This window comes from Panthera uncia (genome assembly GCF_023721935.1).
Source record: "Panthera uncia isolate 11264 chromosome D3 unlocalized genomic scaffold, Puncia_PCG_1.0 HiC_scaffold_8, whole genome shotgun sequence".
In the NCBI taxonomy this organism is placed as follows: Eukaryota; Metazoa; Chordata; class Mammalia; order Carnivora; family Felidae; genus Panthera; species Panthera uncia.
In genome coordinates, this window is record NW_026057586.1 from 43,116,314 (window position 1) to 43,188,402 (window position 72,089).

General features: G+C 37.3%; 1 long non-coding RNA gene across 1 annotated transcript; it reads right to left on the minus strand.

Moving 5' to 3' along the window:
* Window positions 1-12,224: 12,224 nt before the first annotated feature.
* LOC125914719 (uncharacterized) lies at window positions 12,225-27,262 on the minus strand. Its single transcript, XR_007455403.1, has 3 exons — window positions 26,897-27,262; window positions 13,075-13,173; window positions 12,225-12,511 (listed from the first exon to the last, which is right to left on the minus strand). It is a non-coding gene; the product is annotated as an uncharacterized LOC125914719 (long non-coding RNA).
* Between the last annotated feature and the right edge of the window lie 44,827 nt (window positions 27,263-72,089).

Here is a 72,089-nt window from a genome sequence, read left to right on the forward strand (position 1 = left end):
AAGATTATGCATGAATTAAAATTTGAGTCTACAAAGGAGCATTAAAAATACTTGACCACATAATAACTTGGAAACAAGAGAAAGGAAATAAGGAAAAGAAAGAAAGAAAGAAAGAAAGAAAGAAAGAAAGAAAAGGAATGACAGGAAAGGAAAGGAAAGGAAAGGAAAGGAAAGGAGAGAATATAAAAAGAAAGAAAAAAGGAAATAAGGACGGGAAGGAGGAAGGGAAGGAAGAAGGGAGTGTGAGGGAGGGAGAAAAGGAAGGAAGAAGGGAGTGTGAGGGAGGGAGAAAAGGAAGGAAGAAGGGAGAAAGAAAATCTAAAATGTATACTTCTAAAAGGTATACTAAAAGGTGAGAAAATTATGCAATATATTCTATAATGGTGAGTAATCATAAAATATAAGTACTATAATACATAAATACTTCTTCCATGCCAATAAAAAGATAGAAAAATGGTCAAAGGATATGAGGTAAGCAGCCTCTGAAATGGTTCTCAATGATCCCACCTTCTGTTTTTCATGCCTTTGTGTAATTTTCTCCCCTTTAGTATGAACTATACATAATGATACCCTCCTAATGAATAAAATATAGCAAAAGTGATGGATGTCACTTTCAAAATAGTTTAGAAAGACAGTAGCTTCCACCCTGGGTATTTTCACTCTCTAACTCACTCGCTTTTTAGGAATCCAGCTATCATGTCATGAGGCAACTCTGGGGATGCATACATGGAAAGGAACTGCGTGAGGCTGGATAACAGCCACATGAGTGAGCGGGGGAGCAGATCCCAGTTAAGTCTTCAGATCATACTTCATGAAAACTTGACTGTAGCCTGAGACATCTTGAACTGAAGCATCCATATAAACTGTACCTAGAATTTCAATCCATAGCCATTCTAAGATAATAAAGGTCTGCTTTTTGGCTGCTAAATTTGGGACTAACTGATTACACAGCAGTAGACAACTAACACAGGATATAAAAGCAGAGATTTACCCCCCAAAATATAAGTCACCAATAATCTATGAGCAACGTTCAACATCACTAGGAATCTCATAAAAACAAATGAAATCATCACTAACCACGTTTTTACCTCAAATTGAATAGATAAAAGAATTGAAAATTTTTATTTAAAGGGGTTCCTAAAAACTAGTGAGCATTTATGTTTATGTGTGTGTTTCCATGTGTGTGTTCTAAGGATATAAAAATTGAAAATTCTTTTTTTCAAGGGGAGGAGCCAAGATGGCAGAACAGCATGGAAGTTTTTATGTGTCTTGAGTCCATTAAATACAGCCAGACTAATGCTAAACCATCCTGCACAACTAGAAAACTGATCTGAGGATTAACACAACAATCTGCACAACCTGAACCACAGAATTCAGCACAGAGAGGTGAACTGGGGGAGAGGGAAGCGTGAAAGGCAGGGAGCCGCTTTTGCATATGGAGAAAGGATGGAGATGGGGAGAATACAGGAAAAACACCCCCCCAAAAGCAGCTGGAGAGAAAGTGGAAAAGTGGAAACAGCCACAGGGATTGAACTAAAAAGGGAGAAAGGAGAAAGGAGAGGACTTAAATTCCATTAAGAATATAAACAGGGGGAGTGCAGAGTCTGAAACTCCACAGCTCAATACCTGGTGGTGCTCTGGTGAGAAGGGCGAATCCCCAGGAGCAGAGTGGAGTCCAGGGTGTTTCAGGCCACATGGGAGAGGCGGTTCCCCTTCTGGAAGAACACCTGGTAGAGGCTGTATGAGTCCTCCAAAGGCCCCAGTGGACCCAGTAGAACAACCACATTTGCTGGTGCTGGAACAACATTGTTAAGGGTGAAACCTGGTGCCAGATGTCTGTTGTGATTTTCCATAATCCCTGAGGTGCTGCTGCTACACTATCTCGCAAACTTTTTCTGGGGCGGGCTGGGACCCGGCCACAGTCTTTGGGCATCAGCAGTAGCACAGTCCTGCAAACGTTCCTGGATGCAGCCGGCACCTGGCCATTGCTCAGTGCGACCCTCCTGCAGAGAGGCAGATCAGGTCAAAGCCACAGTTCCTCAGAAGTAAGGGGTCAGGAAAGGCATCTAAGACAACACTCAGGAGGGAGGTGTTGTCTGGGGCTTGGTCATGGACTGTGCAAAAGCAGGGAGTGGACCGAAGCTGAAGACACAGGACAGGTGCATGATTGCTGATCAGGGAGAGCAGAGTTCCGATTACTAGACACTGGGTAGCTGGGTGACGCCATTTTCACCACTCCCGCACATGCGCATACACTCCTACAAGCATCTCAACAATCTACCCCAGTGAGCTAAACAGTGCCATCTCGTGGAGAATGGAGCCATTACACTAAATCCTGCCCAACTGGGCCAATCTCACTCCACAGGAATACAAGTCTCTCCTACTGATTAGTTTAGGGACTATAAAGTGCTTCATAGTTTGACTTATAGGGGAAAACGAAGTAATTTCAGTCGTATTTCAGTCTGTTCACTGGTCCATCTATTCGGTTTTCTTTCTTTTTTCTTTTTCTTTTTTCTCTGTTTCTTTTCTTTCCCTTGAATACAGAAAGAGAAAAAATTCATTTTTATTTTCAATTTTTATTAAAATATTTTTTATTTTTTTCTACTATATTTTTTACTTTTGTATAAATTTTTTCAAATTCTATTTTACTTCCATCATTTCATTTTAGTCTCCTTCAGTGTATTCATTTTTCAAATTTTCAAATGATTTCCTTTTTTCCCCTTTTTTATCTAATCTGTCAAACCATTTTAAACACCCAGACCAAAACACACCTAGGATCTAGCATCATTTGTTCAATTTGTGTGTGTGTGTGTTTAATTTTTTAATTTTAATATTTCTTTAATTTTATTTTTTTAATTTTAATTTTCCTACCTCATTAATTCTTTTTCCTCCTTCAAAATTACAAAACTAAGGAATTCACCACAAAAGAAAGAGCACAAAGAAATGACCAGGGATTTAACCAACACAGATTCAAGCAAGATGTCTGAACCAGAATTTAGAATCACGATAATAAGAATACTAGCTGGAGTCAAAAATAGATTTGAATGTCTTTCTGTGGAGATAAAAGAAGTAAAAGCTAGTTGGGATGAAATAAAAAATTCTATAACTGAGTTGCAATCTCAAATGGATGCCATGGTGGCAAGGATGGATGAGGCAGAACAGAGAATCAGTGACATAAAGGACAGACTTATGGAGAATAATGAAACAGAAAAAAAAGAGGGAGATGACAGCGAAAGAGCACAATTTAAGAATTAGAGAAATCAGTGACTCATTAAAAAGGAAAACATCAGAATCACAGGGGTCCCAGAAGAAGAAGAGAGAGAAATAGGGGTAGAAGGGTTATGTGAGCAAATCATAGCAGAAAACCTTCCTAATCTGGGGAAAGACACAGACATCACAATCAAGGAAGCACAGAGGACACCCATTAGAGTCAACAAAAACCGGCCATCAACAAGGCATATCATAGTCAAATTGACAAAATACTCAGGCAAGGAGAGGATCATAAAAGCAGCAAGGGAAATAAAAGGTCCTTACACTACAAGTGAAGAGATCAGGTTTGCAGCAGACCTATCCACAGAAACTTGGCAGGTCAGAAAGGAGTGGCAGGATATATTCAATGTGCTGAATCAGAAAATATGCAGCCAAGAATTCTTTATCCAGCAAGACTGTCATTCAAAACAGAAGGAGAGATAAAACGTTTCCCAGAGAAACAAAAAATGAAAGGAGTTTGTGGCCACTAAACCAGCCCTGCAAGAAATTTTAAGGGGGACTCTCTGAGGGGAGAAAAGATGAAAAAACAAACAAACAAATAAATAAAGACCAAAAGCAACAAAGACTAGAAAGGACCAGAGAACACCACCAGAAACTCCAACTCTACAAGAAACATAATGGCAATAAATTCATATCTTTCAGTGCTCATTCTAAATGTCAATGGACTCAATGCTCCAATCAAAAGACATAGGGTAACAGAATGGATAAGAAAACAAGATCCATCTATATGTTGTTTACAAGAGACCCACTTTAGACCTAAAGACACCTTCAGATTGAAAGTTAGGGGATGGAGAACCATCTATCATGCTAATGGTCAACAAAAGAAAGCTGGAGTAGCCATACTTATATCAGACAGTCTAGACTTTAAAATAAAGACTGGATCAAGAGAGGCAGAAGGGAATTATATCATAATCAAGGGGTCTATCCACCAAGAAGACCTCACAATTGTAAACATTTATGCACCAAATGTGAAAGTACCCAAATATATAAATCAATTAATCACAAACATAAAGAAACTCATTGATAGTAATACCATAGTAGGAGATTTCAACTCCCCACTCACAGCAATGGACAGTTCATCTAATCAAAAAATCGACAAGAAAACAATGGCTTTGAATGACACACTGGACCAGATAGACTTGACAGATATATTCAGAACGTTTCATCCTAAAGCAGCAGAATATACATTCTTCTCCAGTGCACATGGAACATTCTCCAGAATAGACCACATACTGGGACACAAATCAGCCCTCAGCAAGTACAAAAAGACTGAGATCATACCATGCATATATTCAGAAAACAATGCTATGAAACTTGAAATCAACCACAACAAAAAATTTGGAAAGGTAACAAATACTTGGAGGCTAAAGAACATCCTACTAAAGAAAGAATAGGCTAATGAAGAATTTACAGAGTAAATTAAAAAGTTCATGAAAACCAATGAAAATGATAACACCACAACCGGAAACCTCTGGGATGCAGCAAAGGCGGTCCTAAGAAGAAAGTATATAGCAATCCAGGCCTTCCTAAGGAAGGAAGAAAGATCTCAGATACAGAACCTACCCTCATGCCTTAAAGAGCTGGAAAAAGAACAGCAAATAAAAACCAAAACCAACAGAAGACAGGAAATAATAACGATTAGGGCAGAAATTAATGCTATCAAAATAACAACAAAACAACAACAACAACAACAACAAAACAGTAGAAGAGATCAATGAAACCAGAACCTGGTTCTTTGAAAGAATTAACAAAATTGATAAACCACTAGCCAGTTTGATGAAAAAGAAAAAGGAAAGGACCCAAAGAAATAAAATCAAGAATGAAAGAGGAGAGATCACAACCAACACAGCAGAAATAAAAACAATAATAAGAGAATATTATGAGCAATTATATGCCAATAAAATGGGCAATCTGGAAGAAATGGACAAATTCCTAGAAATATATACACTACCAAAACTGAAACAGGAAGAAATAGAAAATTTAAACAGAGCCATAACCAGTAAAGAAATTGAATTAGTAATCAAAAATCTCCCAAAAACCAAGTCCAGGGCCAGATGGCTTTTGAGGGGGATTCTACCAAACATTTAAGGAAGAGTTAACACCTATCTCTTGAAACTGTTCCAAAAAGTAGAAATGGAAGGAAAACTTCCAAACTCATTCTATGAAGCCGGCATTACCTTGATTCCAAAACCAGACAGAGACCCCACTAAAAAGGAGAAGTATAGACCACTTTCCCTGATGAACATGGATGCAAAAATCCTCAACAAGATATTAGCCAACCAGATCCAACAATACATTAAAAAAAATTATTCACCACGACCAAGTGGGATTTATACCTGGGATGCAGGGCTGGTTCAATATCCACAAAACAATTAACATGATTCATCACATCAATAAAAGAAAGGACAAGAAACATATGATTCTCTCAATAGATGCAGAGAAAGCATTTGACAAAAGACAGCATCCTTTCTTGATAAAAACCCTAAAGAAAGTAGGGATAGAAGGATCATAACTCAAAATTATAAAAGCCATATACAAAAGACCCAATGCTAATATCATCCTAAATGGGGGGAAACTGAGAGCTTCCCCCCTTAGGTCAGGAACAAGACAAGGATGTTCACTCCTGCCACTGTTATTCAACATATTATTGGAAGTCTTAGCTTCTGCAATCAGACAACACAAAGAAATAAAAGGCATCCACATCGGCCAGGAGGAGGTCAAACTTTCACTCTTCGCAGATGACATGATAGTCTATATGGAAAACCCAAAAGATTCCACCAAAAAACTGCTAGGAGTGATTCATGAATTCAGCAACATGGCAGGATATAAAATCAATGCACAGAAATTGGTTGCATTCCTATACACCAGCAATGAAGCAACAGAAAGAGAAATCAAGGAATCGATCCCATTTACAATTGCACCAAAAACCATAAAATACCTAGGAATAAATCCAACCAAAGAGGTGAAAAATATATACACTGAAAACTATAGAAAGCTTATGAAAAAGATTGAAGAAGACACCAAAAAATGGAAAAAGATTCCATGATCCTGGATAGGAAGAACAAATATTGTTAAAATGTCGATATAACCCAAAGCAATCTATGTGTTCAATGCAATCCCTATCAAAATAACACCAGCATTCTTCACAGAGCTACAGCAAATAATCCTAAAATTTGTATGGAACCAGAAAAGACCCCAAATAGCTAAAGCAATCTTGAAAAAGGAAACTGAAGCGGGAAGCATCACAATCCCAGACTTCAAGCTATACTTCAAGGTTGTAATCATCCAGACAATATGGTACTGGCACAAGAACACACACTCAGATCAAAGGAACAGAATAGAAAACTCAGAAATGGACTCACAAACATTGGCCAACTAATCTTTGACAAAGCAGGAAAGAATATCCAATGGAATAAAGACAGTCTCTTCAGCAAGTGGTGGTGGGAAAACTGGACAGCGACATGCGGAAGAATGAACCTGTACCACTTTCTTACACCATACAGAAAAATAAACTCAAAATGGATGAAAGACCTAAATGTAAGACAGGAAGCCATCAAAATCCTCATGGAGAAAGCAGGCAAAAACCTCTTTGATCTTGGCCACAGCAACTTCTTACTCAACACGTCTCCAGAGGCAAGGGAAACAAAATAAAAAATGAACTATTGGGACCTCATCAAAATAAAAAGCTTCTGCACAGCAAAGGAAACAATCAGAAAAACTAAAAGGCAACCAACAGAATGGGAGAAGATATTTGCAAATGACATATCAGATAAAGGGTTAGCACCCAAAATCTATAAAAAATTTATCAAATTCAACACCCAAAAAAATAAATAATCCAGTGAAGAAATCACAAAAGACATGAAAAGACACTTCTCCAAACAAGACATCCAGATGGCCAACTGACACATGAAAAAATGCTCAACATCACTCATCATCATAGAAATACAAATCAAAACCACAATGAAATACCACATCACACCTGTCAGAATGGCTAACATTAGCAATTCACGCAACAACAGATGTTGGTGAGGATGTGGAGAAAGAGGATCTATTCTGCACTGCTGGTGGCAATGCAAACTTGTGCAGCCACTCTGGAAAACAGTATGAAGGTTCCTCAAAAAACTAAAAATAGAACTACCCTACAACCCAGCAATTGCACCACCAGGCATTTATCCACGGGATACAAGTGTGCTGTTTCAAAGGGACACAGGCACCCCAATGTCTATAGCAGCACTATCAACAATAGCCACAGTATGGAAAGAGCCCAAATGTCCATCGATGGATGCATGGATAAAGAAGATGTAATATATATATATATATATATATATATGTATATATATATATATATGCACACACACGCGCACGCACACACACACACACACACACACACACACACATATATACACAATGGAGTATTACTTGGCAATCAAAAAGAATGAAATCTTGCCGTTTGCAACTATGTGGATGGAACTAGAAGGGATTATGCTAAGCGAAATTAGTCAGAGAAAGGCAAATGTCATATGACTTCACTCATATGAGGACTTTAAGACAGAACAGATGAATATAAGGGAAGGGAAGCAAAAACAATATAAAAACAGGGAGGGGGACAAAACATAAGAGACTCTTTAAATATGGAGAACAAACAGGGGTACTGGAGGGGTTGTGGGAGGGGGGATGGGCTAAATGGGTAAGGAGAATTAAGGAATCTACTCCTGAAATCATTATTGCACTATATGGTAAGTAATTTGGATGTAAATTTAAAAAAGAAAATTAAAAAAAAAAGGAAAATTCTTTTTTATAGAATTTCCGTAGGGAAGAAAGCCATATATGTACCTGTACATGGGTGTTCACTTGTGTTGGGGACTGAGCATGTTGTAATAACAATGTACTCTGTCTCATAAAAATAACATAACTATTTCAAGATTTGCGCACTATACCATACATCACTTTGGATTCTACGTTTTCTGTGTGATTGCCTGGAACTAAAAGTCTTGGGCCCGTGCTTCACTCTTTAGCTTTACATATTTGTATTCAATAATTTTTCTGAGCCTTAGTTCCTTTTTTTTTTTTCAACGTTTTTTTTTATTTTTTTATTTTTTTTTATTTTTGGGACAGAGAGAGACAGAGCATGAATGGGGGAGGGGCAGAGAGAGAGGGAGACACAGAATCGGAAACAGGCTCCAGGCTCCGAGCCATCAGCCCAGAGCCTGACGCGGGGCTCGAACTCACGGACCACGAGATCCGTGAGATCGTGACCTGGCTGAAGTCGGACGCTTAACCGACTGCACCACCCAGGCGCCCCGCCTTAGTTCCTTTTTATGTGAAGTTAGCACAGTACACACAATTTTCTGCATGTGGCCATAAGAATGATTAAGATATTGTATGTGGGAATACATTGTAAAGAGCAAAATTTTATGTATATATAAGATGTTAATTATCTTGAAAATTCTCAACCTCCAGATTACTGGTAGCTCTAGGAAAAAACCATAATCAGTGAAGGTAAACAACCTAGTTTGACTCTCCATTGAGTTCTAACATTAGTCAATTTCTGTTCTTGAGTGATTCTAATTTGGCATTAGCAGAGAACCTGACAATTCATTAAAACTTAAAAGCCCATGCCCACAGTATCTTATTCCCACACAATAAACCTCATCTTATATGACTCTTCCTAGAGACAAATATATTTATATCATTAAGTTACAAATTTAAAGGATAGGCACATACAGCTGCATATTTGATCTTCACCACAATCCTGGTAAAAGCAAAGATCATTGTTTTTATTTGGCAAGTGAAGTATTAAGGAGATTAAGTAAGTTGTGCAATGTCACCTTCCCTTAAAATAGAACTCAAAAGTTCTGAATTTTAGGGCAGTGTTCTTTGCTGTGTTTTTCATAATAGTGCTCATAATATTAATAACTGGAAGCAGTTGTCTATCCACGAATAGGGGATTGGGTAAGTAAATTATAGCGTGTAAGTAAGGTAGAATATAGTATAGCCATCCACAGTGATAATAAAGAATGGCTCAGCCAATTGCAGATTAGGTACATTCACAAGTATTTTATGATAATTATGGGTCTCCCTCCAGGAAACTAGCTACACATCAAAAGGAATATAAGAACTAGAAAAGGCTACTATAACATTTTCATTTTATTTTTTTCTGTTTTTTTTTTCATTTCCCACTCTTAATAGAATAACTTTAATATTTATACCCATAAGTTTCCAAATTAGATGTTTTCCCAAAAATGCCTATTCTTGGCTGACTTTAAATTTTATGTAAACCATCTATCTCTTCCACCTGTGCTTTGGCATTTAGAGAAAAAATACTTTGCACAAGAATCCTTGCAGGAAATATTTCTCTAAGACAGAACAGTTCCCAGCAAAATGATCTGAAATTAGTCTTCTGAGAAAATGTGTATGAAAGAATAATGTTAGAGGAGAAATGTTCTTTTTATGGTTAATCAAGTTGTTTCAATAGCTGAAATCAATGCAGATTTCACTGAAGAGATCTAAAATCTTGTTCTTAAACACCTATTATTTGATTCTAACACAGATTGTTCTTAATGGGTCCATATTTTCCCTAGAAAGGTGATTCTATTCACAGCTGGATATATTGCCGAATATGTCTAATTGGGAGCTATCTCTTCTTGGCACCTTTGTCATCCCTTTCCACGCTGAGTGGGCATTTCCCCATCCAAAAATTCACAAGTGACAGTATAAATAGCTGTTCACATTAAAATGGGGTTAGCTGGTACAATAGATTTCAAGACTAAAAAAAATGTGGGGATTTGGGTGCGGGGGAGGGGTTCTATCCATATTCTATATTTAAAACATTCATTCCATTGCATCTCCATTGGATTTAAAAACATCTAGGGATGGTGATATGCAAAAGAAGGAGGGAGCAAGCAAAGATAGCATCACATGTCCTTGAGACAGATATTACTAGATTTTGCAGCTCACACAATAACTGATAGCAGAGAACACCCTGGTTTTTTAATTAAAATAAGGAAAACGAAGCAAGTCCTTTTAAAAACTAAATATAAACTGCTCACTCAATTAAGAAAGTGCATTCCCGTTCGGTCCACAATGTGGTAAGGGACAGATAATGACGGCTGTCTATGTCAACCCTGTAAAGAGCTTTCTAAAACCATTAAGCATTCAGAAAATTTATTCAGTCTGCAAAATTTTCCTTAACTGCACTCACACTTATTAAAACCACTCCCTGACCATTTTCGTCCACTCTTAGAGCCCTCCATATCATTAAGTTAAGGCCTGGCAACCATTTTCCTGCAACAGATAATTATATTTTTCTCACCAACATAAATTTTCATCAAAATCAAAATGAAGGACACTAGAAATCTGTCTCAGAGAATGTTACATTTCCCTCAGGACTGTATCAAGATGGTATTAAAATAGCCATCCTTTTAATATTTTTTTCATTTAGTACTACATATGCCATGTAACTGATTTTGTACAGATTTTCACAGAAATGATCATTTGCTTTGGTGTCATATAGATACCGTGCATATCTAATATCGATTTCTATTTTAGTTCTGTTTTACCTTGGTCTGTGCATAAGTCTAAAGTTTATGTTTATGGCTAAGCCAGATAGAGAACACATAGAAGTCATAAATAAACAAAGAAATAAACCGCTTCCTGCACTACCTGATGTAACTTTTCCACTCCACTCTGATAGCCCATGCCTACTAGAGAGTTTCCGCAGTGGTAGCCTTTGCTGGTAGGGTCAGCAGCTTTGTATTTTGTACTTGTTATGCTGGGGGGAGGTTTCTCATCATGGGAGTTTCGTGTATTTTTCTCCCTCTGGCAATACTACCACATTGAAGCTAACAAACATCTATTGTTAAAATCAAAAGTTGCAGACTTCAATCCAATGCCAGTTTTTATTTCAAACGACACTGCCCTTCTAATACTGGTACGCTCATTTGTATTTTCCGCATCAATTTTATAATTAAACAGAGCCAGAAAACACTGGAATTACTCTTACTGCAAATTATAAACTTTAAAAATAACCAGGACACATCCCAGTGGCCTCAAAACTGCCCTGGGTTCAGTTGCCACCGTGTGCAATTTTATTTGCAACATTCATTGCCAAGCAGACTCCTGACGGGCCATGACTGGGTCCTCTGGGCATCCATGTGAGTAGTGACATTCAGAATTCACACTCTGTACTACTCAGCATAGGCCATTACTGGAGACTCTGTTTTCAAACCAGAGAATGAAGCACACTAGAATAATGGGACATTTCTCCTACTTCTGAACAGGAAATATCTGAAAGGAACATTTTTGCTCATTTTCCAACAAGATTTTTAAAGCAGGCCATGTCTTTCTTTATTTTTTTTAAATTTTTTTAATGTTTGTTTATTTTTGAGAGGAGGGGAGGGTCAGAGAGAGGGAGACACAGAATCCAAAGCTGGCTACAGGCTCTGAGCTGTCAGCACAGAGCCCAACACCGGGCTTTAACTCACCCGCGAGATCATGACCTGAGCCAAAGTTGGACACTTAACTGACTGAGCCACCCAGGCATCCCTAAAGCAGGCCATTTCTAAGACTTTTTAGTAATTCATTCAATTAGAGGCAGTTTCCCCTATATATGACTTCCAGAGGGAATCGATGCATTCTACTGCTTTCTCTGTTGTCAGGTAGTCTATTTCAAATAGAAAATGTTCATGAGTCACTTTCCGTGGTAGCGGTGCGGCATCTTACAAAATAGCTTATAGACTTGATACCCTACAGAAAGCTCAGGCTGACACAGACGAGAATGAAAAGTGGTCAATGTGTTCTAAAGATGATAAACCAAAGGTTTTTCTTATCCTTTTTGATATGGAATGGAAACCCCATTGCCTAAATTCCCTTTGAAGTGCAGTTCAATTTGGCAGATCCATAGTTCCACCAAAGCATAGTGAAGCGTCAAAAGATGGAAAAAATCCTCACCTCCACGCCCCAAAATACAAACATGCACTTCGAGGAGTGTCTGTTGCTTGTCTGGAGATCATCAAAAATTAATTTCTCAGCCTCATTTCATCTTCACGGGAGTCCATTGCGATTTTTAGAGATGAATTGTGATGTTCATCACCCCTCCTGGGGCCAAGAAGAGCTCAGAAATTGCTCTTTAAGTGTTCTGAGGGCCAGTTTCAGTCAGTTGGGCTTTGAAGCAAGTACAGATTTGCAGGGTAACCTTACCTGCTTCTGCACAACTAGAAGCTGCCAGAACGATGTCTCCAACCTACAGGATAGATGTCACATTGCAAGATCATCAACAGTCTTGTTCCTTGGAGACCAGCTGTTGAGTGGGCTATTTCTGGTAGCAGCACGGAACATGAGGCAGGCAGTGCCAGAGATGATTAAAGAAAGGAAGTGCCAAGAGAAGCCACACACAACAGCTGGAAAATGTGCAAGAGGCCTTTAGACGTGGTGTGTGAGCATTCAGAGAAGTGCTTCTTTAATAAAAGCTCATGGCCAAGCTTGGAATCCTGAAAAGAACGGAGGAATAAAAGACCATGGGGACTATGTAACCAACCTCTCATTCAAGAATTATGTCAAAGAAACCCATTGAGAAGTAGAAGATATTTGAAGAGAAGGTTTGTTTTTTTTTTTTGTTTTTTTTTTTGTCCTCTTTCAAGTCTTCTTGCAGCTTTAAACTTAATGTTCTCACACTGTTTGGGAAGAACCCAATTGTCTCCCTTCAGCAAAGAGAAGTTGGTTGCATTTAGTGTATAAAAGCAGGAGATAGCCCAGAATCTCACACGAGGAAGCTGAGGAAAGCTCACACAGCAAGCACGTACACACCCTGGAAATAAGGAGTGCTCTGGGGCCTCATTAATAGGGGGCACACGCTGGCAGTGAAGTCACAATACTAATGCATCTGTGTATCACAGCTCATGATCCCTGCAGAAACAAGAGGGAGAGAAAAAAAAGTATCTTAAAATCCTTTAATATAGCTTTGGCTCACTTTTTAAATTGATTTACTTTTTTTGTTTGTTTGTTTGTTTTGCTTTAAAAAATGTTCTCAACATTTTCCAAGTGTGAGATGCATTTTCAGCTTTTTGTTACCACCTGACTGGGCCTTCAGTATCACTTTAATGGGCTGGCAGACCATGCTGATAGTCGACTCAGAAACACCAACTGTAGCCGAAGGTAAACACCTCAGGACACCTGACGTTCACAGTGGGGTTGGAGGTAATCTGGTTTTCCAACCCATGATGTGCAAACACTAGAAGTTCATGAGGAAAATCTCTTTCGAGTTGAATGGTTTCACATCCTGTCACAGGAATCTTAAGTACCATTTTTGTTTGGAAACTTCTCCCTGTTCTGTACTCTGCCTCTCAAACCTAATACTTCTTCAGTAGAAAGTGTTCTGTGAAACCTTATCCAACTTATCATACCTCACTGAATGACAGTCAATTTGGAGCCCACAGTACTTGTTAGTTGAGGTATGACTAAGGCCTATACAGTTTTGATTTCTAGATCAAGTGACTGACCCTGTTTGGCAGCTGTTTGCAGACAGCTTCTGAGCCAGGCAGAAGAGAGGGAACATAAATTTTCTCAACCAGAAAAGATTACCTTCGTGTGATTAGTCAAGGGAAGGGGAACTAAGGATGGAGTCTGCGACTCAGGTGACATCCTCAGAAGACATGCCACCATGCTCAGAGTACAAACACCAGAGACAGCTTTTTTTTTTTTTTTTTTTTTTTTTTTTTTGTATAATAAGCCAGGTTGCATTTGATTCACATGCTGAGAGTGTCTTTCAATGGCATTCCAGAAAGCCTCCTCACTAATTTTGTTCATAACCATAACATTTGGGACATACAGGTATGGAAATATCACCTACTATAGAGTTTGAATTCTAGAAAAGTGTTGCTTTAATCTCTCTCTTTTTGTGTGGACCCATTTTTCATCAAAAAAGACAGCAAGAAAAAAAACAAAAACATAACAAAAGGATGGCAGGTACGCTGAGCTAACAATCACAGAGGACAAGTTTTTTCATCACTTCTGATAACAAGCAATTTTCAATTCCTGGAAACTAAGGAACATTACAAAGCAGCAATCAACAGAAGGACAAATAGAAAGGCATCAGGCAATATATGTCTTTTCTTTTACTGTGTTCCTGTTCCTTTAATAATGGAGGTGGCACAGGTAGATGTACAGGGCATAATCTAGCTCGTCCCCGGGAGAAAGGGTGGTTTATGGGAGTGGAAAACCTAGTCCCCGCCTTAATTTCCGATGTGTAGATGACAAGTTAAATGCAATGACAGTTGATTTGAGCCATTATCTCACTTCCAGTATTACAGAATTCTACCTACCCATGGGAGGAAGGATCACAACTCCGGGACATTTTGTGATGTGAATCTAAGCAGAAATATCACCACCTCGGGTCACTAAAATGGAAAGTTCCAAGTGTGCCAGCTCATCAGCACGTGTCCTACATGCCATAGCTTCTCAGATATAATGAACGTGAGCAGCCTGCAGTTTACATGTTAAATCTTTAAGCTCAGACATGCAAAGCTCTCTTTGTGTTTAAGTAAGCCCTTAACAGCCAAATTATTTCCAAATTCTTGCTGATTACGAGGTGCCTGGGTGGCTGAGTCAGTTGAGCATCCGACTTTGGCTGTGGTCACCATCTCATGGTTCCTGAGTTCGAGACTCCCTTGGGGCTCTTTGCTGTTAGCACAGAGCCTGCTTCAGATCCTCTGTCTCCCTCTCTCTGCCCCTACCATGCTCACACTCTCTCAAAAATGAATAAACATTTTTAAAAATTGCAATAGAATTGGAAATTTTAATGGTGTCAATCTCTTGATTTCAGAGAGGAGGAAAGAAAAGTACTTTCCATTTGAAGACATGAAGAAGAAGAATCATAAAGTTCTAAGACTCCCAGAGCAAAAATGTTGCTTACATATATTGGTATATATTGCCCATAAAATTAGTCATGTGTTATTATACAGAATGCTGTGTTCTTCCTGAGAAGACTCTTCTGTAAGTTTGATCAAGAACATTAAATATGAAAATAAGGAAAAAACATTTAACATTGTTGAAAAGTAATTAAAAATATATTTCACCATATGTTCCTCTGCCGTTAGTTCACTTCAGCAAAACAAATTCCTAAAGCATTTATTACCCCCCATCATTTTTTAAAGAGGCCTAATGTTCACATATGGCACTAAAGCCATGCAGATAAAATGAATCAGCTCTGAAATGAATTGGAGGAAATTCATTTGCCTGAATTCAATAGATTATATGTAATGAGTTAACGTACATATCCTTTTCCTTTTTATGAAGAAATTGCTGGAAAGGATCACCTCCACACAGGGACCACTCAGACTATATTGGTTAAAGGTCATTTGGAAGGCAGCACAATCTGTATGACTCCTTGAATGTATTCTGTTTAATTAGAAATGGCAAATCAAAAGCATAGTTTTCACTTAAGAGCTTGCATAGCACCTCTGAAGAGATGTTTGTTTTAGGAGTTTATCCAACATGAGTTTTGAATTCATGGAGAATATTCAAAAGAAGCATTTTTCTTTTGGTGACAATAAACCTTCACACTGGCAGAAAGAATGTAATGTTTGTCACAAAAGAAAATATGAAATGAGTAATTGTTTCAAAAATACTACCATAATATAGAAACTTATGAACGGAAATAATATCTCCCATATCATAAGGACCAATACCTCATAATTAAGGACAGAGTGGTGCCTGGGTGGGTCAGTCGGTTAAGCATTTGACTTCGGCTCAGGTCATGATCTCACAGAGTGGGAGTTCGAGTCCCACATCGGGCTCTGTACTGATAGTGTGGATCCTTTGTCCCCCTCCCTCTCTCTGCCCCTCCCTGACTTGCGTGCATGCACTCTCTCTCTCCCTCCCTCTCTCTCAAAACTAAATAAACATTTAAAAGAATAATAAATAAATAAATAAATAGATAAATAAATAAATAAATAAATAAATAAACATTTAAAAGAAGGATAGAGACTGTGCCCTATTCCTGGAATAGCACCTCAGCTTTCACACTGCTGTCACCATAACCAGCTCTTTCTTGTTCAACTTGCCTTCTGTTCTTAAAATTGACTCCTGGGACTTCATGTTCCAAAAGGACAGACTCCAAGTTCTGGTCCTGCATGTATTCTGGCCATGTAGTAAGCAGTCAGGTCAACAGACATGACACAGAAGGGGGAACGTTTCTTATAAAAATGTGAATAGAGTGGTCACTTATCTCAAGGAACACGTCTAATAAACAACTAGAAACTTAAAAATAATCATTAGTAAATTAGTAGAATCCTCATGCAGATAATGACATTTGGACATGAAATTTGAAGGTGTGTAATCAATCAGTTTGATACTCTCCTTTATAGGCTCAATTTCATTTCCTGTAAATTAAAAAAGTTAAAAAATATTATTTCTATCTCTTGTGAAGAGATTTAATTCTGGAACTTTATTTTCTTAATTCGTAGAGGACATTTTAACAGGCAGTGCCATTGTGCAAGAAGGATACTCTTCTTCCTGATGTATTCTGGTTGACAGCTTGGCATAGCATTTGGTCTGGGTTACAGCATCCCTATGGGGAGGACTTTTGTTTTGGTTTGGGGTTTTTTTTTGCAAAATACAGTCCAATGGTTAGTGCCTGATGAGTGGATAACTGGATAGATGATAGGTAGACAGACAGGTGTATAATTACATATTTCAAAGGAAAGGGCTTTTTTAAATTATTTGACTATAGCGGATACACAATGTTACATTTGTTTCAGGGTACAACTTAGTGATTTGACAAGTTTATACATTATGCTATGTTCACCACAAGGGTAGCTACCATCTGTCACCATACAGCACTATTACAATATCATTGACTGTATTCCTTATGTTGTGCTTTATTCCTATGACTTACTCATCCTATAACTGGAGGCCTGTATCTCCCTCTCCCCTTCACCTAGTTTTTCCAACCCCCACCGCCCCTTCCCTCTGACAACCATCAGTTTGTTCTCTGTATTTACTGATTCTGCTTTTTGTTTGTTCCTTTATTTTTTTTTAAGATTCCACTCATAATGGAATTATATGGTATTTGTCTTTCTCAGTCTGATTTATTTCACTTACCATAATGCCCTCTAGGTCCATCTATGTTGTCTCAAATGGCACAATCTCATCCCTTTTAATGGCTGCATAATATTCCATTGTGTGTGTGTGCAGGCACATGTGTGTAAACTATCTTTTCCTTATCCATTCATCTATTGATGGTCACTTAGATTGTTTCCATGCCTTGGCTATTGTAAATAATGCTGCAATAAACATAGGGGTACATGTACCTTTTCAAGGTAGTGTTTTTGTTTTCTTTGGGTAAATACTCAATAGTGGAATTATTGGATCATATGGTATTTCTACTTTTAATTTTTTGGTTTTCCACAGTGTATGTACCAATTTACATTCCCATCAAAAGTGCACAAGTTTTCCTTTTTCTCCACATCCTCAACAACACTCGTTTCTTATCTTTTTGATTTCAACCATTCTGACAAGTGTGAGGTAATATTGTGGTTTTGATTTGCATTTCCCTGATGATTAGTGATATTGAGCATTTTTTCATGTGTCTGTTGACCATCTTTATGTCTCATTTGGAAAAATGTCTATTCAGGTGCTCATTTTTTACTTGGATTGTTTTTTTTTTTTAACGTAGAGTTGTACACATTCTTTGTATATTTGAATATTAACCCTTTATCAGATATATAATTTGCAAATATCTTCTCCCATTCAATAGGTTGTCTTTTTGTTTTATTAATGACTTAAAAGAAAGGACTTTTAAGAAATAAATAAAAAAGAAGATGAAATTGACATAAATCTGTCAGCCTTGTTTTACATTACAAAAATAAAGAAAATGTCATCTCGAATGATGTTGTCTGAAATTATTGGTGTACAACTCAGAGAGCCTGCAGTAGGACTCCCCCCAGAAAAGGAATGTGAGAGACGAGGTTTGTACAAGAAAACTGAAGTCCAAAATACAGTAATCATTATGAGTATCTGTTTTGCATATTACTGTTAATAGAAGAATAGTGCCTTTAATTTTGGTATTCATGTTGATGAATTACTAATAAAATAGCTAAGAAAAATCAGTCTGCTCAAATACCATTTTTTTCATTTCCCTATTATTTGCTGTTATTAGACTAGATTATGTTCCTTACAAAATTCATATATTGAAGGTCTAACCCCCAATACGACAATTTGGAAATAGGGCCTTTAAGGAGGTAATAAGGCTAAATGAAATCATAAAGATGGTTCCTAATCTGGTAAAAGTCACACTCTTATAAGAAAAAGAGACAACAAAGCTCATGGTCATGCTCCCCTTTGCATGTGTGTGCGTGTGCTTTCTCTCACTCTCTCTCTTTACCCAACGTGTATGCACAGAAAAAAGGCCATGTGAGGACACGACAGAAAGCTGCCCTCTGCAAGCTGAGGAGACAGGCCTCACCAGAAATCAACACTACTGGCGCCCTGATCTCAGACTTTCAGCTACCAGAACTGTGAGAAAATAACATTTCTGTTGTTTACGGTGCCTGGTCTATGGCATATACAACAGGATAAATATTGCATGATAGCACTTACACGAACTATCTAAAATGGTCAGAATCATTGAGACAGAAGGATTTGAGATGATCAGGGGCTGAGGGGGCAGCAGCTAGGGAGTTAGAGCTTAAAGGTCACAAGAGCTTCTGTGTGGGGTGATGAAAAGGTTTTGAAAATACTGGTGACGGTTGCACAGCATTATGAACATAACTAATGCCACTCAATGGTACACTTGAAAATTATTTCCACAGTAAATAATAAACACAAAAAATATATAAAAACCAATGTAAAAATGCTCAATGTTCCGTTGTTTCACCTGCTTATTTCTTCAAAACATTCATATAAGATCATCATTAGCAACTGTATTTTAACCAATAATGTCAATGAAATGTAATACTCCATAGCTCCAAAAGTATTCATCTCCTACTGCTTTTCTATGACAGCTGAGTAGTCATCATATGTGCATGATGACACCCTCCACAACTTACAAAGTAATGGAATTTTGCAATGCATAATAAGAAAAAGCAGTAATCCAGGAAACACTTGTATATTTGGCCAATGTATTCCCACCTTTTCACAAATAGAAATACACAGCAGAGCCTCTCTGATGCATCTATTACTAAGATTATACATATATTTTTATGTATATACAAAATTATACATATATTTCTATGATCGCATTTATTTTATTGTACACTTTTATGCACAAATGATGCCTACCTGCATTTATGTTGTAGAAGATTGGAACATTAGACAAAGCAAATATCCTCTCCCCCCCAACCAAACTCTTCAAGGTCACTTCTCAGAGGAAATCACTATTATCTGTTCATTGTTTACTCTTCCAGACATCAAAGTGCATTTGGGGGTTTTATTCTTATATTACGTTTATTTGATTAATTCCAAGGAATGTTACGAAAACAAAACCAGAGGAACCTATTCTATTTTGAAGGCCTGCTACAGATATTAGACATTCTATATACATTATCTTATTTAATATGGCAAAACTTCAAGGCATATATTGTTATTCCTGTTTTAAATATGTAAAGAATGAGAGGGAGATCAAGTATATTTTCTATGGCCACACATCTAGTAAATAACAGAAGCGAACCTTTCTGATTCCAAACTCTGTGCTTGTTGAACTGCCCTATGATAATCTGCCAGACATAAGCAGCTCATTGCTAAGAGCCTATTCTGCTATATTAAGAACAAAACTGAAAATGAAAGGTGGATAGGACAAAGAATGTTTTATTCCACTCACACAATAGTTTCACATCTAAAAAAGCCTTTTGAGGCATTTGCTGTTTTTTACTGCTGACCAATTTTTGTCGGGCATAGTTTTCTGCAACATTAACAGTGGTGACTATATAAGGAGATATTGTCTATAAATCTCACTTCTTCAATCTACAGTGATAAAATGAAATAAGATAGAAAGGGTATATATGGATAGGAGAAACCGGTTCTAACTATTTTATAATTTGCAATAGACAAAAGAAAATATAGAGGGACTTTCCACTTGACCAGACATGGCTAAAGAAGTTAATCATGTTCATTTAACTGAGAAGATGCTGTCTTAGCTAGTCAATGAGAAAATGCAAAAGGTTTGAGCCAAACTGATTACATTGTGATTCCCCAGATCTACATCATTCCTTCCCACATGACCAAAGCTTCTGACCTTTGCTTTGAACACCGGAAACAGTGATCCAGGATAGTCAGAAGAGCCAGACTTTAGCATGAAAGGGAAGCAGATTCGCCTTTGATTTATAAAATGAGGTCACCACCTGGACTAGCACAGCAGGATCTTTTAGTCTTCAAAAATCTGATTCATCTACAGCACAGTAATCTTGAATCCCCTTATTAGACAAATTATTTGACTAAGACTTGAAACAACAGTATTCACTCTATTCAAACAGTGTCCCAAAATGGGTACGGTTTTCCCCTGGTCTCCACTCAGAACCTCTTAGTACTTCACTGTAGAGGAGTGTGTGCCCTTTTCTCAGGGAACAAGATATTCTGTTGGTTAGTAGATGATATTAGACTGGCTGGGATTGTAGGAAAGCAAATTTTTTTCTCCTTCTTCCCTTCTCTGTTCTTTGGCTGTTCTAATAATTAAATTGACATAAACCAGATTAACAGGAAAAGAACTAATTTCATTTTAAGTCCATAAAAACATGAGACTCAAAAAAGTGCCCAAAACAGGCAGCTCTTACACCTTGTAGACAAGGAAACAATAAATTTGTGAAGAATTAACAAGACAAAGGGGATGCGTTTGGGGTAGCACATTAATAAAGAAGCAAGATTTGTTTGTACAGTCTTCTCAGCCTGAAATCCCCTATCTCTGGTGATTAGGATGCCTTCTACCTTCTGTTCCAGGGAGGGTACCTTTCACATGGAAGATTTATTTCCTTCTTTCAGGGAGACAAAGGAGGTCACAGTATTCTTGCACAGGCTGTTTCTTAGGTAACTCTAATTCAAAATAATCAATATGGCTAAGTTGCATACTTTGGGGTGGCATATTCTGCTCCTCTTCAGTATCTTACATAGTGACAGATGCTTGGAGTGCACCCTGCACTTCTAGAAAGACCATACTAGGAGGATTCAGTGATTCTACTTATCAGAGTGAATTTATTTGGATTTCAGATTTGACCTTGCCCTTGAGGTTAGCAAGGCCAGAGTTCCTTCGTATCCATAGTGCTCAATTAATATTTTTTTTAAATAAAGGAAAAATTTACTAAGAAGAAAACAAAATTCTAATCTACAGACACTCCTGAACAGTACATAGTACTCACTAGAACTGCAGGCATCTCCTTGTTTGTTTTATTTTGTTGAGGAAATAGCTTAAAAACAGTATCTCCCAAAGCTCAATATTCTTCAAATACAATATCTAGCTCAACTAGCTTCCAAGCCTGTGAGATGGCAGATGTGGCTAAGAAGGAATCAAACTTTCATTTTTCAAAAAGGTCTCTGTTCAGGAGAAATCATACATTTCCTCTACATATCTGATCCTAGCCTGGAATGTTAATGGATTAGAAGACACAAGATATACCCATCAATCACTTAATTATTATTAAGTTGCAGAGATATTTCTTTGGAAAAAAATCTTTAAGATTTTCTTTATCATATATTGGAAGAGAATATTAACTTCCTCTTTTGCCTCTAGTAGCCCAGGAATCACATAGCTAAATTTCATACTTAACTTCAGAGACTATATCACCTACACCATTTTATTTACCCTCTCCACTTTATATATCACTAATTTTCTTATTTTTATTCAAATGTTACTTTTGTATTTGTATTTTATGTCACTTGAAAAGATATTTTTAAGACAGATTATAAGAAAAAAATGACAGTAAATGGCCTAATATGTTATAGTTCCCCAAAGAGAAAAATCCTTAGCAATATTTAATAATCTGCATAAAATAGAAACTTTTCAAGAAATAGTAGATCATATCATTGAGTGGGTTAAATAATTAATGCCTTTTTTGAAGAGCACACCCATGAGTGCCTGTATCTGCCTTAGGGTAAGACATATTTCAACACATTATCACTTTCTATCCTGTGATGGACCACCCTTCAATTCTCTGTGTTGGGTGATTCAAACCAAAACACGAGATGATAGGTGATGCCAGACCTCAGAACAAAACTTTGAACATACTGGGAAATGATGCTTATTGAAAGAGGGGTTTGTCTTCATGGATGACAATTATTATCAGTAAATGATAGCAATAAAGATACTTAGATCTATGTAAATCTTTGAATGGTTAATTTAGGGTGGTAACTAATCCAGTACCCCATCCTTTAGCTGTTATTTGAATACTTAATTTAAAAAATCTAACATAGGAGCCCCTGGGTGGCTCAGTCAGTTAAATGGCGGACTCCTGATTTCAGCTTGGGTCATGATCTCACAGCTCAGTTCGTGGAATCCAGCTGCCTGTCAGGCTCCATGCTGCCAGTGCAGAGCCTGCTTGGGATTCTCTCTCTCCATCTCTGTCCCTCCACTGCTCATGCTCTCTCTCTCTCAAAATAAATAAACTTTAAAAATAAATAAAAACATACATAAATGAATACGACTAATATAAACAAACAACTATAATAAAAAATTATAAAAATGTATAATGTATCATTCAAATGACTACCCTAGAGTAGATACACAATTTTTCCCTATTACTGAGGGTTCCTTTTTTTTTTTAATAGAGTTATAGTATATTGTATTTTCCTGAGATCATGAGATCATGGCACCATCTGTCTTCTCTTCAGGCCCTCAATTGCTTGGAGAAAGGGAGCAAGGAAGTGAGGCAAAAGCTGACCTCTGGTTTCTGCTCTTAGTGCTATATCCTAAGTCCTCTCTTTTCACTTTAAGGCAAGCTACACGCAATGCAAAGAAAAGCCCCCGTTCACTTTACCCTTTCCGTATTCATTGTTCCTTCCTCTAGCATGGGACACTCAGTTGCCATTCACAGTTTCATTATGCACAAAGTCCAGACTGCTGCTTCTAACATAAGGAAGAGCACATTTGAAAAGCTTTCAGATGACAGGGCTTTATTTCCTCACACATCATTTAAAAACCTTTTAAAGAGCAGCCTGAGCCTCTGATGGTAATGCCTTGCCTAGCAATTAGCTGAGGAGGTGCTGAGCTTTAAAAGGCTTTTAAATTATGTTATAAAAGGTCCTCCTACAATGGGCTTTCATTATCCAGGGTAAAGTCCACATACCCCGCCCATTTCTGGGGCACAACTACTAAGCTCTTCTCAGGGAATCACTCCCAAAGACTGACAGCTTGCAGTTCACTAGACACAAGATTTTCAATATAGCATGGTTGCAAAGTGATACCCAATTTCATATGGAAATTGCTTTTTTTTCTTTCTGCTTTGAGTAGACTAATGAGCAAACTTCAAAAGTTCCTTAGATTTGACTCGTGCTTATCTGAAGTATATCCAAGGGCATCTGCAAGACTTTGAACCGGGGAAAAAAAAAAAGCGGTATCTTTTTCTTCAGTAATAGGCCCAAAGGGCTGGAAACCTCAGAACTTTTCCAAATGCATCCTTGGCAGAGAACGGGCTAGAACAGACTCACCTGAACTCTGAGCTGCCCCAGCACATGAATAGAAGAGGATGGTACCTCACACACCAATGAAGAGCAGGAGCAGCTAAAAATGACTAAGTCTCTGTCAAGCGAACCAGTTCTCTTTCATGGATTGTTCTGAGATGCCCAGCCACACTGAAAGAGGTGGCTGAGTGGAGCCCTTAGCATCTCCTCTTTTCTCCCCTGGCTACTTAGAAGAGGCAAATGCTACTAAGAAGTAAACAATGCTCTCAGTAATTGAAAGTGTTAAAAGTAGATCTGGAAACTGGCTTTGCAGTCTAAATGCAAAGGCTCTTAATTCTCTTACATTTGTTAATGACTGTGAACTTGGTTGCAAAGAGAATTACTAGACAACCTGACTGACACTGACCCTTTCACTGAGCAGCACTGAGGAGAAATGTTAAAAATAAAAAAAATAAAAAAAATAAAAAATCCCTGAGGCTCCAGGCTGTCGGAATCAAGGCTTTTTTTTCAGGGGAATCAATCACAGAATCCAATGTCCTCATCAGGCAACACTCTTAAAATCAAGCCGAAATGGTCATCATTTCCCTTCACTCAGAGAGACTTCCCTAGTGCTCCAGGTAATGCAATATCATTTCCCCTTCTGCTATCAGCCTCCCAAAGTAAGGCATCATTTCCCCTTCTGATTGGTTTCAGGAGAAATTTTCCAGGCAAACTGATTTTCTATAGCCACCTATGAATTGCCAAATTTTATTTGCTTTATTAGATTTGATATTTAGGTCAATGTAGGCATTCTTGTTAACTTTCAGGAAACTAATTTTGCCCTCTGGGTGAGAGTGTTATTAGAGGTCAAAAATCTTGAGGTTGTTTGTTTGTTGGGGAGGAGGGCTTGTTTTGTGCTTTTTTTTTCCAGATTCATGACTGACTGCTTTGGTGAACTTAGAATTTTCTGGAATTCTCTATGTGTCAGTTTTCATTTATGATTAGATCAAAATTATGACTTTTTAAACATTTTTTACTAATATAATGTTGACAATGGGTTTCATTATTCAGTTAGAAAAACATAGAAAGGAAATATAACAGCCTCTTTTTCAAAACAAGGGATAACAAATCTTAGAATGTAAACTCTATTCATTTTTCCTTCTTCATATCCTTTAATATATATGCACATACAACATTTACTTTCCTTTCACTGTCTTTTAACAATTGTGTAGGTAAAATAATAATGAAAAAACTTCATAATTTGAATAGAATCATTGGAAAATTGTCAGCCTTAAAAATTAAACAGCAATGTGGGATGGATGGCTGGGTGGCTCAGTCAGTTGAGCGTCTGACTTGATTTCGGCTCAGGTTATGATCTCACGGTTGGTGGGATCAAGCCCTACGTTGGGCTCTGTGCTGACAGCAAGGAGCCTGCTTGGGATTCTCTCTGCCCCTTTCTCTCTCTCTGCCCCTTCCCTGCTCTCTCTCTCTCAAAATAAATAAACAAACTTAAAAAAATTAAACAACAAAGGTTATAGAGCAGCAAATGAGCTTATTCAGAAATAGCAGAGGATTGCGATTTGGGACATGGAAACTATCAGAAACCATAGACAAATCTGGAAACAAAGGAGGGTGTCCTTTTTTCTTTAAAGTTTTATTTATCTAAGTAATCTCTACACCCATCATGGGGCTTGAACTCACACCCCCAAGATCACAAGTCACATGTTCTTCCTGCTGAGCCAGCCAGGCACCCCAAGAATGTCCTTTAAAAGGAAGAAGTTGGGAATGGCTGTTTTGAACAAAAGTTCTTTGGAGGAAAATGTGAGTTCAAAGCGGTGGCAGCTTCTCACTGGCTGTAAGGGAAGGCAGCTTGCTGTTGCCCCAGCTGGAGGAGATCTTTCTAATTCCTGTGACCTGTGTAAACTGCCACAAGTGGTAATGTATCAGTTTTCCCCCTTCATGGCTTCCCGACTCCATTTTGAATGAGGTTTCCTTGATTCATTTTCATAAAGTCAATCATGTTCAATTATTCCCTGGAGAAATTTGCTTAATTGCTGATCCTTTAGATGGCTTTGATTTCAATGCATTGAATTGACCTGCCTACTGTTCTTGAAATGATACAAATCAAAGACAGGAAGGACTCAGCCAAGCCCTCTGGAGACTCAAACACTCAAGACAAAATCTACCAGAATAAACATACGTCTGCCAAAGAAAGATGACGGAGCAGCAACAAGAGATGCTTGCAAATTACCATGAGAGAAATGTTTTTTCTATTCCCTCTTTCTGTTGATGGAAATAAAACAATATTACGAGGCTTATCTCTACTACTGACAAGTTGTTTCAGCAATTCAAAGTTCTGTTCCTGATGGAAAGAAAGTAGATCATTGACCTTGCATCAGAAGTCAGTAGCACTGGTTTATTGTTTATTAACAGACACAAGTTACATGTATGGGTTTAACATAAGTTACTTGAATTTTTCTTTCTTCACCTTCCTCATTTGTGAATGCAACCTAATGCTTTAATCTGCTCTACTCTCAAAGCTTTTTAGAAAATATTTTTAAATTATTAAAAATATAGGTATGTATAAATCTTTATTATATAGTTATGCGAATGAACACATACATCGCAGAAAACTAAAAAACATCCTTTTAGAGTGAAGAATCAATCATTATACTTTCCTAGAGAAAATAACAGCCGATGTTGATCTTGCCTACCAGAGGAGTTTTCCCATAGCAAATAACCTGACTGAATTATTGAGAAACGTCCCTCTTCAAATTTCTTTTATTTCTTTAAGGAGTTAGACATTTACTGGAAAATAATGGACATTTTTAAGATAGCTCCAGCACATTTTTTTTTAATAAATTATTCACAATGTTGAGGATAACGTGGGAGTATGGTAGTTGTTGGGATTTAATTTTAATACATGTATGTAGAAAAGACCCTAACAGTGTAATTAAAGAAAAGAATAAAAGAAATATGGTTTTAAAAATAGAAGAGTTCCTAATGCTAATATCTTTCCTTCCATTTCTTACAAAATTTTATGGTCTACCTTGAATTTGTCCTCACAGATAAAATGACAATCTTTCTTCAGCTCATCTGTTTTGCACGGTGTCACATTGAGATCTCCAAAAACAGTTGTTTCCTGGCAGGTGCTGCTTCCGAAGGTGCTCACTCACCATGGCAGGAGCAGAATCATGAAGCAAGATGACAGCAAAGGTGATGCACAAGGAGAGCGCTTTTTAAATTATTTCATCCTCAGAGGTAAGAGAGGGCAATGGACACTGGATAAAATAGTCAGGTGAGCATGGAAATGATAAGTCCAGAGACATACAGATTTGCAACTGCTGATTTGTCCCTACCAAAATCCATTAAACCAAATGCTACTGATATCATTCATGATACACCCTGAGATTGGATTGGATCATGGGAAGCATAAACAAATACTGCTGTTTCTTCATCTCAAACTTAGTACTGAATACTTCTATTTAATAATATGTCATTTCTTGCTAGTTTCTATGTGCGGCCATTACTATTCTCAAAATAAGCAGGTGTGTGGGTCATTCACTCTGGTATGGAGAACATACCACACGCAAGATGTCACAAAAGGTACGGTCTGCATTTCATTAAACAAAACAGATTCTTTTAATGTAATTTGAAATATTTCATGTGCCTGAAGTACTTAACATACATCCTAATTTTTTTTTCCAATCTCTTTTGAAGGAATCCTCCCTACATATTCTTCCAGAAATCCTGCAAACTTTCTGCAAACTGGTTCTTAAACTGTGAGATGACTGGGGTTGGAAGAAGAGCAGTCACAATAGCCTGGAATGATGAGCAAAACTGCCACTCTTTCCATCTGTGCTGTCCTGGTTGCAGAGATGCATAAGGACAATGTACTTCTCAAAGCAAGGGTTCAAAAGCATTGCTTGAGGAATCTTTGTCTATGTTTAGTCCCATGACCATTGTGAGGAGCTTATGCAAGTGTGGCTTCTGAGAAGCAGGCTATTTCTTGCTAGAGACATGGGATAGGTCAGGATTTACCCCAGAAGTGACCATGATACAGAATATTTCAGAGCGTCATCTCTGATGTGTGACCACCATAGGAACTTTAGTTGGAAGATCAATCACCAGAAACCTAATGAGACTGGCCATTATAAATCCCTCTAAGGCGTTCTATCAGTGATTAGGTGGTAGCAAGGATCTTGGATTTGTCTGTACGTAAGTACCACTTACCACAAAAAGCCTGGAATATCACAGCTCAGCACTCCTTGGCAGATGTATTAAATCTAAACCCATCACAATCTGGCCAAGGGTTTAGTTGTATTAACCCGAACTCTCAGCCTAGACCAGGGATCAGTAAACGACAGCCTACAGTCCAAATCTTGTCTGCTGCCTGTTTTTGTAAATCAGGTGTTCTTGTGAAAGGAACACACATGCATTTTTATGTCATCTATGACTGCTTCCCAGCGACTGCAGCGGAGCTGAGTAGTCAGGATAGCCAGCAGAGCCTAAAATATTTACTAATTTGTACTTTACCGAAAAAGTTTGCTAAACTTCTAGGCCAAGCCCTCAGAGAAAACTCAGTATCAGAACGTCAGGAGGAGCAAATATGTTAATAGAATGGGCAACCATCCCATAAGGAGAGCTTGCTAACCCACGAATCCTCCTCACTGTCATATTCTTAAATGTTAGGAAAAAAGAATACTATTGCAATATTAGATTACTCTGAGAAAGATCTTCCTAGACAATTCTGCCCTTTAAGTCCATTTTCATTTATATTATCTCATTCCCTAACCATTTATTTAGGGACTACACTATGTTGGCTCTATAACTACCAAGATGACAAGGCATAGATCTTCAGTGACTTCAGGAAATAAGGAGGCAGATATATTAGCCAATAATTACAATGCCGTGCCAGAAGTATTGTCACAGATAAAGGGGGAAATGCTGTGTTAGCATGGCAGAGACAGCTATGGATGAGAGACAATTATGCACATAGACTAAATGGCCTAGGTTTTGAAGAATGAATAGGAATCATTCAGGTAGATGCCATGGTGAGTAATACTCGGCAGAGAAATAGCATATGGAAAACTCATACTGAGGTTTGAGAAAACAAAATCTCTGGGCAGTAATAGGGAGTGAGAGAAAATAGCAAAAGTTGATACTGAAGAAGTACACCTGGATCAAAGCGAACAAATCTTGATGTGAGATGCTGAGAGATATAGACTATATTCTAGAGCATTATTTCTGAACATGCGACTGCATCATCGGAGCTTGTTTTTTTGTTTGTTTGTTTTTGTTTTGTTTTTTACTTTTTAAAGGCGATATGATAACCCTGCCTCTATTGTATAAAGATAACCCTAGGGGCTGTTTGGATAATATAAATGGGAGGGAACATTTGAAGGACTAGAGACTTGCTAGCAAGTCTTTGGAAGAGCTGAAGGAAACAATAATAAAGCCCTGAAGACAGAACTTAGGGGAAGAAGTCACAGGTTTGAAGGATATTTCTTAGGCAAAATCAACACAGCCCATAAGTCAATGTGGAGACAGTGAAATAGAAGAGGACTCAATTAAAAGATGATTTACGGAGAAGTGACAATTATCAAGTATTTATTTCTCCAAATTACCTTATCTCCAAAAGAAGTATAAAATCCTGAGGGACTAAGATGCTTATCAAATAATTTTTCACTAGAAGCAAGTAGGAGCAAAATCAGTGTAATGGGGAGCAAGAAATACCAACTGTACAAAATAGAAGTGAAATCAGAGAACCCAGCATGCATGGCAGCCCAAGACACTTGCAGGGGCTTCAAAATGGAGACAGATTTCAAGAAAAGGAGCTGAAAATGGCACCAAAGTTAGTTTTCTTCTAGCTCACCTAAATTTGGATTTCAACAGAGGCCAAAGGAAAATTGGAGAGAAGTAGAGTGGTAAATCCTCCCTATAATTTTCAAATTTTTATTCAAAAAATTTATCCTGATAGGGGCGCCTGGGTGGCTCGGTCGGTTAAGCGTCCGACTTCGGCTTAGGTCATGATCTCATGGTTCTTGAGTTCCAGCTCCATGTCAGGCTCTGTGCTGACATCTCAGAGCTTGGAGCCTGCTTTGGATTCTGTGTCTCCCTCTCTCTCTGCTCCTCCCCCACTCATGCTCTGTCTCTCTCTCAAAAATAAATAAACATTAAAAAAATTTTTTTTAATTTATCCTGATAATAAAAAGCAGTATTTAGTCATTTTATTAAGTGTAACAACTATAGAATAGCATGAAAAAGTATAAATAAAAGGTAGCAGCCAGAGAACTGCTACTTATATTTCTTATCTTCCCCTTTTTAGGCATGGATGTAAACTATTTCTACACAAAAAAGAACATCCTGTTTATGCTGTTTTGTTTTCTGCTATTTTTCACTCAACATTTTACATTCCTGTTGCTAAATATCTGTTGGTCCAAGTCTTCCAGTTTGCCACCCTTTTCCTTGTCTTTTAAGGTAAAATTGACTCAGACATCAATTTACTGACAGTAGGAAATTTAACAAATGCTGTATGTATTTCTGAAGATTCTTCGAATCTTTCTCCAGGACAAGCAGTTCCTGTTCGTAGGGAATTCTTGATATCTTACTGAAACTACAACAGACAGTCATCGTATCATTGAGCAGTACAATAGAAGATGTAAAATTGAATATTAGATATCTCTGTTCTTAAAATCCTCACAACTGCTAAGGTGTCTTATTAATCTGAAGCCATTTTCTTCCCAAGAAAGAAACCTTGACTACCTTCAAAATAATATTTTTACTACTTACATCAAGATAGATCATATTTCCTCTGCTGAAGACCACTTACAGCAGAGCATCAGATAGGTACAGAGAGAAGGTTTAAACATAATCTGATGAGCAGTCATCGAGCTCTTCATGGTGCATTGAGAGTGCCATGGAATACTTAGCTCAGCACGCTTGGGAGGAAGGACTGACAGTTGATCACCCCAGACCCGAGCCTGATGGAGTGACGAGGATTGATCTGGAGAAGCCAAGAGGAGAGAACCAGCCAGGCCAAGAGAGCAGGGTGAGCAAAGTATCAGGAGCAGGAGATCGCCTGGTGTTTTGGAGCTAAACTCAGCCATGCCAGGTGAGCACGGACAGGTATGAAAGAGAGGAGGAATATGATGTCTCAGAAAGGCTGTCCCTGGAGGGTCTCTGTGCCTTACACTGAGGAGAATGTTCAATCATTAAAAAAGTTTTGAGAAGAGGGGCACCTGGGTGGCTCAGTCAGTTAAGCGTCCAACTTTGGCTCAGGTCATGATCTTGCCGTACGTGAGTAAGGGTCCGTGAGTTCAAGCCCCACGTCCGGCTCTGTGCTGACAGCTCAGAGCCTGGAGCCTGTTTCAGATTCTGTGTCTCCCTCTCTCTCTGACCCTCCCCCATTCATGCTCTGTCTCTATCTCAAAAATAAATAAACGTTAAAAAAATTTTTTTTAAATAAAAAAAAAGTTTTGAGAAGAACGTAATACATTTGCATTCCAGCTGCTTCCAGTAGTGACATTACAGGGTATATTCGAAGGAGGCAGGACTGGAGGCAGGTTTGGGAAGCTCAAGCAGGAGCTATTTCAGACAAGGAATGATAAGATCCTGACCTGGAGATCAGCAGCGGCTCGAAAAGAGAGGACAAGTCAAATTTGAAAGCATCTACGGTTGTGAAATTGTCAGTGCTCCATAAGTGAATGGATATGCAGAAAGAATTCATATAAAATAACTGATGGATTGAAGACAAAGTTGACAAAACAGTGGATACATGTCCTTTCTTGGTCAGCAGACTACAGAATTGTCTAGAAAGCAAATTCCTTTGGCATCCATCTAGGGTGCAGAGATCAATTTTAGTTGTTTTTAATACCCCAAAGACATTTTGAAGTGCTTTTCAACCATTTTAAAAGTCATTTCTCACTTAATGGTAAATTCCAAAACCACATTTAAAAGTTGACGTGAGTGGGGGAACCATTGACAGAATATACTTTTTTTCTTGGACTTTCACACCTAATCCTATTTGTGTGATAGCACAAGTCATTCTTGCTGCCAGGCATCCTAGGGGTGACCCGATATCGTTCAAATGGGTTTATTCTCCCCTGGCTTTATCACCTCTAATGGGACCCGATCTTATATATCCCCTTTCATTCTTCCTTATTTTTTCCAGGAGAAGATATGCCTGAAGCACTTTCTGTGCTCATACAATCTCTTCTTTCAACTTTATATCTCTCTGAGAAAGAAATTTTATAAACTGGGTTATATAAGAATATCTCAGATGTAAATGTCGATAGAAAAAAAAAAAAAACAGATACTGCAACTTGAGAAAACAGCTTTAAAAATGCCCACTGCAGCTTCTTTGCAAGCAAGAAGCAAGATGGTGGTATCAGATTTTAGTGTAATTACCCAACGAAAGGATATCAACATGCACTTTTCAGAAATGAAACTCCTCAAAACTAACCATCACATGAAAGAAGTCAATAATACTCAGGAAAACGCAAATGAAGACAGCAACAAGCTGTCACTGGCAAATGTTAGTAAAATGGAAAATGTCAAGTGTGGATGGGGAATCTGCGACTCTAAGAGGCATCCCGCTATGCTGTAAGCACAGGCTGGGGCACTCATGCCAGAGAGCAAGCTGGCACGTGGTCTAAGGAAATGCCCAACATTCAGAGCTTGTGTCATATCCACAATTTACACCACAAGCCACCGAAAGGTATACACAGCACTGTGTGTGCTGGGAAGGAATCTAGAGTAACCTGGAGGCCCACTATTGTGAGTGGCTGAATAAAAGTGGAAGGCATTAACGTGGAATGGCAGGGCGGTTTGATTTTTCCTTAGTAAATGTATTTGACAGGTGTATGGTAGATTTTAAAGCATATATGCTTTTTGTTTGTTTGCTTGATTTTCTGTCAAATGTGAGTAAGATTCTAGCTGTGTTTTTTTCCCCCAAAAGTAGTTAACTTGAAACTCACTCTCAAAGCATAAACCAATAAACCATACCTGGCTTCACCTCCTGTGTGTTCCGTTTGCCTATTCCCTAAGCAAGAACCCATGTGTTGTGTCACAGATTGCCCAGTTATCCCACAAGTCCCCTTATATTTTCCCTAAGCAATAATTATCTCTAAAAGCCTGAATTCAAATTTAGTGGAGTAACTGTCCTTTAGAAGAGGAAGGAATATCATTGCTATATGCTGAGAGAGGCTCTATCTCAGGATAGAAACAGGGACTTTCTATTCTTATGCAATTCTCTTGAGATTTCTAGTCTCTCAGAGGAACCTTCTATAAAATTCCTTAAAAGAGTTGAACCAGCTACTAATGCGAGATTCTACATGCTGAAGATAAATTAGCTCAACTAACTGTAGGAAATTAACAGGGGAAATAAATAGCATCTTAACCAAATACTACCTTGCTAACAAAATAGAGACAGTGTCCTCATAAATTTTATCTATTTTTTTTTTATTTTTTAAATGTTTATTTTTTAGAGACAGAGAGCAAGTGGGGGAGGAGCAGAGAGAGAGGGGAACAGAGGATCTGAAGCAGGCTCCATGCTGACAGCAGAGAGCCTGATAACAGGGCTCAAAATCACGAACTGTGAGATCATGACCTCAGTCAAAGTAGGAGACTTAACCAACTGAGCCACCCAGGGACCCCTATTTTTTAAGTAATAATATAATAAGCACAATGCAACTTATTTGTTTCAATTTATAGGTTAGGAACTATAAAATGTCATTCAAAGACAGTTGTGTGTTTAGAAATCTACATAAAAAAATAGATATTATAGATACAATTCAGATACAATAGATATGCATAGATACAATTCAATTGCACATACATATGTGCAATTCAGAATTAAAAGATGGTATATTTAAGACGACTTGTAGCTTGTGAATTAGCATTGCTAGCAGTTTTTAAAGGAAAAATTTCTGAAAAAAATTAAATTTACTTCCACATAAGATTTTGATTTAATCATATATCCAATTCTTATTTTCATCCATGTTTCTTCTGCCAATCACATGACCAAAAAAATATACATATAGGAAATCCTTTGTAGAGTCAGGACACTAAGGAGAAGCTGATGAAGTCATATAAGACAGGGTAGAGATGGGAATAAATTGAGGAAATTTGGCAGCTTATTCCAAACCCCTTTCTAAGAAAAGCACCTTGGTAGCATGGTGAGGAGTGTGCATATTGTCACAACAGTGTTCCATCTCCCAATTTGAAAAGTTCCTCATCAACGTTCACCAATTTTCTTTACTATCAAATGATGGCAATCATTGAATGGATTAATTACTCCACTGAGCTCACAAAACAGTGATTTTTCTCATCCTATCATTCCTGTTGCCATTATTAGGTGGGATTTTTCTGTGCAGGACTTCCTTCATACACTAGGGCTACTGTTGTCCCTGAAATATTTTTCATATAGGAAAGGCAGGGTCAATACTTAAGGATTTCCTTCTGATGGGGTTCAGGACATATTGCCCCAAAATATGGAATCTTGGGATATTGAATATTTTCAGCTGAAGGAGTTTAAGAAAATCTTTGCTCTTCCCCTCACCCTTCTCTCCTGAAACAGAACATAAAACCCTCATGTGAGAGGTTTACTCTTCTACCTGGAGGGAAGAAAGCATCCTTTCCTCTAAGAGAGAGGAATCCTAACAGGCCTTGCTAAGCTCCCCTATTTCACAACATTTATGTATACTCCTTAACCCATCATATTCATATACCACTGCCCATTCTTCATCAAGCCTCACATAAAAATACTCAGGTCCTATTGTTCCTTTGGGTCTTCATTTCCATATGAAGCCTCCTGTGTCAAGTAAAACTTATATTAAATAAATTGATTTGCTTTTCTCCTGTTAATCTGTGTTGTCAGTTTAATCTTCAGACTCGGCGAGTAACCCCAAGAGGGCTGAGGGAAATGTCTTCCTCTCCTACACCTCTTTTCAATTTTCAGAATAATGCGTTGGTGCAACCTCCAAAATGTCCATTGAGTGTTGTTTTGTGTGTCTCTTTCTTTCTTGCCATGATTTTTATGCGTGTATACAAAGTGTTTTATCAGCTGAAGTTATTTTGATTATCAAATGATCCCACTGTAGGCCAGCAGGAGCTACTCCAAACAGGCTCCAGTGTCTTTTTGGCACAAGCCAGGCAATGTTGGATTGCTTATTTGCTTTCTAGCAAACGATCTGTCCTGGGATCAGTTTGTATATTTCCTGCTTCAAACCTGGTGTCATGTGGATCCAGATTTTGAGAGACAGATTATTCAATTTGCAGGTCCTCATTAAGGGAAAAAAATGCAAAATTAATACAAAATGAAGTACAAAAGTAAATATGTATTTAGAATGACAAAAAAAATCACAACAAGCTACAATGTTCTAAAAGTAGACATCTTACAGATATTGCAAAATCCACTACAAAGACATAAATTTTTATTATCACAACACCTCTAATACTTTTTCCTACATTTTTGCCTAGATTCTCTTTGTAGGAAAACAATTTTATGATATGAGAATAGAAAGGTAACCCTATGTTTCCTCTATAATATTTAAAATGTGATGATGATGATGATGATGATGATGATGATGGGGATTGAGGATTGTTATCAAATTGGGGGAAAGTGCTATCAGGTTTCTTTCAAAATTTCATTGTAATATTTAGAATTTCCAGAGTTAGCTTCTCACTTTATGCATCTCCAATTTTGTTTCTCCTGTGTGGGTTCATATTTTCATAGGGCTTCAGCCTTGCATCTTCTTTGTATGACATTGAGGGGGCAGGGAGAGGATGTACATCCTACATCAGGACCACTAACAATAATGTCACTATACTTGAAAGAGACTATATACATAAGTATATCCCACTGAATGTATCTCCATTCAAATTTCTGTTAGCATCGTCTCTAAAATGTCCATGGCCAATGCCAGACCACCCAACACAAGAATTATGACAAAGTAGGGTACCTGGGAGGCTCAGTCAGCTGAGTAGCTAACTCTTGATCTCAGCTGTCTTGACCTCAGAGTCTTGATCTCAAGGTCTGATGAGTTTAAGCCCTGAGCTGAGCTCTATTCTGGCCATGAAGGCTACTAACAAAAAAAAAATAAAAAAATAAAAAAAAAAAAGGACAAAGAGAAAATCAGAGTGTAGTTAACTGCAGTTAAAAATATCTTGCTTTTGGGGCGCCTGGGTGGCTCAGTCGGTTAAGCGTCCGACTTCGGCTCAGGTCACGATCTGGCAGCCTGTAAGTTTGAGCCCGGCTTCGGGCTCTGTGCTGACTGCTCAGAGCCTGGAGCCTGTTTCAGATTCTGTGTTTCCCTCTCTCTCTGACCCTCCCCCGTTCATGCTCTGTCTCTCTCTGTCTCAAAAATAAATAAACGTTAAAAAAATTTTAAAAAAATGTTGCTTTTGAGCATTTCGCAAGGAAAACAAAAGAAGAAGAAAGTATGACCACGAGAACACATTCTTAAGGTGCCCCTGAGGATTTGTAAATGACTCATTCAAGTAAGGAGCCCTGTAGCTTAAACATTTTAGATTCTTGGTAATTCCACATTGGTCTGGAATCAGCCATTTATACAAGGATCTAAATTTTCTTTTATGAGTAATTGCTACTTTGTTGTTGTTGTGTCCAGATGTTTTCACTAGATAAATTAGAAAATATTTACTTATTTGTTTTATTTTATAAAATATTTATTTTTAAAAGGAGGGAAACGTATCATGAACTTATATTACCCTTTCCAACTCTAATTTAAAATGGCAGAGTTTTTAACCTACACTTTTAAAACTTTTAGACCTGAAGGTTTTGTCCTAATGCTAAAAATCTTGGTCCTGCAAGGTAACTTTCCAGATAAATTACTTATTTTATTTTACAGTTGATGTAGTGTAGGTTCAAAAAAGTAGCAACAATATTACTACCAAAAATAAGTTCAACTGAGTTCAAAAGAATGAATAGATGGGGAACAGGGATGGCTCAATTGTTAAGTATCTGTCTCTTGGTTTCAGCTCAGGTTGTAATCTCACAGTTTGGTTGGTGGATTTGAGCCCCATGTCAGGTTCCGCACTAACAACACGGAAACTGCGTAGGATTCTCTCTCCCTCCCTCTCTGCATCCCCCTTCTCTTTCTCAAATAAATAAATAACTTAAAAAAAAAAAGAAGGATGAATAGAATTAAGTAAACTACAATCCAGGAGAAAAGTGGGAATCATGGAGAATGAACAGGGTGTGTAAAGTTTAGGGGTCAATCTAACTGGAATAAAGAATATTTCTTGGAGTGGGGGACTAGGTGGCTCAATTGGTTGAGTGTCCAATTTCAGCTCAGGTCATGATCTCGCGGTTCGTGAGTTCAAGCCCTACATCTGGCTGTCTGCTGTCTGCACAGAGCCTGCTTCGGATCCTCTTTTGCCTCTCTCTCTCTGCCCCTCCCCAACTTGCACTCTCAAAAAAAGGAAAAAAGGGTATTTCTGTAAAATGTGCATGTTACCAGACATGAAATTTAAGTGCCATGTTAAGCAGATTTCACATTATTGTAATTATTCTTAAAAGAAAATAATTGTTTTAATCAAGAGAATAAAATGATCTGATTTGAATTTTCAAAAATAATCTGGAATAGGAGAGAGAGAGAGAGCAGATTATCAAGAGACCAGCATGATATGAAGACTGCAATAGGAGAGAAACCCTAAGTGACTATGAAAATTAGAAAGAAAAAAAAACCAGTGTGAATGCTTCCTTGTGCTCACTGTAACAATAATCAGGGAGACGATGAACATCAGTTGGCAGAAAATGACTGGATTTATTCACAAAGTTAGGTCATTATGGAAGAATTATCAGAAATGAGAAGGGAGGGAAAATAGCATTTCTCACTTCATCTCACTCCAATTAGTCAATAAATATTTAATGAGTTTTTTTTGCATGTCAGAAATTGGTGGAAATACTGCATGGAACAAGACAAACATTGTCCTTGCATTTATAGAGCTTGCAATCTTGCAAGAAGAGAGTAAGTGAACACAATTGATGAGGTTCCCAAAGAAGCCTTTTAAATTCTAAGTGTGTTGGGTAATTTCCATGTGGTTCCGGTTGTGGTTGTTATAATACTATACTCCAGATGTTGCACAAGCAAAATAGCAATGCCATGAAAACCTGGTACCACCTGTCCCTTTTTCCATATGTCTATGCATCTCTCAAAATCATACACATTCATCTTGGAAGTGATCTACCCTCTCCCTTATTCTTAAACCCACCTTGATAAGTACTTAGAATGATCAGCTGTATCCCAATCAACTAATGCTTTTCAATCCTTATTCAATGTACTTATTTCTTAGAGACGACTCTTGGGTAAAAAAATATCCCAACCTTGTGACCTAATCCTCTTTAGGATGATATGAATTTCAAATCATGCATTGCAAACGGAAAGAGGAGTTGTTTGGAGTAAAGTGGTGTGTTTTATTGCTCCTCAAAACACAACAGCATAAGAAACCATTTTTCACTACCAGTGTTGGGGTTCTCTGACTCTTTTGTGTGCCAAAGGTAAAAATCTATCTTTGTATTTTTTGTCATTAAAGATCCACCTTGAGGAGACACCTTTCTTCATGGTTGACTCCTACTTTCTGACTGGGTCTAAACAAAACTTATTGCCGCTTTGGCTTAACAAAAATAAGTATGTATTTAAATATGAGTCACCAGATGATAAAAGGTCATTTCTTAAGATCTCTCATTTGACACATTTTAAGGTAAAAATCAGGGGAAAAAAGGAAATCTATACTAGTTACCTTTGATTTTCCATAAAACAAGGAGAAAATTGGTACCATGAGCAAAGAGAAGTTGGAGTTGTGAGGTCTCTCTTGAGGTAATTTGGATCAGCTGTTAAAGAAATTAAGTTATGGTAGCAGCAATACTGAATCAATCACAGTGACCAGAGGGGCTAATATTCTTGATGTGGGATTGAGAAGTCATGGGGAGGTAAAGAGATTCTGTGTTTTCAGAAGTTCTGGGAGATAATAGAAATTGCTGACATTTATTGAGCATATAGTATACGTGAATCACTGTTTAACATACATTACCAAATATATTCCTTATAACAAATCAATGTCGTGGGTATTAAGATTATATCTTACTAAGAGAGCATCTAGGGCCACCTGGGTGGCTCAGTCAATTAAGCGGCCAACAGTTAGTTGAGTGTCCAACTCTTGATTTCATCTCAGGTCATGATCTTATGGTTTGTGAGTTCAAGCCACGAACTCCATGTCGCTGTGAGTGTGGACCCTGCTTGGGATTCTCTCTCTCCCTCTCTGTCTGCCTCTCTCAGTCTCTCTCTCAAAATAAATAAATAAAACTTTAAAAAATAAAGATTATATCTTATTGACAACAGAGAGTTTAGGTATCTTAGCCAAAGCCATACAATTTGTGTGTGGCATAACTTAGACTCAAACTCAGCTCTCTTCTTAAAGTTCATCAGCATAATGATTACACTCTCGTTTTGCTCTCAGTTGTGTCACTGATCATATTAGACCAAGCAAAGAGAGTCTTGGTTAATTTTAAAAATGCATAGGAGCTACATCATAAAAGAGAAAAAGTGAAGAGGGCCACAGCTTATATCAAACCTAAAAGTTAAGGAATTGCTGTATTTTTTTCCTCTTTATTTTTTGGCTAGATATTTTGGGCCATTCTTTTTGTCTTGTCATTTCAATGATTATGTATATTTGCTTTTCACACTTTCTTTTTCATGATTTTCATCTATTTTAAATTAATTATATGCAATGAATTTTATCCTACTAATTTCTTTTGGCTTATTTTATTTTTCTCTCTACTTCAGTTTTATGCTTAGTTGTTTTGTGTGTGTGTGTGTGTGTGTGTGTGTGTGTGTGTGTGTGTGGTGTTTTTAATTCCTTGTAGATTGGAGTGTGCATCAATCCAACCATTTATATCATAATTTGGCAGATTGTATCTGAAGTCTTAAGAATATTCAAAAACAATTAACATTGCAATTTTACTTTTAGAATCCTCCTTCAACCTAGAAATAAGCATAAATGTGTATGAAGATTAAGGTTTGAGGATATTCATTATGACATTTATAACAGAGAAGTACAGGAAATGTCTAATTGTCCAATAGGACGTTAAGTAAACAACTAATATCCAAGCCTTAACAAACATAGATCTTTCTTCTTACAATGTCTACTCTCCCAGTTTGAGGCCTAGAAAATTCTCAAGTCCTCTCACTTGAATATATTCTTCCAGAAACTTCCCTACCTCCTCCAGTTAGGTTTGGCTCATCCATCTTTTATATTTATCAAACTCTGTCCAAATGTTGGCTCTCATTATATCACTTTTTTCTCTGTATGCCTATTCTCCCTTTTACTAGATTAGGAGATCTTTCATAATAAAAATTACATCTACTCATCTTTCCACCAATCTTTCCTGGCAGTATGGTTAGCATATAGTTGACATTCAAAAACTCTTCACTGGATGACTGAATGAAGTCATGAGTGTTGGTTGAACAAATATTTTTGATGACATTGAACAACAGTATAACAATGTTAGAATACAAAATGCTATTACAAGAAACTTTATATTTCTGGGATGCCTGGGCGGCTCAGTTGGTTAGGCGTCCAACTCTTGGTTTCAGCTCGGGTCATGATCTCACCATTTGTGGGTTCAAGCCCCATGTCAGGCTCCACATTGTGTGTGGAACCTGCTTGGGATTCTTGCTCTCTTCCTCTCTCTCTCTGCCCCTCCCCTACTCATGCACTCTCTTTCTCAAAATAAATAAATAAACATTAAAAAATTGTTTTTTTAAAAAAGAAACATATTTCTTAGTCCAACTGAGTCTGACAAACATTGATTATCTTTTCATACTTAGACAATTACAGTAGGCTTTTTCTTAAAAAGTTAGAAAATAGAGGGGCGCCTGGGTGGCTCAGTTGGTTAAGCATCCAACTTCACTCAGGTCATGATTTTGTGGTTCGTGAGTTTGAGCTCTGTGTCTGGCTCTGTGCTGACAGCTCAGAGCCTGGAGCCTGCTTCCGATTCTGGGTCTCCCTCTCTCTCTGCCCCTACCCTGGTCATGCTCTGTCTCTCTGTCTCAAAAAACAAACAAACAAAAAACAAAAAACTAACTAACTAAATAAATAAATAAATAATTTTTAAGAAGTTAGAAAATAGATACAATTAAAGGGAAGAAAATATAAATTTCCCATACCTCCAGGACAGTTTTTGGTTGATTTCCTTCCAGCTTATTCTTTTAAGCAAAGATATGTAATTAGACAGAAATAGATGATGGATGGGTGGATGGATGGACAGATGGATGGAAAGAGAGATACACAGACAGAAAATAAATTGTATATATCTATCCATGCATAAATGTATACAAATAATCCCTTTTTTCTGTATTTGAAGGGTTTTTGAAATACCTATGAAACATCCCCAAAATTTTTGGTCACTATGTTAACATTTGGAAATGCATATTTCATATGAAAATATTTACTAATAGTTTTCTTTTTGTATTTTACACTTCAAATAACTTGCCATGTAGAAATATTTTCACAGTCTAGAAATATTCTCACTATTTATCTAAGGGAAAATGTTTAAAACTGTAGCTTGATGATTAAATCGCAATTTAATTTTCCAATTTCATCTACAACCAGCTATTCAGTTCCACAGGCCAACGTGCTGGTAAAACATTAGAAGGGCCATGATCTCATTAGTTATTTATGTGTTGATGGAGGATTTAGGGATCACAGGCAAGCTTATACTCACCGGTATGCACCCATTCATGGATTATGCGTTGTGCTAAAATTTAACCAGAGTCAACAGAGGCCCTACCTAACTTTTGGTTTACAGAGTAACTGATGCCAACGGGCTAGAAAAAATCCTCACCAAGCTTTCCATGACTACCTCATGATTTAGATTCTCAAGTTTTCTAGCGCCTTTGACTGCAATACCCACAAAGGTTGTTTACAGTTTAACCTGGTCAAGCCAAATACAAAATCCTATGTTTTTATTTATTCCAAAAGAAAGTCAATTATACAAAGCACTTTTGATAGCTATATATATTATTTAAACATTGGCAAGGGAGATCATGGAGAGGGTTATGGCCTCAGATGACAAGTTGCTAAGATGGGCTGGAAATTTAGACAGAAGCCAAATTACAGAGACCAACATCTTGATGACACACTTTCTCTGTATTTAGAACAAGGTATGGCTTGCAGAGCAATGCAAAGATAGAAGCCAGGTTCAAGAACAAGGATCTGCCTTATTGAGGAAAGACTTGTGAGTAGTGTCACCAGATTTTGCAAATAAAAATACAGGAAGCCAAGTTGAATTTGAATATCAGATAAACTATTTTGTAGTAGAAGTATGTCCCAAGTATTATGAGGGACATCCTATTCACTTATAGCCCCCCAACACACAAATTGTGACTTAAATGATTGGTTCTGAGATTTTAGTGAAACCAAATTTCAAAATAATTTGGCAGACAGGTCATCTGGTAAATTTATTTCTGCTAGTTGACCAATGCCTTTGAAAATCTCTAACCTCTAGCAAATATTTTTTTAATGTTTTTACTGGTAAATAACTAAAAGCAAAGATTAAAAATTGCATGCCCTTATTCGTGATGTAATTGTAAAGTAAGCACACATCTATTGTGGCTTCAACTGTTTGACAGAAAAAATCCCAGAAAAACAGCAAGAAAAGGGCTTTCATTTTCTGCAAAGATATTGGAAATAATCGTCACAAGTTTCTTGGCAGTGAAGCAAGCACACTGGGGGAATTCGGTAGAGACTAGTCAGACTGAACGTTATTATCTTTTGTCAAAGAACTCTCTTCAACTTGTCATAAAGAAGGAATTCCTAGGCTGGTTCAGGAAGGATCCAAAGGCAAATTTTCTGAAATGATGGGAATGTACACCAGATCTGTTCCCTATCACATGAAAACACTTGCAGAGTTTATGATTATGCTTCATGTTGAATCTCTGCCTTCAAATCTGAATGTAAGGAAACTATAAACACAGATTGGTAGTAGCCCAGAATTATTACCCAACTCTAATATTAACAACATTCATGTAGATCAGAGTGTGTGTCGTGACCTCTGCACCATCCAGATTCACCTTCAAGGAGGACAGCCTTTTCCCCAGCCTCTGGGACTGCTGCCGGAAGGCACTCCTCAGCTGTCAGCCCTCTTTGGGGACTCCCTCAGCTGAAGAAAAATAATTTTGTTGCTTGTTGTAGAACAAATCATCATTTTTGTACCACTAAGGAAAATGATCCAGTTACATGATAACACAATGCTAATAAAAATGCTTTGAACAAAGTCTGATTTCCTTCCAGCAGCCCCTTGCAATCCCCAGTCCCTAACATCAACTCAAGACAATTCTTGGGCCATCTCAACCCCCAAGTTCCCCATGAGATCAGCAAAGGTTCTACCCTCCCTCTAATAAACTTGGCATTCTTCTCTTCCCTTCCACAAATGTTGATCCTGAGAGCACTTCCTAATAAATGTCCTGCATGCTAATCTCTGTTTCAGTGTATACCCCCAAAAAACCCAACCTGCAACAGTGTGACCTGGGAATATGATAATTAATGTATAATTTGGAGGCACATGAGGACTGAATCAAAGAACTAAGTAAATAGCCAGGACTAAGGTATCTCCCTGGTTGGTTAGATGTTTTCAACATCTAGAATTAGAGAAGATATATTGGTAGTTCACACCATATCACACTGTAATGTTACTTTATGTTAGAATTTTATACTTTTTAATTTAAGTAATTAATTCTATTTAATTGAGAAATCACTATAAAGCAGACATAAAGTGAACCTGTCAATTATTTCTTTTATTCCTTATAATTTCTTATAATAACTGTCTAGTCTCATGTCTATAACTTACTTTCAAATATCTTAGTAGACAGCATAATATAAATATGTATTAATTTAATCTACACCCTAGGAGCTTTTAGTTAACATTTGAAGTACACTCGTCAGGTATCCACAGTACAGGGATAATAAATAAGTATTTGAAAGACCCTAATCATAAGTCCACACTACATAGCCCAGAAGCAAGTTAGAATAAGATTGCATATTCTCTGTTCTGTATATATATACAGGTTTTGTTAATGAACACAAGAGATGGTCAAGTATTTTTCACTGAGGTGTGTTTTTCACAATGTACAGTTTTCTAGAAATTCTATACAGGTACCCATGCCCTTATACAAGTTAAAATAAGAAACTGAAGAACTCTGGGGCACCTGGCTGGCTCAGTCAGTTAAGCATCCAACTCTTGGTTTTGGCTCAGGTCATGATCTCACAGTTTGTGGGATCAAGTCCCATATCGGGCTCCATGCTGGAAGTGTGGAGCCCGTTTGGGAGTTTCTCTCTCCCCCTCTCTCTCTGTCCCTCCCTCAAAATAAATAAATAAACTTAAAATTTTTAAAAATCTGACAAACTCACCAGCCTAATACCTACATAACACATAAAAAGCTCCATTCTTTCCGTGTAATGGAGAATTACTTTGCCTGTTCTGAAAAGTTAGCAGGAAGCTTGTATGAGTGCCTAAAAGCACGGTTTTAGTGTCTCCTAAGTCAGGCACCCTCATTAGTCCTTACAACAAACAAACAAACAAACTTTTATTGGCATTTAGATATTTTTTCTTTCATTTTATTTTTATTTATTTACTTTTATTTATTTACTTTCATTTTATCCAGCATAGCCCCCTCCAAAGATTCCATACATTACATTTACATATAGATTGTGATAACCGATTTGTTATGTCAAATCATCCTATTCAAAAAACATTACATTTATATGTGAATTTAAGAATTAACATTATCATAATGATAAGGATTCCCATTCGAGATGGTATGTCCACTCAGGCCAGACAGAGGCAGTGTTCTGTAATGGTTAAGGGCATGAATCTTGGATTCAATTCCTGGCTCTGACACTTCTCTGTGTGAACCTGGACAAGTTGTACTACCTCCCTGTACTTCTGTTGTCTCTTCTTTTAAATAAGAATAATATCACCTGCTTCATAGGAGTTTAGGAGTCTCAAAAAATAAGTGTAAAGCCTCTCTCATAAGAACCACTATGTACTTACTATTATTATTTTATTCTGTGTACTTCAATAGGGTTTCATAGCCTTTCTTCATACAAAAGTTTTTTTCAAATTTAGTCATAAATATTCTGTAATGATCATTGCTATTGTGGGGGAAACTGTTTTCGCCTTTCTGTTATGACTTATTGCTAATATGGACAAAGCTCTTGATTTTTTGTATTGATCTTATCTGTATCATTTTTCTCAAATTCCTTTGGTAATTCTAGATAATTCTGGCTGGATTTTATTGGATTTTGGGGGTATGCAGTTATATCATCAGTAAGAAAATAAATAGAGGTTCCGGAAGATGGCGGCGTAGGAGGACGCAGGGCTCACAACGCGTCCTGCCGATCACTTAGATTCCACCTACACCTGCCTAAAGAACCCAGAAAACCGCCAGAGGATTAGCAGAAGGGAGTCTCCGGAGTCAAGCGCAGACTAGAGGCCCACGGAAGAGGGTAGGAAGGGCGGCGAGGCGGTGCGCGCTCCACGGACTGGCGGGAGGGAGCCGGGGCGGAGGGGCGGCTCGCCGGCCAAGCGGAGCCCCCGAGTCTGGCTGGCAAAAGCGGAGGGGCCGGACAGACTGTGTTCCGACAGCAAGCGCGACTTAGCGTCTGGGAGGTCAGAAGTTAACAGCTCTGCTCGGAAAGCGGGAAAGGCTGGAGGACAAAGGGAGGGAGAGCTGCTGAGCCCCCGGACGGCAGAGCTCAGCTTGGCGGGGAACAAAGGCACCAGCGCCATCTCCCCCGCCCATCCCCCAGTCAAAATCCCAAAGGGAACCAGTTCCTGCCAGGGAACTTGCTCGCTCCGCGCAAACACCCAACTCTGTGCTTCTGCGGAGCCAAACCTCCAGCAGCGGATCTGACTCCCTCCCGCTGCCACAGGGCTCCTCCTGGAGTGGATCACCTAAGGAGAAGCGAGCTAAGCCTGCCCCTCCACCCCCCGTGCACCTTGCCTACCCACCCCAGCTAATACGCCAGATCCCCAGCAACACAAGCCTGGCAGTGTGCAAGTAGCCCAGACGGGACACGCCACCCCACAGTGAATCCCGCCCCTAGGAGAGGGGAAGAGAAGGCACACACCAGTCTGACTGTGGCCCCAGCAGTGGGCTGGGGGCAGACATCGGGTCGGACTGCGGCCCCGCCCACTAACTCCAGTTATACACCACAGCACAGGGGAAGTGCACTGCAGGTCCTCACCACGCAAGGGACTCTCCAAAATGACCAAACGGAAGAATTCCCCTCAGAAGAATCTCCAGGAAATAACAACAGCTAATGAACTGATCAAAAAGGATTTAAATAATATAACAGAAAGTGAATTTAGAATAATAGTCATAAAATTAATCGCTGGGATTGAAAACAGTATACAGGACAGCAGAGAATCTCTTGCCACAAAGATCGAGGGACTAAGGAACAGTCACGAGGAGTTGAAAAACGCTTTAAACGAAATGCAAAACAAAATGGAATCCACGATGGCTCGGCTTGAAGAGGCAGAGGAGAGAATAGGTGAACTAGAAGATAAAGTTATGGAGAAAGAGGAAGCTGAAAGAAAGAGAGATAAAAAAATCCAGGAGTATGAGGGGAAAATTAGAGAACTAAGTGATACACTAAAAAAAAATAATATACGCATAATTGGTATCCCAGAGGAGGAAGAGAGAGGGAAAGGTGCTGAAGGGGTACTTGAACAAATTATAGCTGAGAACTTCCCTGAACTGGGGAAGGAAAAAGGCATTGAAATCCAAGAGGCACAGAGAACTCCCTTCAGACGTAACTTGAATCGATCTTCTGCATGACATATCATAGTGAAACTGGCAAAATACAAGGATAAAGAGAAAATTCTGAAAGCAGCAAGGGATAAACGTGCCCTCATTTATAAAGGGAGACCTATAAGACTCGTGACTGATCTCTCCTTTGAAACTTGGCAGGCCAGAAAGGCTTGGCACGATATCTACAGTGTGCTAAACAGAAAAAAATATGCAGCCGAGAATCCTTTATCCAGCAAGTCTGTCATTTAGAATAGAAGGAGAGATAAAGGTCTTCCCAAACAAACAAAAACTGAAGGAATTTGTCACCACGAAACCAGCCCTACAAGAGATCCTAAGGGGGATCCTGTGAGACAAAGTACCAGAGACATCACTACAAGCATAAAACATACAGACATCACAATGACTCTAAACCCATATCTTTCTATAATAACACTGAATGTAAATGGATTAAATGCGCCAACTAAAAGACATAGGGTATCAGAATGGATAAAAAAACAAGACCCATCTATTTGCTGTCTACAAGAGACTCATTTTAGATCTGAGGACACCTTTAGATTGAGAGTGAGGGGATGGAGAACTATTTATCATGCTCCTGGAAGCCAAAAGAAAGCTGGAGTAGCCATGCTTATATCAGACAAACTAGACTTTAAATTAAAGGCTGTAACAAGAGATGAAGAAGGGCATTATATAATAATCACAGGGTCTATCCACCAGGAAGAGCTAACTATTATAAATGTCTATGCGCCAAATACCCGAGCCCCCAGATATATAAAACAATTACTCATAAACATAAGCAACCTTATTGATAAGAATGTGGTCATTGCAGGGGACTTTAACACCCCACTTACAGAAATGGATAGATCATCTAGACACACAGTCAATAAAGAAACAAGGGCCCTGAATGATACATTGGATCAGATGGACTTGACAGATATATTTAGAACTCTGCATCCCAAAGCAACAGAATATACTTTCTTCTCGAGTGCACATGGAACATTCTCCAAGATAGATCATATACTGGGTCACAAAACAGCCCTTCATAAGTTTACAAGAATTGAAATTATACCATGCATACTTTCAGACCACAATTCTATGAAGCTTGAAATCAACCACAGGAAAAAGTCTGGAAAACCTCCAAAAGCATGGAGGTTAAAGAACACCTTACTAACGAATGAGTGGGTCAACCAGGCAATTAGAGAAGAAATTAAAATATACATGGAAACAAACGAAAATGAAAATACAACAATCCAAACGCTTTGGGATGCAGCGAAGGCAGTCCTGAGAGGAAAATACATCGCAATCCAGGCCTATCTCAAGAAACAAGAAAAATCCCAAATACAAAATCTAACAGCACACCTAAAGGAAATAGAAGCAGAACAGCAAAGGCAGCCTAAACCCAGCAGAAGAAGAGAAATAATAAAGATCAGAGCAGAAATAAACAATATAGAATCTAAAAAAACTGTAGAGCAGATCAACGAAACCAAGAGTTGGTTTTTTGAAAAAATAAACAAAATTGACAAACCTCTAGCCAGGCTTCTCAAAAAGAAAAGGGAGATGACCCAAATAGATAAAATCATGAATGAAAATGGAATGATTACAACCAATCCCTCAGAGATACAAACAATTATCAGGGAATACTATGAAAAATTATATGCCAGCAAATTGGACAACCTGGAAGAAATGGACAAATTTCTAAACACCCACACTCTTCCAAAACTCAATCAGGAGGAAATAGAAAGCTTGAACAGACCCATAACCAGTGAAGAAATTGAATCGGTTATCAAAAATCTCCCAGCAAATAAGAGTCCAGGACCAGATGGCTTCCCAGGGGAGTTCTACCAGACATTTAAAGCAGAGATAATACCTATCCTTCTCAAGCTATTCCAAGAAATAGAAAGGGAAGGAAAACTTCCAGACTCATTCTATGAAGCCAGTATTACTTTGATTCCTAAACCAGACAGAGACCCAGTAAAAAAAGAGAACTACAGGCCAATATCCCTGATGAATATGGATGCAAAAATTCTTAATAAGATACTAGCAAATCGAATTCAACAGCATATAAAAAGAATTATTCACCATGATCAAGTGGGATTCATTCCTGGGATGCAGGGCTGGTTCAACATTCGCAAATCGATCAACGTGATACATCACATTAACAAAAAAAAAGAGAAGAACCATATGATCCTGTCAATCGATGCAGAAAAGGCCTTTGACAAAATCCAGCACCCTTTCTTAATAAAAACCCTTGAGAAAGTCGGGATAGAAGGAACATACTTAAAGATCATAAAGGCCATTTATGAAAAGCCCACAGCTAACATCATCCTCAACGGGGAAAAACTGAGAGCTTTTTCCCTGAGATCAGGAACACGACAGGGATGCCCACTGTCACCGCTGTTGTTTAATATAGTGCTGGAAGTTCTAGCATCAGCAATCAGACAACAAAAGGAAATCAAAGGCATCAAAATTGGCAAAGACGAAGTCAAGCTTTCGCTTTTTGCAGATGACATGATATTATACATGGAAAATCCGATAGACTCCACCAAAAGTCTGCTAGAACTGATACATGAATTCAGCAAAGTTGCAGGATACAAAATCAATGTGCAGAAATCAGTTGCATTCTTATACACTAACAATGAAGCAACAGAAAGACAAATGAAGAAACTGATCCCATTCACAATTGCACCAAGAAGCATAAAATACCTAGGAATAAATCTAACCAAAGATGTAAAAGATCTGTATGCTGAAAACTATAGAAAGCTTATGCAGGTAATTGAAGAAGATATAAAGAAATGGAAAGACATTCCCTGCTCATGGATTGGAAGAATAAATATTGTCAAAATGTCAATACTACCCAAAGCTATCTACACATTCAATGCAATCCCAATCAAAATTGCACCAGCATTCTTCTCGAAACTAGAACAAGCAATCCTAAAATTCATATGGAACCACAAAAGGCCCCGAATAGCCAAAGTAATTTTGAAGAAGAAGACCAAAGCAGGAGGCATCACAATCCCAGACTTTAGCCTCTACTACAAAGCTGTCATCATCAAGTCAGCATGGTATTGGCATAAAAACAGACACATAGACCAATGGAATAGAATAGAAACCCCAGAACTAGACCCACAAACGTATGGCCAACTCATCTTTGACAAAGCAGGAAAGAACATCCAATGGAAAAAAGACAGTCTCTTTAACAAATGGTGCTGGGAGAACTGGACAGCAACATGCAGAAGGTTGAAACTAGACCACTTTCTCACACCATTCACAAAAATAAACTCAAAATGGATAAAGGACCTGAATGTGAGACAGGAAACCATCAAAACCTTAGAGGAGAAAGCAGGAAAAGACCTCTCTGACCTCAGCCGTAGCAATCTCTTACTCGGCACATCCCCAAAGGCAAGGGAATTAAAAGCAAAAGTGAATTACTGGGACCTTATGAAGATAAAAAGCTTCTGCACAGCAAAGGAAACAACCAACAAAACTAAAAGGCAACCAACGGAATGGGAAAAGATATTTGCAAATGACACATCGGACAAAGGGCTAGTATCCAAAATCTATAAAGAGCTCATCAAACTCCACACCCGAAAAACAAATAACCCAGTGAAGAAATGGGCAGAAAACATGAATAGACACTTCTCTAAAGAAGACATCCGGATGGCCAACAGGCACATGAAAAGATGTTCAACGTCGCTCCTTATCAGGGAAATACAAATCAAAACCACACTCAGATATCACCTCACGCCAGTCAGAGTGGCCAAAATGAAGAAATCAGGAGACTATAGATGCTGGAGAGGATGTGGAGAAACAGGAACCCTCTTGCACTGTTGGTGGGAATGCAAATTGGTGCAGCCGCTCTGGAAAGCAGTGTGGAGGTTCCTCAGAAAATTAAAAATAGACCTACCCTATGACCCAGCAATAGCACTGCTAGGAATTTATCCAAGGGATACAGGAGTACTGATGCATAGGGGCACCTGTACCCCAATGTTTATAGCGGCACTCTCAACAATAGCCAAATTATGGAAAGAGCCTAAATGTCCATCAACTGATGAATGGATAAAGAAATTGTGGTTTATATACACAATGGAATACTACGTGGCAATGAGAAAAAATGAAATATGGCCTTTTGTAGCAACATGGATGGAACTGGAGAGTGTGATGCTAAGTGAAATAAGCCATACAGAGAAAGACAGATACCATATGGTTTCACTCTTATGTGGATCCTGAGAAACATAACAGAAACCCATGGGGGAGGGGAAGGAAAAAAAAAAAAAAAAAAGAGGTTAGAGTGGGAGAGAGCCAAAGCATAAGAGACTGTTAAAAACTGAGAACAAATTGAGGGTTGATGGGGGGTGGGAGGGAGGGCAGGGTGGGTGATGGGTATTGAGGAGGGCACCTTTTGGGATGAGCACTGGGTGTTGTATGGAAACCAATTTGACAGTAAATTTCATATATTAAAAAAAAAAAAAAAAGAAAGAAAATAAATAAATAAATAAATAAATAAATAAATAAACTGATTTAACACCCTTCCTTGTTTATATTGATTGTTTCAAACACCCAAAACAATGTTGAATAATATTAGTGATAGCATCCATAGCATGTTTCAGGCTTTAATGGAATGACTTTAACATTTTAGAATGATGTTTGCTAAGGGAATCTTTCGATAAAACATATAAAACAATATATGCTATATTTACAAGTTTACTTTCTCCTATCTTCCTTTGAGATTTTATTAAGAATGGTTGCTGACTACTATTAAATGCTTTTATTACCATATTTGTCATAATTATGTGAAGCTTAACTGGAATGTAGTCAAGTCAATTTAGTAGCTAGTTTGTCCAACTGGTACCAATATTTAATGTTTTAATTATGGAGAAAATGTCCTTCAATGACAAGGGAAAACACTTTGGTTCAAAGTTTTGGTAAAACTGGTCCCCTTGTTCATAAGGGGCAATGTTCTGCTTCTTTCAGTGCACTCCATTTCATTTTGAAATTAGGTTTATTTTCCCTCAAAAATACTAAATGCTGTCTAAAAAGTTTATTAAATAGGATTACCTCATGGGTCCTCTAGTTCTGTTTTTTTGTTTTTGTTTTTGTTTTATGCTTTCTTTTTTTTTTTTTTTTTTTTTTTTTGACTAGAAATTACTAAATGTTTTGAATGCCCTTGGTCATGAAGAACTGGCTCACCACATCTCAAGAACTAAGATTGGAGAAAATTTATATGTAGTCAGAGGAGACCTTATCGTGCATAGAGGAAGGAGAACACTACTATATTAAAAGTGGCACCTTTCAGGAAAGAGCAGATTCATGCTCATTCCAGTCTAAAAAGTTACTATTATGTGTGAGAAGGAGATAAGAACAGAAGGCAGTTAACATTTTGAGGCAATATCATGCAGAAGGAACTCTTTCTCTTTCAAAGACAAACTTTCAGTTTCTATTCTGATTCTTGTTAACCGCGGTTATGTGGGCAAGTTCATTTAAACACTCTGACTTCCCATTTTATTTCTTGGAAAATAACTGAAGGTAATAATACATGCCCTACAAACTACTTGCAATTCTTGTGAGAAGATAAAAAGAGATAATGGAATTGAAAGACTCCTGTAACCTGTAAAATTGGAATATCAATGCAATGTGTTATTATAGATACTTAAGAGTGTTCCACCAAAATGTAAAAGGAGTAGGCTGAGGACATGTGACCCTACTAGTTCTGATTTGACTGAAATTTTGTTTCACCTGTGTTTTAAATCTTAAGTAGCAAAGATTCGGTTATTGTATTCATTAGAATTTGAAAACAGACTTCAATGTTGAATTCTTAAGAGTTTTTCAAAATGATAACTTTCCCCTTCCTAATTCACCACAAAACTTGCAGGAATTAAGGACTACCTATATAAATAAAGATATAATACAAATCATGTTAATAGCAAGTATATAGAGGTACAGACATACATAAGCCCCTTAAAAAGTTTTTTATTAAACTATTTGAAATAATGGTAGATTAATACGTGTAAGATAATGAAAACTATATATTGGTTCTACCCCTGGTTCTTGGCACAGTTACCAAAATCTTTGTTGTTGTTGTTTTTTTTATTTTGTTTTCACATTTATTCATTTTTGAGAGACAAGGAAAGACACAGCCTGAGTGGGGGACGGGCAGAGAGAGAGGGAGACACAGAATCTGAAGCAGGCTTTGAGCTATCAGCACAGAGCCCAACATGGGGCTCGAACCCACAGATATCATGACCTGAGCTGAAGTTGGATGCTTAACCAACTGAGCCACCTAGGCACCCCTACGACTAAAATCCTTGTAATGCTTAAGTGGTAAGAGCACCAGAAGCATCTTTTGTTCTGATATTTGATCTTTGACCCTGGTTCCTGACATCAGTGCTCCTGAAACCTTGGTAATATCCTATGTGATAGGAGTGTCTTTTGTTTTAATAAAGCAAATCTGGGTGGACTCAAAGATGACTCTTAGATGAGCTCTGGTCACCAGGAAGATCAAGTCATGATTAGAAGTGTAGAATTTTCAACCCTGCCCCTATTCTCTTGAGAAGGGAGAAGAGCTGAAAATGGAGTTAATAATCACGTATCTGTGCGATGAAACCTCCTTCCAATACCCTAAGTAAGGGGTTCAGAGAGCTTCTGGGTTGGTGAACACCTGGAGAGTGGGGTACCCAGAGAGGGCGAGGAAGCTCTGTGTGCCTTTCCACATACCTTGGCCTCTGCATCTCTTCCATCTGGTTGTTGATTTGTTTCCCTTGTCATGTCCTTTCATAATAAACCAGGAAATGTCAGTAAACTATTCTAAGTTCCATGAGCTGCTCTAGCAAATCAATTGATCTCAAGGAGGGGATCATTGGAGCTTTCACTATCAAAAGCAAAGATGACAACCTGTACGTGTGATTGGTGTCTGGCATTGAGGGGTGTGGGCAGTCTTGTAGAACTCAGTTTTTAACCTGTAGAATCTGACACTATTTCCAGATAGATAATGTTAAAATGGAGTTAAGTTATAGTGTCACAGAGAATTAATTGCTTGGTAGGGGAAAACCTCCACAAATTTTGTGACCAAAATTGTCAGAAGTGAAGTGTTTTATGTGAAAGCAAAACAAAACAAAACAAACTCATGGGTGGAAAGATAGTGGGTTTTTCCCTTTTTAATATGCGCTTGTAAAAATTACAAGAGATCCTGTGCAGACTCGACCCGATTTCCCTCGATGGTTAAATCTTGCAAAACTACTATACAATATCACATCCAGAATATTAGTATTGATCCAATCATGGTACAGAACTTTTTCCATCATCACAAGGATTCCTCACATTGCCCTTTTATAGCCACACCTGGTTCCCTTCCGGCCATCCTATCCTTAACCCTTGGCAACTACTGGTCAGTTCTATATCCTGTCATTTCAAGAATGTTATGAGTTGCACTAATATATAAGGTGATGTTAGCGGCGACTGGGTGGTTCAGTTGGTTAAGTGTTTGACTTCCGCTCAGGTCATGATCTCATGGTTCATGGGTTCGAGCCCCGTGTTGGGCTCTGTGCTGACAGCTCAGAGTGTCAGCTGTGTCTCCCTCTCTCTCTGCCCCTCTCCTGCTCACACTCTGTCTCTCTCGGTCTCTCAAAAATAAATAAGCTTTTTTAAAAAATAATAATTTTTTAAAAGGTGATGTTATATAATAAATTAAAACAGTATATAATCTTTTGGAATTGACATTGGTTGTTTCCAGTTTGGGGCTACTACAAACAAAGCTGCTAAGAATATCTGTAAGTGAACTTAAGTTTTCATTGCTTGGGATAATTTACCAAGATGAAATTGATGGATGGAATGGTAGTTGCACACAGAGTTGTTTGTTTTTTCATTTAACTTTCAACTGTTTTCAAGAGTGGTTGTTATCAGTTTGCATTGCTACTAGCAACGTGTAAGGGTCTCGGTTTCTCTGCACCTCACTCATCATTTGGTGTTGTCACTATATTTTCAAAAAATTTATTCATTATGATACGGAAGTCATGGTACCTCAATGTGGTTTTAATTTGCATTTCCCGATGGCTGATGTTGTTGACTACCTTTTCCTGTATTTGCCAGCATTAGATGTTTTTCCATTAAATTCTTTAGTTTTTTGCCCATTTTCTAATTAGACTTTTTGTTTACTATTGAGTTTTGAGGACTTTTAAAAAATATATTCTATTTACTAGTTCTTTGATACATGTGTGGATTGACATTATTTTCTCCTACTCTATAGCTTATCTTTTTATCCTCTTAATAGTGTTTTTCTCAGAGCAAAAGATGTTAATTTTAATGATTCAACTTACCACTTTTTCCTCTTATGCATTCTATTTTCTTGAAGATATAATCTTGAAGGTTTTATGTAATGCTTGATAGTTTTCTAGTCTCTGTTTTAGTCTGTGGCCCATTTTAACCTAATTATTGTACAAGGTGTGAGATTTAGATCAAGATGCTTTGTTTTGTTCTGTTTTAACCTAAGTTAAAGTTCAGTTGCCATTGATTAGAAAGGCAATCTTTTCTCCATTGGACTTGTTTTGATCCTTTGTCAACAATCAGTTGGGTATATTTCTGTGGGTCTATTTTTGGGTTCTCTCCTATTTTACTGATTCATGTGTCTATCCCTCCACCATTACTACACAGTCTTGATAACTGTAGGTATAAAAAGTTTTGAAATTAAGTAGATTGATTTTCCCACTTTCTTTTTTCTTAAGTTTTTATTTTAATTCCAGTGTAGTTAACATACAGTGTTATATCAGTTTCAGGTGTACAGTATAGTGATTTAACAATTCTCTATGCTACTCAGTGCTCATCATGGTAAGTGTACACTTCAATCCCATTCACCTATTTCACTCCCCACCTACCTTCCCTGTGGTAACCATCAGTTTGTTTTCTATAGTTAAAAGTCTGTTTCTTGGTCTCTCTCTCTCTCTCTCTCTCTTTCCTTTGCTCATTTGTTTTATTAAATTCCACATATGAGTGAAATCGTATGGCGTTTTTCTTTCTCTATTTCACTTAGCATTATACTCTCTAGCTACATCCATGTTGTTGCAAATGGTAAGATGTTATTCCTTTTTATGGCTAAATTATATATATATATATATATATATATATATATATATATATATATATAAAATCACATCTCCTTTATCCATTAATCAATTTGTGGACAATTGAGCTGCTTCCATAATTTGGCTACTGTAAATAATGCTGCAATAAACACAGAAGTGCATGTATCCCTCCGAATTAGTGTTTTTGTATTTTGGGGGTATATACTCAGGAGTGCAATTTTTAAGGGAAATGAAGTAAATTGTATTATATTTTTAAGTTTAGTGTCCACATTTTCATTACTAGTATATAAAAATGTAATTGTTTTGTACATTGATCTTATATCTGGTGGCGTTGCTGAACTCACTTATTATTTCTATAAGGGTTTTCTAAATACTCTACAGGATTGTTTATGTGGACAATATTGTTACCTGCAAATCAGGACACTTTCATGCCTTCTTTTCCAATTTGAATGCCTTTTATTTTCTTTTCTTAACTTAATGCCATATCTCCCAGTATTATGTTGAATAAGAGAGATGACAGAGGACAATATTACATTGTTCCTGATCTCTTGAGAGAAGCATTCAGTCTTTCATCATTATGTATAATATCATTTGTGGCTTTTCTGTAGATGCCCTTTTCAAGTTGAGGACATTTTCCTATATACCTTTTTTTTTGAGAATTTTTATTATGAATGGTTATCAAGTTTTGTCAAATGCTTTTTCTCAATACAAGCATGTGTTTCTTCTTCTTCATTGTGTTAATATAGTGGATTACTTTATTGATTTTCTAATATTGAACCAGTTTTGCATATCTGAAATAAACACTATTTGGTAATGTTGTATAATTCTTTTATATATTGTTGAAGTCTATTTAGCAATATTTTGTTAAGAATTTTGGCATCCAGAGGCACCTGAGTGGTTCAGTGGGTTAAGCGTACAACTCTTGATTTCAGCTCAGGTCATGATCTCATTTTTTGTGAGATCAAACCCCGTGTGGGGCTTTGCGCTGACAGCGTGAAGCCTGCTTGGGATTCTCTCTCACTCTGTGTTTCTGTCCCTCCTCTGCTCTCTTAAAATAAATAATAGACTTAAAAAAAGAATTTTGGCCTCTATTATTCTTTAGGGTTATTGGTCTGTAATTCTCTCTTTCACTCTTTTGATTTGATATCAAGAAAATAGTAGCTTCACATAATAAAATGAGAAGTGTTCCGTCCTTTTCTAATTTCTGGGAGAAATCGTATAAAATTAGTGTTAATTCCTGCTTACGCAATTTCATTAAAATTATTCATTGGGATCATCTAGACCCAATGGAATTGGAATTTTTTAAATTATAAAGTCAATATCCTTGGGGCGCCTGGGTGGCGCAGTCGGTTAAGCGTCCGACTTCAGCCAGGTCACGATCTCGCGGTCCGTGAGTTCGAGCCCCGCGTCAGGCTCTGGGCTGATGGCTCGGAGCCTGGAGCCTGTTTCCGATTCTGTGTCTCCCTCTCTCTCTGCCCCTCCCCCGTTCATGCTCTGTCTCTCTCTGTCCCAAAAAAAAAAAATAAATAAAAAAAAAAAAAAAAAAAAAAAAAAAAAATAAAGTCAATATCCTTAATATTTATATTAGGGTTTAAATGATCTATTTCATATTGGATAAGTTGTGGTAGTTTGTGTTTCAAGGAATTGGTCCATTTCATCAGAGTTGTCAATTTTATTTGCCATAATATCCTCTTACAACTGCTACTTCCATAGTGATATCACTGTTTTATTCCTGGTATTGATAAATTGTGTCTTTTCTTTGTCAGTCGTGCTAGGCTTTTGTATTCATCTTTTTAAAGAAACAACTGTTTGGGGCGTCTGGGTGGCTCAGTCGGTTGAGTGTCCGGCTTCCGCTCAGGTCATGATCTCACAGTTTGTGAGTTCCAGCCCTGCATTGGGCTCTGTGCTGACAGCTCAGAGTCTGGAGCCTGTTTCAGATTCTGTGTCTCCCTGTCTCTCTCTCTGCTCCTCCCCTGCCCATGCTCTGTTTCTCTCTCTCTCTCAAAAATAAACATTTAAAAAAAAATTAAAGAAACAGCTGTTTGTTTTATAGATTATATCTGTTCTTTTTCTGTTTTAAGTTTGGTTGATTTCTATTATCTTTATTATATCTTTCCTTCTGATTGTTTTGGATTTAATTTATGCTTCTTTTTCCTAGGTTCTTAAAAGTGGTAAACTTTATTATTTATTTCAGACTCTTTCTCTTTTTAGTGTATGAATTTGGTGCTATAAATTTCTCTTTCATCGTTGCTTTATTGGTATTCCACAAATTTTGAAGTGTTGTATTTTCACTTTCATTTAGTTTATTTTTTTTAGTATCCCTTGAGATTTTCTCTTTGAACCATGAACTATCATAGTATGTTGCTTAGATTCCAAATGTTTTCTGTTATCACTCTGTTGTTAATTTCTAGTTACATTCCATTGTGATCAGAGAACATATTCTGTATGCTTTCAATTCTTCAAAATTTGTTGAGGTTTGTTTACGACCAGGGTATCATCTATGGATGGTCCCTGACTTATGATGGTTTGACTTATGATTTTTCAATTTTACATTGCTACAAAAGTAGAAACTGTTTCTAAAATTTTGAATTTTTATTTTTTTCCCAGGTTAGTGATAAGAGAGATAGCTAATTCTCTTGTGATGCTTGGCAAAGAACCATTAGCTCCTAGTTAGCCATGTGATCAGGAGGATAAATGACTAATACACTTAGCACCCTTCCATTTTTCACTTTGAGTACAGTGTTCAACAAATTACATGAGATATTCAATACTTTATTATAAAATAGGCTTTTGTTGGATGATTTTGCTCCACTGTAGGCTAATGTAAATATTATAAGCACATTTAAAGTAAGCAAATCTAAGCTCCAATGTTTGGTAGGTTTAGTATATGAAATGCATTTTTGACTTACAATATTCTCAACTTACAATTTGTTTGCAGTAAGTCAAGAAAGATCTATATTTTGGTGTATGTTATGTGGGCCCTTGAAAAAATGCATGTTGGGCTTTTGTTAGGTTAAGTGTCCTATAAATGTGATTGGATTCTTTCATGTAATGGTGTTGTTCAGTTATTTTATACCCTTGCTGGTTTTCTATTTGTTCCATAACTATTGAGAAAAAAGTGTTGGAGTCATCAATATAATTGTGCATTTTTCTGTTTATTCTTTCAATTTTATCATTTCTATCAGTTTTATTCACAAAACTGTAATTGTGCATTTGTTTATTTCTTCTTTTTGTTTTATCAGGATTAGCAACAAATATTTTGATGTCTCCTGCTTGATAAATCCACATTTAGGATTGCTATGTCTTCTCAATGAATTGACACTTTTATCAATTTACAATGTCTCTCTCTGCCTCTGCCAATTATCTTTGCTACTTTACCTGATATTTATATAGCCACTTCTGACTTTTTTCTATTAATGTTTGCATGGTATGTTCTTTCTTTTCTTTTACTTTTGACTATTATATCCTTTATTGAAGTAATTTTTGTAGACAGCATATAGTTCTGTCATGTTTTTTAAAGTTTCTTTATTTTGAGAGAGAGAGAGAGAGAGAGAGAGAGCTCACACACAAGTTGGGGAGGGACAAAGAGAGAGGGAGAGAGAAAATCTTAGGCAGGCTCCACACTCAGTGCAGAGCCCAATGCCAGAAGGCTCAGTCTCACAAACCATGAGATCATGACCTGAACCGAAATCAAGAGTCGGGAGACCTTAACACACTGAACCACCCAGGCACCCCTGTCATATTTTTAATTCACTCTTCCAGTTTCTTTTAATTGGTATAATCAAAGTATTTACATATAATATAATTACTGATTACTGAGTAGGGGTAAAGTCTGCCATTTTATTTTTGTTATCTGTTTGTTCTGTTTTTTTACAAGCTTCCTGTTTTTTAACCTTCCTGTGGGTTACTTGATCATTTTTGAGAATTCTATTTTGACAGATTGTTTTTTATTGAATCTCTTTATATAGCTTTTTTAGTGGTTGTTGTAGGTAATCCATTATATATTTACATAATTCATCATTTATTCATGTCATTTACCAATTCAAGTGATGTGGTATCTCCCTTTATGTCCATTTACCCTCCTGTTTACAAAACAATTGCCTTAAAAAATTCCTCTACATGCATTTAGAACTACATCAGACAGTATTATAATTCTTTATTCAATCATCAAATATAACTTAGAAAATTAAAAGAAGGAAAGTCTATTGAATTTACCCATATTTTTGCTTATCATGCTCTTTTTTTTCCTTTCTGATGTTGCAAGGTTTCTTCTTTTATCATTTCTTTTCTGCCTAGATAACATCCTTAGCCAATCTTTCAGAGTAGGTCTGTTGACAACAAATTCTTTTGGCTTTCTCTCATCTAAGAATCTTTACTTCCCCTTTAATGCCAAACAATATTTTACTGGATATAGAATTCTGAGTGGATAGATTTTTCTTGCAACTTTAGATAAATGCTGCTTATCTTTCCTTCTGGGCTCTATGGTTCCTGACAAGAAATCAGTTGATATTCTAATTATTTTTCACCCATATGTGAGGTGTCATTTCTCTTTCACTGCTTTTAAAACTTTTTGCTTTGTCTTTATTTTTCAGAAGTACCATTGTGATGTATCTTGGTCTAGATTTCTTTGGGTTCTTTCTATTTGTGTTTCATTCAGCTTCTTAATTCCGTATGTTTAGAAATTGTGTCAAATTTAGGAAGTTTCAGCCATTATTTCCCTGAATACTTTTTACCTTTGACCTTCTTTCTCTCTCCTTCTTAAAATGTCATGAAATAAATTTGAAGTCTTTTGTTATACTTCCACAGTTCCTTGGTGCTCTGTTTATTTATCTTCAATCATTTTTTCTGTGTTGTTTATATTGGGAATTTTCTATTGTTCTATCTTCAAGCTAACTGATTTTTTTTCCCTCTGTTCTCTCCATTTTGCTTTGAGTCCATCCAGTGAATTTTTATTTTGATTAATATGTTTCTTCTCTAAATTCTTCATTTGGCTATTCTTTACATCTTCTCTTAATTTGCTGAGGCTTTCTATTTTCTTATTTGTTTTAAACATGCTCATATTTGCTCATTGAAGCATTTTTATCATGACTGTCTTGAAATCTTAGACAAGTCTAACATGTCGGCCATCTCAGTGTTGGCATCTATTGATTATCCTTTTTCATTCAATTTGTGATCTGGTTCTTGTTATGAGTGGTTTTCAATCGAAACATGGGCATTTGGATATTCTGGCCATTACATTCTGGCTCTTATTTAAACTTGCACTTTCAGCTGGATTCTTCTGACATTACTCTGGCAGGATAAAGCCAAGAGGGCTATGGGGCACTCACTGCCTTGCTACTGCCGAGTGTGTGTATGATATAGGCTGCCCATTTGCCTTTGTTGACCCCCAAGGGGGGCACCCTCTCCTTTTTCTGGGTGGGACGGAAGTTCAGATTTCCCATGTGGTCTCCACTGACACCAAGGGAGACTGGAGGGTCATTACCTCCTGGTAGGGATGCAAGTCCAGCCTCTCCACTTAGTCTTTCTGCTACAATCTCTGCAGAAGGCTTTAGGTGTTTCATTGCTGTGTGACAAGGGTGGAAGCTTCTGCCCCCAACTCAACCTTCCCCAGGGGGTCAGGGGGAGAAGAGCATGGTTTTCTGTGGTATTTGGCAAGAACAGAGAGGTGGCTGTTTAAGAAATGTTCTATGGTGTTAGGCTGCCTTTATTCTGGCCCTTCGGTTACAGAGATGAGGCTTTTCTTGGGGTTTTCTTTTGGTCTGTGCACTTGGCTCTCTTGGTTGACAAATTCTTCAAGTCCAGGTCTTTTTTTTTTTAAGCTTTATTTATTTATTTCAAGAAAGAGAAGGAGAGAGAATGCGTGGAGGAGGGGCATCAAGGGGGAAGAGAGAGAATCCCAAGGCAGGCTCCACACCATTAGCACAGAGTCCAGTGTGGGGCTCTATCTGATGACCTTGAGATCATGACCTGAGCCGAAATCAAGAGTCAGATTCTTAATGAGTAAGCCACTCAGGCACCCCCAAGTCCAGGTCTTAAATACATGAAAAAACCCAGAGAATTCATCACTGTTTTGTTCCTTGGATTCTGAGGTCCCTAGCCAGGCTACCTTCTTTTCTCCATGTTTCACAGTCTTTTTATGTTGTTTTATAGATAATGTCCAGTGGTTTCAATTGTACTACATGGAAAAAATAGAGAAAAGTACATCTGATACAAATCATATTTATAATCTGCATATAGATATATAACCATTATATAACTACATAAAACAATGCCTTTTAAAACATGTTTTTGTTTTTGTTTTTTTGTTATAGTTTATACATGCAGTTTTAGTCGGCCACATTACAAAGTGAACAGTCATCTCTGGGGTTGCTCAGTCCAAGAATAACATTTCTATAGATATTAAGGCCATAGAATCTTATCTCAAAATGTCAGATCTACTTTGGAGGGAAGGAGACTCTCAGACCAGTCCAGGCTAGGCCATAATGTTCTCATCTGCTGCCCCTCAGGGCCCATTAAGACCCTTCTCACTTGGTCATATGAAAAGAGAATGATCAGCCATTTCTCAAACTAGCCTGTAAGGAAAAGGAACTTAATAAGCTTTGAAGAAGGAAAAGAAGTATGTGCCTTATAATTAAATTTATCAAATTTGAAAAAGGAAGGTGTAATATGATATCTTTTTCTTTGTGTTTTTGTTTGTGTACCCATATGTAATTTAACTTTTTCATATTTTATATTACCAGATGCCTCACACATAGAAGCTGACTGAAAGATGACATCCTTATTTGCCATCATGATGAATAATCACACATGTGGTCAAAGGATACAAGCAGCAGGATTTCTTTCTGGAAGTAATCTTTCCTCTCGTCTCCTCTGCAGCAAGGTTACCTGCCTCTGGCTTGAATATAGGAACTAATCTAAAATTCATGCGTACCGCACTTACACACACCATACTTTACAAAAGCACCTGAAGTAATTTATACTTTTTAATTATGGCAAAGTTTAACAAGGAATTATAAACCATTTTGAGAGACAAATTACTAGGGGGAAAAGAGAGGTAAAATAAATAATCAGGAGTATGTAAAATTATAAATCCTATAATTAAACTGTTTCAATTAGACCGATTAGTCAACTGAAAGGAAAATCAATTATTCTGGTAAGGAAAGGAAGAAAGGGAAGGATCATTTGCTGTGCACCTCCCATGAGCTCAGAGTGAACAACGCTCCTTAACATTCATTCTCTCATTTAATTTTCACAAGACCATGAGGTAAGCCTTATTATTGCAAATTTACAGATGGAGAACACAGAAGTTCAAATTCACATAAATAATAAGTGGCTGAACTGATTTCAACTTGTCTTTTCCCTGATAGCATTATTTATATTCTTTATTTTTATGTTCTATACTTATATTCTATATTCCATCCATCTCCAGATAACATTACTAAGACCTTAAATTTGGATAATATAGGGGGATATTATTTGTTCCTTCCTAAGGGCCCCTCTTAGTATTACAAACACGTTTTACCATTTAGTCCTATCTAAAGGTACAATCCCATACTTAATGTCTGGGAAAAGAAAAACACTCTCAGATTAAAAACTATCTCCCAGTTCAACAAATGATTTAATCATGGAAGGTCAAAAAAGCAGGGCTTTGCTTGTAATAAAAATACATTAGAAGCCAAGGACAAATATTTGATTAGTTTCTCTAGCCAGTCTTTCCTTACCATGGTCTCCCCATTTTCCATAATGCTAAGAAGTACATAACGCAAAATAAGTAGATCAGTTCCGTAGAAAAATTATCAAAATGGGAGAAAAAAATAAGTACCAAACCCCAGTTCTTTCTTCTAGGAAAACAAACATATAAACAATAGCCACAACATTAAGAAGGTCATCTTTTTCTACAGGGTTCAATTTTTAACTGGTAAGAAATAATTATTCTTCATGTGATAAATGGGTGAAAGTAAGCAAGCCATAGCAAATGAGTTTTCCCAGAGTTGTACACAATGACATTGATGGGTAAAATAATCTTGGTTTTTGGATTCCAATTTCTTTTCTATTTAAAAACTCTCTTCAATCTGGAACAAATTAGGTTGACAGATATTGCCTAGATTTGGCCTGATGTATCAAATGGCTTTTCAATATGGTTCTCAAATATTTAGCATGGGGAAAGCATTTATTAAAGACAAAAAGAAGTAGATCAATGACTACATATTACTCATATGTCAACCAGTGTATATATCACCTATTTACACACACACACACACACACACACACACACACACACCACACACACACACACACACAAAATGGGTATTTGGTGAGTGTGATTTGGCAGCATAGAGGACAATACGTTAAAAACTCTATGTTATTTATTACTAAAAACCCTAAATTAGATTTCGATTGAGTTGTAAACACAGATTTTCCAAGGATTCACTAAGCTGGATTTCTCTAGTTTAGAGAAGCTCCATGAGCTGTAGAGAATATGGACAGTGTCTCACGGAAAGAGTAAAGGAAAAAAAGAACTGACACTGACAGATAGCTTATACAACCAAGTGAAAACTATTCAACAAGTCTCTTCACTGTTTACACTTGCTCACCTTTTCTCTTCACACATAAGTAGAGTATGTATGCAAGACATGATGGCTTGAGGATCTAGTAAGGAAGACACACAAAAACAAAATCTCAATCCCATTAGAGCCATATATAACTCTCTATATTAAACAAGTAGATATCCTGGGTGATATCCAAAGCACTTATTCTTTCTTCTCTCCCTCACATTTTGTGTGGGTTTTCTTTTTTTTGGGGGGGGGGGTGTTTGTTTGGTCTCTTAATATCCTTATCAAAGTTGTTCTTTTTTTAATGTTTATTTTTCAGAGAGAGAGAGTACAAGTGGGAGAGGGGCAGAGGGAGAGGGAGACACAGAATCTGAAGCAGGCTCCAGGCTCTGAGCTGTCAGCACAAAACCCAACACGGGGCTCAAACTCACAGACTGCAAGATCATGACCTGAGCTGAAGTCAGACACTTAACTGACTGAACCATTCAGGCACCCATCAAAGTTGTTTTCATCTGGATGAAAACAAGACAATGCCACTACTTTTCTGATCACTTTTAGGTTACAAAATACTGCTTAAGTTTCACAGTTATAAAGACCAGTTCTATTTAATAAGGACTAGTTCTACTTAATAGTCAGAATTATTAAAATTCATTTAGTGTTAAAATTTTGTATCCTGAATGTGTGTCGGCTAATCAGGAAGTCTGCAGCTGAAGATGAAGTCACAGTCATGGGCTTTCCCAGCTTTTGCTTGACTTATCCTTCCCTAGCAAATCTCTAAGGGATATTTTCATGTAATACCATCCCTGCTCTCAGAAATTGGTAAAATATTTGAAGTGTACTCCTTCTCTCATGAGTATTCATGGGGTTCTTTGGGTTTAACCCCGTTTCTGCCTTTCACATGCAGTTTTTTAGAGCTGAAATAAACTTTTAGTCCCTATGTAGAAAAATACTGAGACAAAGCAAACATTATTTAGCTGCTTACTTCAAACAGTACCTGTTCCCAGAAAAATAAACCAATTAAAACAGAATACTTATCAAGGTAATAGCTAATACATCAAGACTATTCTGATAGGCAGTTTTCACATCAAGATTTGCTTTATGATAGTCCTCTTGCTTTGCTCTCCAGCCCAAAGCTGTTATATTTGCCCAATCTCAGGTAGCTGCTGCCTTAACACCATCCACCCCCACTCCACACTCCTTATATAACCCTTTCCAACTTTCCCTTTGGGGGACAATATTAAGACTCTGTCAAGATGGTCTTCTCTCTTGCTTCAATTAGTTTACTAAGTAAGCTCAGCAGGACTCTCTGGAGATCTTTGTTGGAGGCATGGAATTCTGCCATCCCTTTGACTAAAACTAAGGCAGCTATGCTCGGAGTGATTACCTGTGCCTTCCTCAGCCCCTCCTAACCTGGCCTCTCTTAGCTGAAGTTTTTCAGGTCTTCCAGGCAACCCTGTTGCACAGAATCTACAACAGTAACACCTGGTCTTTTTTTTTTCAGGTGTGAATCACCTTTAGTCTATAGGAAATAAGATTTTGCAAAGCAAAAGATTTAGATGCAAAGCAATTAGACTGCAAAGCAATCTTTAGGCTGACATCCACCACAAAACAATATAGGAGAAGTGTGAAGCTCTCCAGTCTCCTGAAGGGCATTTTACAAGGCTTGGAGTGAGGGTTAGCAGAAAATATATAACCTCTTTCTTAGGATTTCACAACTCAGATGTCTTAAAAGAAATAGTCCTCACACATTCTTCTTTAATTCCTAACACATAAACTCTTATACCATCAATATGAGAACTTAGGGAGGCTTCCAAATAGTTTTGGCCATCTGCATTGTGTATACTTCACAAATCATGGATCATAGATAACAAAGTTACCTATGATCTTAGAGTCTTAGCCAAAGTATCTGTTTTGATATAAATGTTATGAGATAGCTCATTTCCCCTGATGGCATGTCTTTTCTTCTTCTATCGTAACATAATCTAGTTATGTTTCCTGAAGACCCAGCCAAAGACTGAATTTCCTATCCTTTTTTGAAGCTGACTGTGATTGTGTATTTTGCTACTAACCAGTGTAATTATAAGGAAATAATGTGTGTAACTGCTCATTGTGTATGGAGAAGAAATTCCTTATTTTCCACTATTTCTTTTCCTTCTTTCACAAGAACTGAAACATGGACTTGACATGACCCTATTTTAACCTTAGAGAATGTAAGAATGCTAGATTGAAGAAAATTGTGTCCCCAAAGAACCTGGTAAAGCAGAAATTCTCAGCTCTACATCACTAACATATGTGAGGAAAAATAAAATCTCCCTCTCTACTTTTATCTGTGTGTTACAACAGCTCAACTTGCATACTAACCAATAAACCTCCTACTATACATATAATAACAAATTTAAACTTAAGCATAGTGCTATCAAAAAGTAGGGTAATGAACGTATGGAGAGCACTCAGAAATTATCAACATAAATTATTTCCAATAGACAAGATATAGAAGCAACCCAAGTGTCCATTGATAGATGAATGGGTAAAGAAGATGTGATGTACATATATAATGGAATATTACTCAGCCACATAAAAAAATGGAATTTTGCTATTTGCAACAACATGGATGGACCTAGAGGGTATAATGCTAAGTGAAATAAGCCAGTTAGAGAAAGATAAATACCATATGATTTCACTAATCTGTGGAATTTAAGAAACAAAATAAATGAAAACAAAGGAAAGAGACAAACAAAAAACAGACTCTTAAAAACAGAAAACAACTTGGTGGTTGCCAGAGGGGAGGTGGGTAGGGAAATGATAAAGATGACCACTGAAAAAATGTATAGAATTATTGAAAAGTTGTATTATACATACATGAAATTAATACAACATTGTATGGTAATTATACTTGAATAAAAATAAAAAATAAAACTATTACACAGCTTATAGAAGAGAGGAAAATTGATTCTGATTTAGAGGATACAATGGCTTCTCTGCCCTTATTTACATTATCTATTACATGAGAAGATTTCACTAGATGGCAAAGTGCTTCTACTTCCAAAGGTCTAGAACTTAATTCTCAATATTACAGAAGTATTGAAAAATGGCTACCTATTATCATGCTTATGCCCTTCCACATACACCTTCAGGCTTACAGGTTGCCTGTGATTACATGGTCTTTCCCTCTTACTTACTTTATCGAACATTATTTACTTAACAAGATCAAGAACAGAGGATCCACAGTGCGGTGTGTGCTATTTCTAACTCCCCACTATGGTGTCAATTACGAGTTGTAGAAATAATTTCTATGCTTCTAAATACTGACCACATGCTACCAAAAGAAAAAGAAGAAAAACAAAACCAAAAACCTCTAACAGTTCTATGAGCTTTAAGTGTTCTACTAGAATATAAACTCAGATTCAGATATATTTTAGAGTATCTGATGAAGCAGAAGACAGGTAAGTATACCAGATGTCAGTTTGCTTGAGAATATCATCCTGAGAGAAAAAGAGGGAATGGGATTGCTTGAGGCATCTCTAGCAAGGAGTGGAAGGGTAGGATGCAGAAGAACAGGGTGGGTGATGTGATGTCTACTCAAGACACTGATTGGCCTGGCTCAAACTGAGATCTGCAGTATGACCCTTATAAAGTGAAAGAGTGCAGACAAACTCTGGACGACCAGTTTTCATGGAGAAGTCATAACACATTGGAACACAGGCAAGCAATGATGCTTGAGTGACCAGATGATAAGACACAGAGGAGAAAAACAAAACTCCATCCTATTAAGGACACTTGGGAATGCAGTGCTGTTTTGCCACCTCAAAGGCTTCAAATCTAAAGATCTGCAACTGTTGAAAACCAAAACTTACCAGGCATTTATCAAGAATCCCAATGCCCTCCTTCCCCTATTCTTTAGACTTGTCCATAGGGAAAGTGGATCTAATTCAGCATAAGCAGGGATGTTGGTTTAAACTCCATGAATGCTAAATTTCCACAGAGTAGTTGGCACATTCATTATGACCAAGGAATTCAAACATTATTATAATACTAGTTACTGCATCAGAAATGCATGATGGAGATAGTGGAAATGTCAGTCAATGCCCATGTAGCAGACTGAAGTTGGGTTATAAGCAATATAAATTTCTGAAGTTGAAAGTTGAGGTGCCCAAAGCTACAACCATTATTTGCACAGTTTTCAAATATGTACTCATGCGCCAAAACGTCTTGTTGTTTAGTTGTTGGGTTTTCCCCTTTGCTTTTTAGCATAGGAAATATATTGATGAATGCTACAGGGCATACCTTAGCAAACAAGGGTGAAATAAAACAATGAATCTGGATGTAACTGAGACAAAGTAGAAAATACATTTCTGAGGCAGTGAATGTCACTTTGCTCCTGAAAAGTTAACAAACAGGCCTTAAATAATAAGAAGGTCCCAGGTCCTTCCTTACATCACTCACAGAGTGCCAACAAAAGGAGTTCAGGTAGCTTTTTGCTTCCTTTTATATTCTCCACTTGGCATAAACAAAAATGTGTCTTTTTACTTTTAGTCTAAGGTTATATTTTCTGTTAACTTTTCACTTCAGCAAATTCACAGCACTGAGACTAACAAACTCAGGATTTAAAATATGCCTTTTGAACCTATGCTCCCGTATTATAATTTTGATGCTAGATCACATCAATACAAATCACTTTAAAATAGCATAATTTCATGAGCTATTAGACTTTAGTTTTATCATTTATTTTCTCATAATTATTCAGTTTTAATATTAGGTCTAGGAAATTATCTTTGGCTGGCATTGATAACTCATCCTTTCTTTCCCCCAAAGAATCTTTTATTCAAACAAAGAAATTTTATTTCTGAATGATCTAAATGGTACTTAATGTTCATCTATGCACTGCTCTGTAGCTCTGAAGCACCACACTTCTAAATGACAAAAAGAAAAATACATTTTCTCATAACTATGTAGAAAAAAATTTTTAAAGTTGGGGTAAGCACAAAGGCTTGCTAAAGTATTTGATTTATTGAATTATGAAACATTCAGAGCCAGTCAGAAAATGCCTACCTCTTTGTGTGATACCTTTTTGTTATACTGATACATTAGGACTCTGTTTCCCTCTAATTCCAGAATGAATAATGGGAGAGTATCAGGTAGTCAATGAGTATCACCATGTGAGCATTCCAAGGCCAGCTCAAACAAACCGTGTCTAACAATGCCTCTTCCATTTCAGAAGACATTTATTGGTCACATCTATGGCAGCTCATTTCTGGGGCACAGCACAGAGCTCTTCATATTTCTAAATAATAGAAACATCATGGATTTTGTTTTAGTTATCTTTTTCTGCAAAACAAATTATCCTAAAATGTAGTGGACTTAAAACAACAATAATCACATTTTAATCTTTCACATTTTCCATGGGCCAGCAATTAAGCAGGGAGCTTCTGGTTCTATGTCTCTCACATGGTTACAGTCAGAGATTGGTTAGAGCTACAGTCTTCTGAAGCTTGAGTGAAACTATAGGTTTTGCTTCCTAGGAAGGGCCCTCACAGGGCCAGCTTGTTGATTTAGACTGTTAGCCAGGAGCCTCAGTTCCTATCTATTTGGGCTATTCCACATGGCTGCTTATGTGACATTACAGTATGATTACAGGCTTTCCACAGAACACATGACCCAAGAGACCAAGGCAAGAAGCTGTAATGCCTTTTATGATCTTACCTCAGAAAGTACACATGTCACATTCACTGTGCTCTACTGGCCACACACTCACCTCTGATTCAGTGTAGAGGACTACAAAAGAGTGAAAATAGCAGCAAGAGAGGACCATTGGGAGACATATCTGGCTAAAACAAATTATCTGAAGTTTGTCGTATTTTGTAATTTTTAAGTTTTTAACCACACAAATGTAGGACTGTCTAAGAAACTAAAAATTCCTATCACATGCATTCTTCTCCATAGAATTAGAAAGAGTGTATCTTCTAATGTATACAGTTCACATCACTTGACTGACTACAGAAAGAGAGACAGAGACAGACAGAGAGACAGGGAGGAGAGACAGAAATGGACTTTCCCTCAAAAAAATCACAATATATAGAGTTCTATCACAAACACTTAAATTTGATTAAGAAAGGAAATATAATAGCATTACAGAACGTTTAGTAGATCTAATAAAAGGTCACCAATCATAATCCTATGCAACACAACCTTTCATTTTATGTACACTAAGTATTTGTTTATATGCCTAAATATGTTATTTACTTGGTCACAGTAATAATATAAAGACAGTTTATATCCTGCCTTTTTTAAACTTTACATTTACTTAATATTTTCATGTTCCACAATTATTATGAGAGTAGTTGTATACATTTCAGATGCTTCTGGAAAAGTTTAGTGTAGCCATGTAAGGGGATACTTTTTTGATTTAAAGGAATAGTCAGTGAAAATACATGTGACCACCAAACTATCTCAGTAGCTTCTCCTTTAATAACATAGAACTTCTTATGCACAACAGTTACACAGAAATACTTGTACTACATTTAAATATGTAATCTAATAGATAATACCCTGATCATGTTGTAATATGATTTCCTAAAATTGTTGCTCCTTAATAAGATTCCTTATTTCCAATTATTGAAATACTCATTAAATATGGCAATATTTGCTTAATAGTATTCATACATATTTTTATGCAGATGAGCATTTTAAATCCCAGATATTTTCTTAGTTTGCTGAATGATAAACACAAGGGATTCTCAATTGCATTGGGAAGACAAACAGCACATTCTACAGACAAGTGACTGAGACAAGAGGCTTTATGCCAGCAGGGAAGAAGTGGTGTAATAAGGGAAAAAACTCCTAACTTGATCTAATTTAAAGGCCAGAAGGGCTCTAGGAATCCCTGAGAATTAATCTATTTATCCAGAGTGAAAGAAGACAATTAAGGTTACAAAAAATAAAATGTAAATGAGCAGATTTTTATTTTTTCCTCAGCAATAGTCTACCCTATTTCCTAATAATAAGCTTTGTAAGCCAAATTTAGCATTAGAACATTTTATGCTTCTTTCTTGCAGAAAGAAGCAACAGTGATTTGAGGTTGCATATATAACTTTAGATTATAAAATGATGTTTAAGTGATAATATAAATGGATAATCACCAAAAAATGTCAAACTTGAAAAATTAGATTTTGAAATTAACATGATGTATTATAATTACTAGTTTATATGTCTTTCTTCCCTTATGAACCTGGGAGTTCCATCAGAGGAAGATTCACCCTGTATTTCTGTCACCGAAAATACTGTCTAGCACATAGACACTCAAGAAACACTAAAATAATTGTTTTTAATTGTCTCTTAATTTGAAAGGAAGTAGAGAGTCTCAGCTAACAGAATATAAAACTTGCCTCTCTCCTAAACTACTCTTTTGTTCTGTTAATCTCAACACCTTGAATATTCTGACTCTGACAAATGATGAGTTTGGTTGTCTCTTGTAATTGCAGATGGTATTTCTAGCATTATTTTCTATAATTACTTAGAAATACATCAAGTCTAAACTTCAAGAAAGCTTACCCATGTATGCGTGTGTGTGTGTATATCATGCACACACACGAATACATGGGTAAGAACCTACAGAAAACAGGATAAAAACCATCTTCTCTCCCACATCTTCAACCTGACTTTAAAATCAGTCTCTTTTAAATACATACGTTTTTAGTTCTTTTTGATGGCTGTCTCCATTTCTCTAAATAGTAAGCTTTAATTACTTTTCCCAGATGTGTTAACGTTATTAGACCATATTTATTTGCAAT